Raw genomic sequence first — 71584 nt, forward strand, 5'->3', positions numbered from 1 at the left:
AGCTCAGAGATAATCGGTACAGATATCATGGAGAGAATCCGGGTTTGTTGAACCACCTTTTTGGAATGCTCCCCAAGAACACAACCTGTACATTTTCAAAATAAGCAAAATTTCAAATATGTTTTAAATATAAAGTATAAACATGATCAACACCTAATGTGACCTATTGATTGATAAGTTTAAAAAATAAGCATTTCCAGTAATGCTATATTTTAGTAGTCAATTCTGTAAAGATCTATGGGTTAACTAAATGCTTTTTAATGCTTTGCACAGTCACTGTGTGGGCTGTTCCATTAAGAAGTCGGTCTCTGAAAACCTAAATGGAAAGAATAAAAGTGTTAAGTCATTATTAGTTGAGATTTGATCAAATAAAACCAAATAATTTGCAGGTTATTCTAGTTTACATACCTGTTTAATGAGCTCAATTAGGGTTCCATTGCTGACCTCTCCATACGTTCTTAACCTCATATCTAGATGTATGAGATGCTCCAAGCCTGCAAAGATGTATATGTTTTAATCATTGAATAAATCTATATTTATTGTAGTTTTTTAAAATGTCTTATTTTTATGAAATATCACTGCAAGAATAAATTTGTTTTTTTTTAAAAAAAATTTGAGACATTGTACCGTGATCAGTAGGTGTTGGGGCTGCAGTTGGTGGAGAAGCAATTCTAGTTGTTGGAACAATGGTTGTAGTTGTGGGAGCAGCAGTTGTTGTTGAAGCATTTGAAGTTGTAGTTATAGGGGTTGTAGTTGTAGTTGTGGGGGCTGTAGTTGTAGTTGTGGGAGCTGCAGTTGTAGTTGTGGGAGCTGCAGTTGTTGAAGCATTTGAAGTTGTAGTTATAGGGGTTGTAGTTGTAGTTGTGGGGGCTGTAGTTGTAGTTGTGGGAGCTGCAGTTGTAGTTGTGGGAGCTGCAGTTGTAGTTGTGGGAGCTGCAGTTGTAGTTGTGGGAGCTGCAGTTGTAGTTGTGGGGGCTGCAGTTGTTGTTGAAGCATTTGAAGTTGTAGTTATAGGGGTTGTAGTTGTAGTTGTGGGGGCTGCAGTTGTAGTTGTGGGAGCTGCAGTTGTAGTTGTGGGAGCTGCAGTTGTAGTTGTGGGAGCTGCAGTTGTAGTTGTGGGAGCTGCAGTTGTAGTTGTGGGAGCTGCAGTTGTTGTTGAAGCATTTGAAGTTGTAGTTATAGGGGTTGTAGTTGTAGTTGTGGGGGCTGTAGTTGTAGTTGTGGGAGCTGCAGTTGTAGTTGTGGGAGCTGCAGTTGTAGTTGTGGGAGCTGCAGTTGTAGTTGTGGGAGCTGCAGTTGTAGTTGTGGGAGCTGCAGTTGTAGTTGTGGGAGCTGCAGTTGTAGTTGTGGGAGCTGCAGTTGTAGTTGTGGGAGCTGCAGTTGTTGTTGAAGCATTTGAAGTTGTAGTTATAGGGGTTGTAGTTGTAGTTGTGGGGGCTGTAGTTGTAGTTGTGGGAGCTGCAGTTGTAGTTGTGGGAGCTGCAGTTGTAGTTGTGGGAGCTGCAGTTGTAGTTGTGGGAGCTGCAGTTGTAGTTGTGGGAGCTGCAGTTGTAGTTGCGGGGGCTGCAGTTGTTGTTGAAGCATTTGAAGTTGTAGTTATAGGGGTTGTAGTTGTAGTTGTGGGGGCTGTAGTTGTAGTTGTGGGGGCTGTAGTTGTAGTTGTGGGAGCTGCAGTTGTAGTTGTGGGAGCTGCAGTTGTAGTTGTGGGAGCTGCAGTTGTAGTTGTGGGAGCTGCAGTTGTAGTTGTGGGAGCTGCAGTTGTAGTTGCGGGGGCTGCAGTTGTTGTTGAAGCATTTGAAGTTGTAGTTATAGGGGTTGTAGTTGTAGTTGTGGGGGCTGTAGTTGTAGTTGTGGGGGCTGTAGTTGTAGTTGTGGGAGCTGCAGTTGTAGTTGTGGGAGCTGCAGTTGTAGTTGTGGGAGCTGCAGTTGTAGTTGTGGGAGCTGCAGTTGTAGTTGTGGGAGCTGCAGTTGTAGTTGTGGGGGCTGCAGTTATTATTGGAACAGCGGTTGTAGTTGTTAGAGCAGCAGTTGTAGTTGTTGGTGAAACAGTTGTGGTTGTTGGAGCTGCAGTTGTAGTTGTGGGTGATGCAGTTATTGTTGGAACAGCGGTTGTAGTTGTTAGAGCAGCAGTTGTAGTTGTTGGTGAAACAGTTGTGGTTGTTGGAGCTGCAGTTGTAGTTGTGGGTGATGCAGTTATTGTTGGAACAGCGGTTGTAGTTGTTAGAGCAGCAGTTGTAGTTGATGGAGCAGCAGTTGTGGTTGTTGGTGAAACAGTTGTAGTTGTGGGAGCTGCAGTTATTGCTGTGGCTGTAGTTGTAGTTGTTGGAGAAGCTGTTGTAGTTGTTAGAGCAGCAGTTGTAGTTGATGGAGCAGCAGTTGTGGTTGCTGGAGCTGCAGTTGTAGTTGTGGTAGCTGCAGTTGTAGTTGTGGTGGCTGCAGTTATTGTTGGAACAGCGGTTGTAGTTGTTGGAGAAACAGTTGTGGTTGTTGGAGAAACACTTGTGGTTGTTGGAGCATTTGAAGCTGTTGGGGCTGTAGCTGTAGTTGTTGGAGAAGCTGTTGTAGTTGTGGTGGCTGCAGTTATTGTTGGAACAGCAGTTGTAGTTGTTGAAGCAGCAGTTGTGGTTTTTGGAGAAACACTTGTGGTTGTTGGAGCTGCAGTTGTTGAAGCATTTGAAGTTGTTGGGGCTGTAGTTGTAGTTGTTGGGGCTGCAGTTGTAGTTGTGGGAGCTGCAATTGTAGTTGTGGGAGCTGCAGTTATAGTTGTTGGAGCTGCAATTGTAGTTGTTGGAGCAGCAGTTATAGTTGTTGGAGCTGCAATTGTAGTTGTGGGAGCTGCAGTTATTGTTGGAACAGCAGTTGTAGTTGTTGGAGAAACAGTTGTGGTTGTTGGAGAAACAGTTGTGGTTGTTGGAGCATTTGAAGCTGTTGGGGCTGTAGCTGTAGTTGTTGGAGAAGCTGTTACAGTTGTTGGAGCTGCAGTTATATTTGTTGGAGCTGCAGTTGTTGGGGCTGTAGTTGTAGTTGTTGGAGAAGCTGTTGAAGTTATTGGAGCAGCAGTTGTGGTTGTTGGAGCTGCAGCTGTAGTTGTGGGGGCTGCAGTTATTGTTGGAACAGCGGTTGTAGTTGTTGGAGCAGCAGTTGTGGTTGTTGGAGAAACACTTGTGATTGTTGGAGCTGCAGTTGTTGTTGAAGCATTTGAAGTTGTTGGGGCTGTAGTGGTAGTTGTTGGAGAAGCTGTTGAAATTGTTGGAGCAGCAATTGTGGTTGTTGGTGAAACAGTTGTGGTTGTTGGTGAAACAGTTGTGGTTGTTGGTGAAACAGTTGTGGTTGTTGGAGCTGCAGTTGTAGTTGTGGGAGCTGCAGTTGTAGTTGTGGTGGCTGCAGTTATTGTTGGAACACCTGTTGTAGTTGTTGGGCCTGCAGTTGTGGTTGGAGAAACAGTTATAGTTGTTGGAGAAGCTGTTGAAGTTGTTTGAGCAGCAGTTGTGGTTGTTGGAGCTGCAGTTGTAGTTGTGGGGGGTGCAGTTATTGTTGGAACAATGGTTGTAGTTGTGGGAGATGCAGTTATTGTTGGAACAGCGGTTGTAGTTGTTGGAGCTGCAGTTGTTGTTGAAGCATTTGAAGTTGTTGGGGCTGTAGTTGTAGTTGGAGAAACAGTTATAGTTGTTGGAGCTGCAGTTGTTGTTGGGGCTGTAGTTGTAGTTGTTGGAGAAGCTGTTGAAGTTGTTGGAGCAGCAGTTGTAGTTGTTGGAGCAGCAGTTGTGGTTGTCGGTGAAACAGTTGTGGTTGTTGGAGCAACAGTTGTAGTTGTGGGGGCTGCAGTTATTGTTGGAACAGCGGTTGTAGTTGTGGGAGATGCAGTTATTGTTGGAACAGCAGTTGTAGTTGTGGGAGATGCAGTTATTGTTGGAACAGCGGTTATAGTTGTTGGAGCAGCAGCTGTGGTTGTTGGAGCTGCGGTTGTTGTTGAAGCATTTGAAGTTGTTGGGGCTGTAGTTGTAGTTGTTGGAAAAGCTGTTGTTGGGGCTGTAGTTGTAGTTGTTGGAGAAGCTGTTGAAGTTGTTGGAGCAGCAGTTGTTGGAGCAGCAGTTGTAGTTGTTGGAGCAGCAGTTGTAGTTGTTGGAGCAGCAGTTGTGGTTGTTGGTGAAACAGTTGTGGTTGTTGGAGCTGCAGTTGTAGTTGTGGGAGCTGCAGTTGTAGTTGTGGTGGCTGCAGTTATTGTTGGAACAGCTGTTGTAGTTGTTGGGCCTGCAGTTGTGGTTGGAGAAACAGTTATAGTTGTTGGAGCTACAGTTATAGTTGTTGGAGAAGCTGTTGAAGTTGTTGGAGCAGCAGTTGTAGTTGTTGGAGCAGCAGTTGTGGTTGTTGGAGCTGCAGTTATTGTTGGAACAATGGTTGTAGTTGTTGGAGTTGCAGTTATTGTTGGAACAGCGGTTGTAGTTGTTGGAGCAGCAGTTGTGGTTGTTGGAGAAACACTTGTGGTTGTTGGAGCTGCAGTTGTTGTTGAAGCATTTGAAGTTGTTGGGGCTGTAGTTGTAGTTGTTGGAGAAGCTGTTGTAGTTGTTGGAGCAGCAGTTGTTGGAGCTACAGTTATAGTTGTTGGAGAAGCTGTTGAAGTTGTTGGAGCAGCAGTTGTAGTTGTTGGAGCAGCAGTTGTGGTTGTTGGAGATGCAGTTATTGTTGGAACAGCAGTTGTAGTTGTGGGAGATGCAGTTATTGTTGGAACAGCGGTTATAGTTGTTGGAGCAGCAGCTGTGGTTGTTGGAGCTGCGGTTGTTGTTGAAGCATTTGAAGTTGTTGGGGCTGTAGTTGTAGTTGTTGGAAAAGCTGTTGTTGGGGCTGTAGTTGTAGTTGTTGGAGAAGCTGTTGAAGTTGTTGGAGCAGCAGTTGTTGGAGCAGCAGTTGTAGTTGTTGGAGCAGCAGTTGTAGTTGTTGGAGCAGCAGTTGTGGTTGTTGGAGAAACAGTTGTGGTTGTTGGAGCTGCAGTTGTAGTTGTGGGAGCTGCAGTTGTAGTTGTGGTGGCTGCAGTTATTGTTGGAACAGCTGTTGTAGTTGTTGGGCCTGCAGTTGTGGTTGGAGAAACAGTTATAGTTGTTGGAGCTACAGTTATAGTTGTTGGAGAAGCTGTTGAAGTTGTTGGAGCAGCAGTTGTTGGAGCTACAGTTATAGTTGTTGGAGAAGCTGTTGAAGTTGTTGGAGCAGCAGTTGTAGTTGTTGGAGCAGCAGTTGTGGTTGTTGGAGCTGCAGTTGTAGTTGTGGGGGGTGCAGTTATTGTTGGAACAATGGTTGTAGTTGTTGGAGTTGCAGTTATTGTTGGAACAGCGGTTGTAGTTGTTGGAGCAGCAGGTGTGGTTGTTGGAGAAACACTTGTGGTTGTTGGAGCTGCAGTTGTTGTTGAAGCATTTGAAGTTGTTGGGGCTGTAGTTGTAGTTGTTGGAGAAGCTGTTGTAGTTGTTGGAGCAGCAGTTGTTGGAGCTACAGTTATAGTTGTTGGAGAAGCTGTTGAAGTTGTTGGAGCAGCAGTTGTGGTTGTCGGTGAAACAGTTGTGGTTGTTGGAGCAACAGTTGTAGTTGTGTGGACTGCAGTTATTGTTGGAACAGCGGTTGTAGTTGTGGGAGATGCAGTTATTGTTGGAACAACGGTTGTAGTTGTTGGAGCAGCAGCTGTGGTTGTTGGAGAAACAGTTGTGGTTGTTGGAGCTGCAGTTGTTGTTGAAGCATTTGAAGTTGTTGGGGCTGTAGTTGTAGTTGTTGGAGAAGCTGTTGTTGGGGCTGTAGTTGTAGTTGTTGGAGAAGCTGTTGAAGTTGTTGGAGCAGCAGTTGTTGGAGCAGCAGTTGTAGTTGTTGGAGCAGCAGTTGTGGTTATCGGTGAAACAGTTGTGGTTGTTGGAGCTGCAGTTGTAGTTGTGGGAGATGCAGTTATTGTTGGAACAGCGGTTATAGTTGTTGGAGCAGCAGCTGTGGTTGTTGGAAAAACAGTTGTGGTTGTTGGAGCTGCAGTTGTTGTTGAAGCATTTGAAGTTGTTGGGGCTGTAGTTGTAGTAGTTGGAGAAGCTGTTGTAGTTGTTGGGGCTGCGGTTGTGGTTGGAGAAACAGTTATAGTTGGAGCTGCAGTTATAGTTGTTGGAGCTGCAGTTATAGTTGTTGGAGAAGCTGTTGTAGTTGTTGGAGAAGCTGTTGAAGTTGTTGGAGCAGCATTTGTAGTTGTGGGAGCTGCAGTTGTAGTTGTGGGGGCTGCAGTTATTGTTGGAACAGCGGTTGTAGTTGTTGGAGCAGCAGTTGTAGTTGTTGGAGAAACAGTTGTGGTTGTTGGAGCTGCAGTTGTAGTTGCGGGTGATGCAGTTATTGTTGGAACAGCGGTTGTAGTTGTTGGAGAAGCAGTTGTGGTTGTTGGAGAAACAGTTGTTGTTGGAGAAGCTGTTGAAGTTGTTGGATCTGCATTTATAGTTGATGGAGCAGCAGTAGTGGTTGCTGGGGCTTCGGTAGTTGTTGGGGCAGCAGTTGTCTCTGGAGCAGCAGATGTAGTTGTTGAGGTTGCAACTGTAGTTGTTGGCGGTGCTGTAATTGGAGCTGCAGTTGTTTGGGCTGCAGTTGTAGTTGCTGGAGCAGCAGTCGTAGTTGTAGCAGCTTCAGTTATAGCTGTAGGGACTGTAGTTGTTTCTGCAAATGTGGTGATGATTTTTTTAGCAAAAAATATCTAGTGTTAAATGCCCCTGCACTAATCATTTTACTCAACTAATTTAAATACATTTATTAATATTGATGAATCTCACAAAGTATTTTCGAACATAAAGAAAAGAAAAAAAATCTATTTGACAATTTTTTATGACTGGTATACACTTTTTTATTTTTAGAAATGCTTAAGGTAATTTAATTTAAAAAAAATGATTAATAGAAGTCTGGATTTTTCTATGTGGCATGTTAAGCACTATTAGAAGTTTCTTTTGTTTGTTTGAATATACAAGAGGACATTAAAACCAGGCGGAACATATTTCCTATTCTAATTAAACAATATTTAATGTTTTTGATACATTTAGTACTCTGTAAATACTGTTTAGTAACTTCTACCGTGATCCTCACTTAAAAAAAACCCAAAAACAACAAATATAAAATCTATTGTGAATATTTACCCTGTCCGGAAGTTGCATGAATATATCCAAGAAAACATAGGAAACTGATAATTCTCTTGTCCATGATGAATATAGTTGTCCTTTACACTGCTGTGTACAGATAGATCGTCTCTGTTGGTGTACCTGGTTAAGTTTGTGAAATGCTCCTCCCTCTGAGCAATAAAGAGGTAGTGACATGTCAGCAGTGAGAGGTGTTATATTCTAATACCCTGACAAACCCAGGTAAAGTATGTAAGAAAATGACAAAATAAAATGTATGTCAAAAAGCTGAAAATGTGTAGGATAAACTGAAATGATCCAAGTAAATCATGTCTTTCACAACTGGATGTTGATAAAAATTATGTCGAAAATTGAGAACTAATACTTTTTTGTAGTTATTCTTTTTTTAATTATTCATTAACCAATTTAGCAGAGCAGATTTGTAAATTAATAACCCTGTGTTTAATAATAAACATTTTACCTGAGTTATTAAGAACTGTTGTGTATGATTTCAGTTAAATGAACATTATGAGTATTGTTTTTCCTTTACACTTGCTTCACAGTTTTTCAACACAACAGCTTACTTTTTTTTCTATAACCTTATAAACGAATTAACCACAGTGTATATTTAGGGCATGTAAAATAAAATAACATGAGAAAAATGTTCAGCAAGTTGTAGCTCATCAACATTATCAAAATAGATTGTTTTTAAATCCATACTGCACAAACTTCTGGTGAAATAGCAGCCAAATGTAAACATTTCCTAAAGCCTGACAACCAGCCACCAATACTTGTCTGGTATTTTATTAACTGCTTAATCAATAAAACAAAACCTGACAATCAGCCATTTATAGCGAGGATAAATTGTGTTCTTGCACATATCACCTCTTTAATAATTGCTTTTTTTCTATAGATGCAGTTTGTTAAAATTTGTCAAATAATACACACAGGGTGTGGATTATATAATTCCCTCTTAGGATCCATGTTTTGAAATACAAAGTTACCAGCACTGCTTATCCTCTTAAGATGCCATTACACTTTGTAAGCAAAGCTTTTACTGGAAATCTTTAGAGAAGTTGTCAAACTGGTTTTTTGTTTACACTGTGGATTTCAGTTCACTATAATTAAGATTTTTTTCTTATCTACAAAGGTTGGACAATGAAACTGAAACACCTGGTTTTAGAACACAATAATTTATCAGTATGGTGTAGGCGCCTCCTTTTGCGGCCAATACAGCATCAGTTCGTCTTGGGAATGACATATACAAGTCCTGCACAGTGGTCAGAGGGATTTTAAGCCATTCTCCTTGCAGGATAGTGGCCAGGTCACTACGTGATACTGGTGGAGGAAAACGTTTCCTGACTCGCTCCTCCAAAACACCCCAAAGTGGCTCAATAATATTTAGATATGGTGACTGTGCAGGCCATGGGAGATGTTCAACTTTCCTTTCATGTTCATCAAACCAATCTTTCACCAGTCTTGCTGTGTGTATTGATGCATTGTCATCCTGATACACGGCACCACCTTCAGGATACAATGTCTGAACCATTGGATGCACATGGTCCTCAAGAATGGTTTGGTAGTCCTTGGCAGTGACGCGCCCATCTAGCACAAGTATTGGGCCAAGGGAATGCCATAATATGGCAGCCCAAACCATCACTGATCCACCCCCATGCTTCACTCTGGGCATGCAACAGTCTGGGTGGTACGCTTCTTTGGGGCTTCTCCACACCGTAACTCTCCCGGATGTGGGGAAAACAGTAAAGGTGGACTCATCATAGAACAATACATGTTTCACATTGTCCACAGCCCAAGATTTGCGCTCCTTGCACCATTGAAACCGACGTTTGGCATTGGCATGAGTGACCAAAGGTTTGGCTATAGCAGCCCGGCCGTGTATATTGACCCTGTGGAGCTCCCGACGGACAGTTCTGGTGGAAACAGGAGAGTTGAGGTGCACATTTAATTCTGCCATGATTTGGGCAGCCGTGGTTTTATGTTTTTTGGATACAATCCGGGTTAGCACCCGAACATCCCTTTCAGACAGCTTCCTCTTGCATCCACAGTTAATCCTGTTGGATGTGGTTTGTCCTTCTTGGTGGTATGCTGACATTACCCTGGATACCGTGGCTCTTGATACATCACAAAGACTTGCTGTCTTGGTCACAGATGCGCCAGCAAGACGTGCACCAACAATTTGTCCTCTTTTGAACTCTGGTATGTCACCCATAATGTTGTGTGCATTTCAATATTTTGAGTAAAACTGTGCTCTTACCCTGCTAATTGAACCTTCACACTCTGCTCTTACTGGTGCAATGTGCAATCAATGAAGACTGGCTACCAGGCTGGTCCAATTTAGACATGAAACCTCCCACACTAAAATGACTGGTGATTCAGTTTCATTGTACAACCGCTGTATGTTATCAAATACCAATATATGCATGTTAATTTAGGATATGTTTTATTTGATCAACATGTTACTTTGGCAAATTAGTAATAACATTTGAATCTGACAGAGAATCTGTAAGGTTAGAAGAATGGCAAGGATCCTCTGACCTCCAAGACCTAAAGCTTATTAATAAAGATTGTGAAACTGTTTACCTTCAGTCAAAAGATGCAAATAACAGGCCATCTGATTGCTGTAATGCCAATAAAGATTTTTAAAGATCATTGAGAATGGTATAATAATCTTTAGATATCACTGAACTCTGCTATTTATGGGGATTAAGGTTTTTTCATGCAGCTACAGTGGAGAAAGAAAGGTGGGCCAAAGCCAAACCTTACGTCAGCATACATTTTTCAACAAAAATAAGGTATGTGGCTAAATATCACAACAACTCCAGTGACAAAGTGACTAACGTGACAAAACGTTTTCTGCAAAGTCTTATTTAAAAAATCCTAAACAACATTGGTCATTTGAAGTGGTTTTATTGTTGTATATTCCATCCATCCATCCATCCATCCATCCAAGGTTCTTTGAGAAAACATAAGTAAGACTTTTTTTCTCAGACATTGAGAAATGTTTGAGGGTGCCAATTCATTGGGTTAGAGGCATTTATCACAAAGTTCCATGAGATAATTGGGTTGACATTACAACGTGTGATCAATATCAAACTTGAAGGTGATCCCTGATGTCAAGAGAAATAAGAAATAGCATGCTCTTCAGATGGATTTTCGTCTGTCCTAATAAAATGACCCCTTTTCAGTCCCCTACAAACCTCCACCATGACACCAAATGCTTTTTAGCAGATAAGCAAAAGCATTTTACTATAGTAGAATTTACATATAGATGATGATAAGATAATTTACATGCCAGATTTGACCATTTTGACAATTGATCTTCATAATTATTGAAAATACATACCTAAACTTAAAACAACAACAATAAAAAACAGATGTGCCATAGTTTAAGTACATCTGTACAAAGTGGGCAGTAACATAGTGGTGCAATATTGGTGAAGGGACAAATTGACCCAGAGCCTCCAGCATTGCAGTGTGAACTGTAACTAACCATTCCCTATAGTAAAAAATATTCCAAAACTGTATCTCTGAAATGTTTTAAATTCATTTTCATTAAGTTTTAAAACTTATGTATTAAACATGCTCTTTCATTGCTGGATCTTTGACATGTTGTATTATTTGTTTTCTCTTTACAGAACTTCCATAAACCTGTGAGATACTTACCTGTCAGGTGTAAATCAATGCTGTTCAATACAAGGAAAACCGAGGAGATGGTGGTGGACTTTTGCAAACAGTAGTCCACTGTCCCCACACTGGTGACCATTAGGGAATGGATATTGAGAGAGTGGACTCCTATAAGTACCTAGGTGTTTACCTGAGCAACAAATCGGAGTGGACTCACGACACAGATGCAATGCACAGAAAAGCTCAGGGCAGACTCCACTTCCTGAGGAGACTGCGGTCTTTTGGAGTGAGAAGGGCACTTGTGAAGAGCTTCTATGACTCTGTGGTGTCATCAGTCATTTTGTAAGGTGTTGTCTGCTGGAGCAGCAGCAACACAGACAGGGAGAGGAAGAAGCTGGACAGAGTCATCAGGAAGTGCAGCTCTGTCCCAGGCTGTCCTCTGGACTCAGTGCAGAAGGTGAGTGACAGAAAGGCAAAACTTTAATCCTTGGTGGACCAGGAGTCCCACCCCGTGCAGGACAAGCTGTCAGCTCTGGAGAGCAGCTTCAGTGACAGATTCCATCCTTGATGTGTGAAGGAAAGATTCCACAGATATTTCCTTCCTGCTGCTTTCTGGATTGTACTATGGACAGTTCTGAAACTGTGTAATATACCAAGAATTGTATGTGCAAATATCCCAACAATATTCACTATGTTTAACATAATGAATAGCCACATTTTATGTCGTCTTTATATAGTTTATATACTTTATATAGTTTTTTAATTGTTGTTTTATATTTACTTTTATTATTATTTAAATTATATTTTCTGGTTTCTTCTGTACTTCTGTAGGACGCTGCTCTTACTCTGCTTTTGTAAAAATACAATTTCCCCACTGTAGAACAAATTCAAATTTTCTGATTCAAATTTTTTGCCGGGCGTCAGGCAGCTACTGTTAAGCTTGATGTTTCTCTGAACTCAATCTTTTTTTGTCAACTAGAGCACAATTCTCGGACAAAATTGATAAAATATTAAGGTGACGTAATATACACATATTAGGTAAATCAACACTTTGAGTGATTTAGAAATGTATGTTCTTAAACCTGATTCACAATTTGTCTGTCATTATGGTTCCTAATCACAACTTGTTTCTTTCAGCTCATTACAGTGTAACACAATGTGAGCATGCGCACTGCTCCGGGGCTTTGCGATAGGTTTCAAAATATTTGAACTCATTCTTGCTGCTAATTTTAGCCAATATTTCTAGTTGTTTGCTTTGAACGGATATTATGTATATATATACTGTCTATGTGCGGAAACATCGCGAGTCGTTTTAAGGATAGCAATTAACACAACCTGCATATCGCGTGGCATTAGCATTCTTCGGTTGTTAGCCCTCACGGCGCAAAGTAACGTTGCAGCTTAAATTACCAACATTTCCCTGTCTTGTTTCTTATGTTTATATACAATCCAGTCTCTTAAAGGCGTTGAAACTCTGGAATATGTTTGTTTTGTGGAAGATGTGAGGGCGGTGTTGTGAGAAAAACAGAGGATGGACAGAGACTTGTTGAGGCAGTGTCTGGTCCATCACGGAGAGTCACTGTTTAACAAACTGAAATGTGAGCAAACTGAAAACCCAGACTTCCAGGCGGTGGTGACTGACCTGTGCAAAGCCACGTATGATGGAAGGTATGGCAGCTTGTCTGACTCAGATTTTTCTTAGACATTCCATATGTTTTACTAAAGTGTCCATTTTTGTGTACTCATTATTTAGCTCATTTCAATCACACTAGTGCCTCTCAGGAGTTAACATCCGAACTTCATAGCTTTTGAGGAATCTGGTCTACCTTTGATCCACTCATGTTAAAAATTTAAAGATACTTTTATTGCTCAAGCATGACTGGTTTAGTTAGACTTTGTGTCATAAAGTAAACCCACCCTTAAATTTTCTTTCATCTGCTAATATGAGATTGGCTTGTGGAGGATAACCCGGACATCCCTCTTCCTGGCAGTGCTCTCCAGCCCGTTCTAGGGCAGGGGGATCCAGTCCTCAAAGGCCAGTGTCTTGCACCTTTTAGATGTATCCCTGGTCCTGCATCCCCAGCATGCAAAGAAGAGATATAGTCATGCTAATGACCTAATTATTTGTGATGAAGGAGCAAGACATCTAATAGTTGAAGGACATTGGCCTTAAAGGATGGGAGTTGGACAACTGTGTCCTAAAGTGTTCATTGGCCAGAAAGTATATAAAGTTCTGGTTTTGTACCAGAGTATCTAGGCCCTGGTGGCATCCTGATCAGATGCTTGAACCACCTCAGTTGACTCTTTTTGATTGCAGAGGAACAACGCCTTTACCCCAAGCTTCCCCCAGAAGCTAAATCTCCTCACCCTACTGAGGAAACATGTTTCAGCCGCTTGTATCTGGGATCATGTTCTTTCAGTCATGATCTCAAGCCTATAAGTGAGTGTCATAATGGAGACTGATCGGTAAATGAAGAACTTCACTTTTTTTGCTCAGCTCTTTCTTTCCACGGCAAACTGGAAGAACGTCCACATCTTTACAAATGAGGATCTAGTTTGTATATCCATCTCCCACTGTGTTCTCCCGTAATTTGTGAACTCGATGCAGCAACTGACCCCATACCTGAAGGGAAGCATGGTCCTGACTCCCACCCTGGCCTGTACACACCTGGCTGCAAGCTAATCTACGACATGTTTAAGTAAAAGTTGTACAAATTGGTAAATAGATCAAATAAAATCCATTTTCTTTAAAGCAGTTTACTCAAGTGATCAATCAAGCTTTATTTGTAAAATACTTTTTGCACAAAAACAGCAACATGGGGTGCTTTTACAGAGGTTATGAACAGACTAACAGACCCAAAAGCCACTAGAATTTGCAGAACCAGTTAAATCAAACAATAAATTATTTGACAAATGAAAATAGTTGCAGAGCTCCAACGACCAAGGAATACATGTTGTGAGGAAACACAACAAATAAAAAAAAAAACCCTCTACTTATTAAAAGTCTGATACTTAACCCTCCCGTTGTCCTGGCTAAGCGCTAGTACAGAGCAAGACAGATGTCACGGGAGGCGCCACAAAGAACTGCATGTGGGGTTTGCTCAGACGCCTGTAGGACCAAAATCAGAATGAATCCAACTTCAGCATCAAACTGACCAAAACAAACCTTGGTTTTTTTGAGCTCACTGTAAAAGATACTTACAAAAAGTAAGTGCAGGTAGGTATGTTTGGAAACTTTTTAGCAATTAATTAATTAATTTATTGAATGAATAAATATGGAGATAAATTAGTCATTTCTGAAATATTACATAATCAATAACCAACGTTTCTAAGCTGTGAACATAAATATGTTTTGTAACAAATTTAGACCCCATGTAGGAGGTTCCATGTTAATGAAATAACATGGAAATGAAGTCCTAAAGAAAAACAGTTGTAGTTGATTCATTTTAACAGCTTGGCTAACCTGCTTTATTTAATGTATCCTAACTGCAGTTGGAATTGATCTATTTCCTGTTGGAGAAATTAAAATTGGTGTTCACTTATAGCCTAACAGCAGTGAAGCAGCCACATCCTTAACCATGTTAACTGGCATTCACCTCATAATAGCAGCTTGTATCTGTGAGAATACAGGCTCATCAAGTAGCAAAGTCAGTTTATGGCAAACACCCGTGCAGCTGCCTAACATGAGATATTCTAAAAGTGAGGCATTTGTTTCAGGAACGTAGATAATAAGCTACTGCTTGACAAACAGGCTTCTGTTAAAGACTTCATTTCAGATTTTATGTACAAATTGTTCCTTTAACATTCTTTCATAACTTTGAAGTTGTCAGCGTACAAAGGGCGTAGTAAAGTTTTCCAATTATTCCTTTGTTGCTCCGTCTTCAGCATTATAGACAACCAGTGTTCCAAACTCAGATTTATGTGTTCCAGTTTACCTGAAAGCTGCTCATGAAATGCTTTTTATTCTTCTGTGTGAAGCAGAGGTGACGAGCATGCCAGCCCACTGGTGGAGCAGTTTATCGCCAGGAAGGCTGACATCCTCTTCTGCCCGGCATGGAAGACTGCCAATCCACCACAACAGGATGAAGAAGAGGAGGAAGATGGAGGTGTGTGTCGATTGACCCAATTAAATCACAAACTTCTTTTGAAGTACAGAAATATTCTTAAAATTTTTTGAATAACACATTATTTTCACCACAGGATGAACATTCCCATTATTACAGCAGCACAAAGTTAGATCCTAAAACATAAGAATAAATGTTTGTGTATAAGCTTGCTTCATCTTCAGGTATTTCCTTATTCAACCCAACCCTCAGTTTAATGGCATGTCTTATTGTTTATTCCATATTTACCATAAATTAGACTTTAAATTTGATTATGAAACCAGCTGAATATTTCATATAATTTAACAAAGATTTTTGCTGCAATAAGACATCTTTGAACTTTGGCCTGACTTCTTGACTCATCAGCTCTGGGTGTCTCGGGTTTGAAGGATGGCGTCTCCACACTGATTTTCACATTTCCATAGAATATAAAAATTGTCAGGATCTTTTCTCATGGAAGTTGGTTTATGAAAACGATTTAGGAACATCACATCAAAAGCAAATATACTCAGAAACAGTTTCTTTCCCAAAGCAATGAAGACAATTGTCCCCCTGCAGGCAGACACCCTGCTGACAGTCAAACAAATCACCCACCCATCTCAGAATGTTTCAGCACAAGTTGCACTTTATGTAAATACTAAATACTATATGCCACATTCCATATACATATGTTCTCGTTTCGTTTTCTATTAGTGTTTTTAGATTTTGTGTCTATAACCTAGATGTGTATCATTTGAGCCGGGTCTCAGCTAAATCTCATTATGGTGACATAATGACAATAAAGAATCTTTAATAAACACTTTTTCTTTCTCTTCCATTCTTTGAGTGCCTTTAGCAGTGATGTGGGTCATTATCCTGGTCGAGCTTGCTGGTACTGGGAACAATGGTTCGCTCCAGAAATTATTGGTAGTCTTGAGACTTCATTGTGGTTTGCAGAGATTGAAGGTTCCCTGTGCCAGATGCAGCAAAGCAGGCGTTACAAACCCTACGCTCTATACTTCTTTGATAGGAATCCTGCTCTTCTTTTTTAATCTTAATTTTCCCATCTGTAAACATAGAGCTGATCTGACAGATCACAAACTTAAGTTTTGTCTCATCAATCCCAAGACTATCTTGCGAGATGCATTTTTGCCAATTCAAGCCTGTTTTTTTGTTTTTCTATTGCTAGGTGTTCTCTACCATAAAGCCCATTATTGCTAAAAACATTAAGGGTGGGGTGATCAGAAACAACTATACCTTGACCTTGGAGTTCAGCTTGAATGGTTTACGATGGTTTCTCGGCTCTTTTCCTACCATCTCCACCACCCATCTAAACAACCTGTACATTTAGTAAATCTCTACATTCGTGTGTGCTCTTTCAGAACCTTATGCCATCATGCCACCAGTGGAGTTATTTATGGAGCTGCCGTACGAGGAGAGAAGATCGATGATTTACAGGGACTTGGAGAGAGGAGACGTTGTGGTGGGACGGATCAACAACATTCGAGAATACGGCTTCTTTCTTACTCTGCTTTGCATGGCAGGAGGTCTGAAGAGAGACATCGAGGACCTAGAACTGTCCGTAAGTCAACGCAGTAGACTTGTGGAAAGACCTGATGTGTCAATTTGCCGGCTATCAAAGGTGGACCGGCTCTCAAGCTGTTGGATGGCCGGCAGCACAGAAGCTGAAATCCTTTGTTACCAACGATCCTGTTTAAGTTGTATGTAGGGGTGCACTAATTGCAGTTTTCTGGCCAATCACTGATCTTGAAAAAGCCTGATCTGCCGATTCTGATTTTGGCCGATACCACTTTTTCTCTTTTTTATACAGTAACTGACATCGTCAGGTGTTATAAGGTCACAATACCCCTTTAATGTTCCATATTTTATTGAAAAACATTGAACAATACCTGTTAAACAATGCAAACTTGTTTTAACTGCACATGAGGCAGTGCAGATCCTTTAGTCTTTTATTTTTCACATTATAAAAACAAACAAAACTGGCGAAACAGGTCCGACAAGTGGATAAGATTGGTTTCACATGCCAGTTTCGGCCGATTGCCAATCACCCAAAATTATGGAAATCCAGGCCGGCCCATATTGCATGCAGTTTGTGAAGCACAGCACTACAGTTTTTATCGTTTCATGATTATGTATTGTGCAATATCAAATATCAGGACTGCTTTGTGTCACGTATGTACATACCCATTCAGTAATTTAGAATATTGTTGAAAAGTAATCTCAGTAAATGAAACACATTATATAGAATAATTGCACCCAGCCTGATATTTTTAAGTCTTTAATTCTGTTAATTATAAATTACAGCTACTGAAAACACATTTAAAATTAGAATATATTTTATTGGTCTGGCATCAGACCAATAAAAAAACATTTTTCCTGCATTTATGTGGGCTTAATGAAACATATGTTTATTACCTCCTTAAAGGTTATTTTCAAATGGTACTTTTAATCTGACAAACGAGCACCATTGGAAGACATATTCTAATTTCTAATCTGTTTTCTGTTGTTCCTGCTGTTAGGCTCTCTGTCATGTCCGGGAAATTCCCTCCACCAGCAGCCATGATGATCCTCTGTCCTACTATCAGATCGGAGACTTGATTAAAGGTGAGCTTCTTAAATAAAACAGCAGCTTAAAAATCACAGGCAGAAAAAATATGGTTGTAATTAACCGTGTTTAATTAACTTCTGTAAACCACCAAGGGAGGAAGGAAGGTTGGATTTACTAGAAGCACCCTCTTGTAATGCTAACCCTTGGTGCTGAAACAATAAATCGGATTAATCGATTATTGAAATAATCGACAACTTATTTAGAAATCAAATAATCGTTAACTGGAGTATACAGACTCTAGAACATGCCATTTACTCAAAGGACAACCCACTCATAGCAGTAATTAAGCCAAAATTGTACAGATAATATAGACATTTTGCATTTGAGATGGAAAAACCTTTTGTCTGTAAATACTCTATCCAGAACAAATCAAGTGGCATAGTTGCAGGTTCACCAGTTTAATTTCTGTTAAAAATCTCCTATTAAACACCTTTTGCTTTTCGATTATTAATCAATTAATCAAAAAAATAGTCGACAGATAAACCGATTAGCAAAATAATCATTAGTTGCAGCCCTACTAATGCTACATTGTTATAGTAAAGGCAGTCTGAGATCAGCACTGACTGATTAGAAACAGAAAGGTTTTGAAATATTGGAAAGGATAAACTTGAACATGAATCGGTTTCTTCTTTGGCAACATTTGATAGTTACAAGGGTGTTATCCAGCCTGCTGACTTGCCTCATTGACATTTTTGTGATGTGTGAAACTCTTTTCTTTGTAATTGTATTCAGATAATGTTGAACACATCCTGGTCAGGTTGACTTCTCATTCTGTGTAAATCGTCTGGGATATAAGCTGCTGTATTCTCACACTGTGTAACCTTCTCATTTTATTTGGGACCAGTGTTTAAAGTCTCTATATGCACGTGACAATGATGAAGCGCAGGTGGTTGCAGAAGCACATACTGAAATGAAAACAAGGTGGAAATATACATCTGTTATTAACATTAGCCCAGTTTTACTTATCGGACCGATACCCAATATGTTAAAAATACCGTGAAATGCCGATATATCTTGCATCCCTATAGGGAAAAAAGGCTCTTTTCTTGAGCTGTTTCTGCTTTATCGCTCTGCAGCTGGAGTGAAAGACATTGATCGGTTCCAGGAAAAGATCACAGTGTCCCTCCACCAGGCCTCACTTTCTCCCAGCTTGGAGCGCATCAAACTGGGTGTTATAACTAAAGAAGATCTGCCCATACACTACAGGTAAAAACACACTAACACACTGAACTATACAGGATGTGGTTTAGTGAAAAATACCATAACAAACATAAAACCAGTGAGTCATATTGCTAAGCAATGCAACACTGACTAAGTGCTTTTACCTTTTTGAAAGATTGGTAGACATTTAAGTGTGTAATCAAAGTGTTAGAAATGGTAATATTTTGGTTAGAAACGGATTACTTGACTGATTTGTGATCCGGACTCAAAATGCTGACAGTAGTTGTATGAATCCTTAATCTCGGTAGACATTTAGGTGTGTGGGATTTCATACATCCAGTGTGTGTTCAGGTTGATTATTTCTGTTTATCGTTCAGTCGGAGTGTTCGCATTGCTGCCGACTCCAGCGAGACATACGATCGAATTCTCACGAGATGCCACGGCTATGAAAACCCGTCTGTGGTGGAATACCTGCTGCAGAAGGTGGGAATCAGCGACACCAATCCACCATCCATGATGCGAGGATTACAGTGGTGAGTGTGTGAGCTGTCTGAACACTTTGTTCTTTCTTTTATGTTTTGCAGCAACAGTTTTTAGTCTATTTAAATTCTTGGTACTTCCTTGAGCACTGGTTTCCTGATACTGAAAAAACACCAAATACCAATCAAATAAAAAAACCAAAAAAAAACAACTGCGAGTGAAAGATGAAAATACCTCAGGGTCAGGAAAGCATAAAGACGTTAAGCAGCAATTTTCTCATTTTTGTGACTGGCACAATGCTACATTTGTGCTCTACTTCACATGTTTTTAATTTTTTAATTTGACATCTTTTCTTCTCAGTAAAGTTTTCCAGGAGGAGGATTTTGCTTCTGCAATCAGAAAGAAGCAGTCTGCATCCTGGGCCTTGAAGTGGTAACAATAATCTGCTAACTTTGACTCTTTCTAACTATTAGAAATGCAATCACATCTCTGGGCACCTGTTACTTGATCTTGATGTTCTCTGCACTGTCATCAGTGTGCGTGCAGGAGTGGACCACTTCAAACATGGCCGCCATGTGGAGGCCATGAACGAATACAACAAAGCGCTGGAAATCGACACTAATAACGTGGAAGCGCTGGTGGCGCGAGGAGCTTTGTGAGTTTACTTTTTTTAATCGCTCTGAAGATTTAGAGCTTGTAAAGCAGTGGTTCAGTTAGCACTAGACTTGTTCCTCAGATTGATATAAAATATGAGGAAGAATATTTGTAATGCCACACCTGATCCTGTCTTTTGCTTGGTGCTTGATCGGTGTATTAAGTTGGATTCTTTTGGAACACTTCTGTGACTTAATGCTCTTCCTACTGCAGAGTCTTTCCTCTTACATAAACAGGGTTTTTTCATGTTTCTCTGTTTATTTTTCCTTCCAGATATGCTAACAAAGGCAGCATCATGAAGGCTATTTCCGACTTTGAATTGGCTCTGGAAAACTGTCCGGACCACCGTAATGCCAAGAAGTACCTCTGCCAGACTCTAGTGGAGCGAGGAAAACAGTAAGCAGTGCCTCATGTAGATCATTCAGACCTGAATTAACATGAGCAATATGATCCTTTAGGTTTGCGTGTTTCTCAGACGTTAGTGGCCATTTTGACGTTTTGTTAGGCTTGTCCTATTAAACAAGGCCTGAAGCTGCTTCAGTATGACGTGGGCAAACCGTTTTATGCTCAGAGCTTTAAGGAGCGGTCATAGATAAGCCAGTGCTATCTTGGCTTCAACTCTGACCTGTTCCAGAGGAGAGAACAGATTAAATCAGGAGATGGAGGTGGCTTAATAAAGACCAATAAGGTATTACAACGTCGTAAGCGCCATGTTTAAAATTAGTTATGGTTTATCTTTATCTGCCTAATTTTGATCATAAAAAAACTGTAAAACTGCTAGACTTTTGCCCTGGAAAAGCATCAGCTGTCTACCTGTCATCTTCATGGGGTTTTAAGTAGGCCTGTGCACCACATAGAGCTGCACATCTAGCAAACATCATTACCTGAATTAATTAATGACGTGATTATCGAAGTCCTTAACTGTTGTCGGATATTGTTAATAATCCTTCTTCAAGCCCCGTGTTTACCTCCTGTTTTCCAGCGCTGCTTATGCTAATCAGAGATCAGCCAATGAGAAGAAAACCCTGTCATTGTTTAAAACCTCTTTAATGAATTAAGCTGATGATGATATGACATCTGAGGGCAGGGATACAGGCGTAAATAATGTGACTTGTATGCTGTCTCCCAGCACTGCGATTCCTCACAAACACAAATAAAACAGAGGATGAAACACTTACTCGATCAGACATTTATAGTGACATAATGAAGTGTCTCTGTGCTGGCCAAACCAGACCAGAACTGCTGTAGAACCGATTAAGAAGTGGCTCCTGCAGCAGAATTTGTGGAAAGCCAGAGGGTTGTACGATGCGAGGGCTTTAATCACACAAACATGCGAGAGTTTGCCTGTGAGTCCTGGTTAAACACTCCTCCACATACCAACCAGCAGGTTAATCAACATTGTGGATCAGCAATTAGTTGCTGTAAAGGTGCAGCTTGTTGATGAGACCAAACTCAGATGAAACTGTGACCCCACCCTCTGAGCTGCTGTGGATTTCCTCCTGATTTTGCTTTGTGACCCACAGCTGTGGCAAGATCAGTGAGACCAATGTGAAAGCATTTCCGTAATGTGTAATGGCAAGACATTTCCAGGGAAGACATGCTGCATTTGCTGCCGAGTACCCAGTTGGGAGTGAGAGAAAAAGTGCAATTGCATTACTTCTGGGGAAATTAGAGGACCGCAAAGATAAATTTGAAAAGTGGATTGCATCTCCAAACTCCACTACTGCTGCTCGTTTTGTTGCAACCCGGGAGATAATAAAGCATGGAAAACCGTTTACAGATGGTGACTACATAAAGGATTCATTTATTAAAATATCAGAGCACCTATTTTCAGACTTCAAAAAGAAAACCGAGATAATACAGAAAATTAAAGACATGCCTCTCGCCGCAACGAAAGTTAAAGAAAGGGCCATCAAAATGGCAGGCAACGTCACCAATGAGCAAATCAACCTTCATAATATGAGCTATAACAACATTTAATTTCCCTTTGGGATTAATAAAGTATTTTTGAATTGAATTGAATTGAAATCAAGGACATTAATTCAGCTCTAGCATACCCGATTTCCTGTGATGATTTTTATGATGTGATCGATGTTAAACAGGTAGCGCTGTTAGGCAGGTATGTGAACTCTGATGGGCCGCAAGAAGAAATGATTGAATTAATACCACTGAAAGGCCAAACACGGGGGCAGGACATATGTGAGGCTGTGCTGAAGTGTTTAAATGTTAATATAATATTCACCAACCACCTGATTTCAGTGGCTACAAATGGGGCACCCAGTATGAGAGGATCACAAAAGGGGTTTGTGACTTTACTACAAAAAGTGTTTGATTGAAATCTGCTTGCATTTCACTGCATTTTGCGCCAAGAAGAACTGTGTGCTCAAACATTCCCACCGGAGTGTATGGAGGTGATGAACCTTGTCATCGAGATGGTGAACAAGATAATTGCAAAAGCATTAAACCACTGTCCGTTCCATGCTAGAAGAAGTTGACAGCAAATCTCCTGCTACACAACAAAATCTGATGGCTGTCCAGGAGTGAGGTTTTACGTCGCTTCGTTGCTTGTTTAGAACATGTGAAAATATTCCTGAAAAGCAAAGACATGAACTACCCGCAACTGGAAGATACCGAGTGGCTGGAAAAACTGCACTTTATGGTGGATATGACAAGTCACCGAAACATGCTGAATAAAAGTCTCCAGGGGCGGGAAACACTCCACTGCAAATGCTGGAAGCTGTTTTGTCATTTGAACGCAAGCGGAGTGTATTCGTCAGAGATGTACAGCGAGGCACACTCTCTCACTTCCCCTCTCTGAGAGAGCTCAAAGAAGCCCACCACGATCACACACTCAACGGGGATTATTTACAAGGTGCGATCGTTGATATGCAATCTGCGTTTGGGAGCAGATTTAGCGAAAGGAAATAATGACACTTTCTTTCCCTGTCATACCCCTGCAGATTGACCTGTCCTTGTTGAACAAATTCCCAGGAGTAAATCAAGCTGACCTTAAATCGGAAATTGCCGATATAGCCGACAAAGATTTATGGGTGTCCAAGTTCAAAAGTCTGACAGCTGAGCTTGAAGATGTCACTCGCCAGAAAGCCCAGCTCGCCCAGAGTCACAAATGGAGCGAAATTGAAAGCCTCCCGACACCTGAGAAACTTGTGTTTGACACATGGAGTGCTCTTCCTGACAGTTATAGAAACATGGAGAAATGTGCATTTGGAGTATTATCCATCTTTGGATCAACATACCTGGATGAGCTGATATTCTCAAACCTGAACTACATCAAATCCAAATACCGGCACCCGCCTTACAGATGAAAGCTTGTAGTCTTGCGTGAAGATTAAAGTTACATATTACATTCCCGATGTTGAGAAGCTGTCCAGTGTCCGAAAACAGAAGTCACATTAAACGGGTAAGAACACAATCCTGTTATAGGGAGATATTTAGTAACAAAGTGGCTGTTTTTATAAAGTGATTTCTGATTTTTATCAGTATGTATTTGGAATGACACATAGGGATATTATTGTGTTTTGTTGCTCAGGTCCAGGATGGCTGCGTTGTATTGTGCGTGTCAAAAAAGAAGAGGATGCTGCTGCGTTCCCTTGCACTGACTTAATTGGCATTTGCAGAAAACTAAAGAGGAGAGGATAATGCACAGAAATCAAACTTAAACTGTATTATTTTCATTTTATTTACTTTCCCTTTTCAAAAGGCTGCTGTTTTATTGCACTCTGTCTGTTGCCCAGATAAGGGGGGGAAGAGAAGAGATTGTATTGTATTATTGAGGATTGAAGACGACTGCTTTTTATTTCCATGGGGAGGTCTGAAATTACAGGAGGCCTGTTATGCACGTTCCATTGTTTTCGAATCCTCAAAATAAAAATGACATCAAAATCGGATTTCTTTATTGTATTTCTATAATTTCATCAGTGCAACGAAACATAATACATTAATATTGTAATGGAAGTTAAAGTTAAAGCACCATCGTACAACAGAATGGTGAATTGGTGCGTCATTCTCTCAAGGATGTGCTGCAGGGAAAATAAACATTTAATAATGAATGCTTATTATGTATTTGTAGCCTACTTAATCATTTTGATAGTAGGCTAACATAGATAATATAGACACTTACAGCATGTGTTGCCTTCGTTATATAAGGTTTTTAATTTTTTGTGGCTCCAGACAGATTTGTTTTTTGGTCCAATATGTTTCTTCCAACATTTTGGGTTGCCGACCCCTGCTTTAGGTGAAACAACAAACCTAACCTTCTAGGTTCCATAATTTTCTTCCCTTAGCTTTCCCCTTCCTCGCTTTAAATCCCCTGAGGCATATTTTAGAAAAACATTCGATCCTTTCATGACAGCCTTTGGTCTAACTGAGATGAAATAAAACGCCTCCTAAAAGAATTGGCGCTGATTTATAAGTTATTACACAAAGTGAAACTTGAAATGTGTGACTGAACTGGTTTTGGGACTTTCTAATGTGTCTTGTTCTAGTTTCCCATAAAGAGCAAAGGTCACTGCAGTGATGGGAGCTGTAACTGGACCGTGGAATCGGGTCAATTACTGCATTAAAAACACAATGAATAATTTTACAAGTTTTTGTTTTATCTGTGTGTTTGTTAGGCTTGAAGAGCAGGAAAAACTAGTAACAGCTGAGGGCTTGTACAGGAGAGCTTTGTCTCTTGATGACTCAAATCCTGAGGCGAAAGAAGCCCTGCACAATATCAATGACACCATACAGGTGAGCGGGCCAGAACACCTACACAGAACCTTGGGATTGCTGCCTAGTGTTCCCTGTATTTATGTTGGTCTTAACAATTCAAGCAATGGCACTAGATTAGAAAAGCTTAGTCAAGCTTACTGTTGAGCACGAGGGTGGTTTGACAACACGTAATAATTTGAATGCCGCTATAGTTAGTCAGTAGGTCAAATGTTAGAATGAATGCCAGTCCCGTCTTTTTATAGGAGTCAGATCAGATAACAATATAAGCTATAAATCTAAAGAAACATGTTACATTTCTGTAAAAAGGTGACCTTTCACCTGCAGCGACTGTAGGGAAGCAGCACTTTGCTTCCAAATGGAAATATTTTCCTTTATGGAAATCTGTGCATTTAACGGTTTTTTCTGCTGAAGACTCTAAAAATATTTTTAACATCTGTTACAAAAAGAACTTAAGCCATAATTTTTCTATTAACGGTGAGGTTTCTAATATTTTAAGACCTCACACAAAATGAAATGTCTCATACGTGACATACTGCCGCCTTCAACTTTTTGTAAAATTTTAATATTTATAAACAAATTTTAAGTAGCTTTTCATGAGCTGGAAATAAAGATTAGTACCAGGACTAAAACAAGCTGATTTCACCCAGACTACCAGGATTTGGCAGTTAACCCTTTCTGTTGTACTTTAGTGGTTTAAAGTCAACATTTTTACTTGGATATGCTTAGAGTAACAGTAAAGGTAGTTGTATTTTGCAAATTTCCAATCAAATGCAAAGATTCCCTTGTTTAAACACAAGTCATGGGTGGGAGGAATAATTTGTGTTTCAGCTGCAGATGCACCAATCATGCTTGTGCTAGTGAATTCTGACCTGCTAATCCAAATTTAAGCCATTGCCATTTTCTTTCTATAAACTCTAACATATAAATTAGTGAGAGTAAAAAACTTAAATGGAACACACTTTAGCTGCAGAAGGACTCATGCCGTGATGAAAAGTCTGAGCAAGTCTGGATTTTACTTTTATCAGGAATGTTTCCAGACATTTCGTCCCTTTTCTCAGGGACAAAAATCATACAATACTCAATGAATGTATTGAATTTTAAATCTATTTGTCACATGATTATTTTTAACATTCTAACCATAAGTCAAATAAATTTACTGAGTGCAAATTTGAATTCAAGTTGAACTAAACATGTGGCGCTAAAACATTGTTTGGTTAAAATGCCAAATATAACACTTTTTGTTTTAGTTTAATTGTCTCTGAGTATGGAGGAAAAAAAAACTGTCCTTAAAGAATTTAGTTTAGGAATCTCTTGTCTCCGTATAAAAACCTCACAAGTCCAAGAGTTATAGTAGTTCTTTTTTTTTTATAAAAATAATTTTATTTTAGTCCTGACGCATAAAAACAGTGAAACGTCTCCATACCACACTGCCTTCGTTTCGCATCAAGATTTTACATGATTACACAATAGGACCTAGCAGTTAAAGGTTTCTATTTTGTACTAAAATATCCTGAATGTTATAAAAACTGCAGGAAAAAAAAGTGGACTTTGAGTCTGGAAAAGCCTGTAATTTTGTGTCGGCCAAACGATGTGACCTGTTGGCCAGCGGTCCAGAGCTGATCAGGGAACAATGGCCCGTTGATTGGTGCATCATCAAGCTACAACATGCTACCAGCTGTTTATTATGAGAATAACTGTCTCAGGGAAAACCTGTTCCGTAGGAGCTCCAGAGAAGATCTCCTGATTTATTACCCAACTTTTACTGATTCTCTAAAACAGACCTTCATCTGGAAATGTTTTGGTTTGCTGTAAACAAACTTTTCATGTCCGAGCCTTGAACGTCTTCCTGACTGCATGGTTTGTAATACTGATGAGGTGTTTGGTATGTTTGTGTTTCTGCTCCACCTTATACTCCGGCCTGTGACCTTCCGACTGCCACGACTCTCTGCCACTTGCCTTGTGGGGGGCTGGAAACACATAAACTGCACTGTGCAATCGACTCTTCCCCCTCTGGAAACCGGTGCGTGTCGTGTAAACGCGCTGCCAAACATGGTAACGTTGAAACTTCTTTTTGACCATAATGGATTGCCTGCACGTCTGTCTATGCCTCTGCTCCTGAACCGCGCCAATATTTCCTGGTAAATATGTGACTCTCTGTTTATTTCTCCATCATTCTGGAACATATTTGATTTGTTTTTTATTTCAAAAAATCATCCTCATTGTTCCCATGCGAATGAATGAATGGATGGATGGATGATATTTTGGGGCTATCTGCTGTACTTTCTGTCTCACGGTGTGAATGTTTCCGAATATGCTTCTACGGGCTTTTGCCTGCATGCTGTTGTCGTGACTTGTCTGTCCACCGTCTGTAAAGAAATCGATTCGCTTGCGAGAAGAAGCTCTTGCTAAGGAGCAGGTCAAAGCTACAAGCAGCCAGACGAGCGCCGAGAAATTACGTAAGATCTTAAAAGAGGAGAAAAGGTACGTTGAACCATGATGCCCACATAACGACAAGCCAGATAACCTCTCTTTCAAAACAAATCAGCTGTTTTAACTGAAAGATTTTTTGTGGATGTCTCTCATTTTTAGGGCAAAGAAAAAACATAAGCGATCAGCTTCTTCCTCTTCATCGTCTTCCTCCTCCAGTGGTAGTTCTTCTTCCTCATCGTCGTCATCCTCTCGCAGGAGGTCTAAGAAGAAGAAGAAAAAGCGGAAGAAGTCTGGGCGAGGAATCAAACACCATCGCAGGAAGAGTGAGGAGGGTAAGAGCGGGAAAGGCAGGATGGAGAAAGAGGAGGAGGAATTAGAGTGGTATCCTGCACCTCCCAACACCTCCGCCACTTTTCTTAACCAAAAGGGTGGCCTTGTGTTTGGAGGGGGAGAACAGGACGGGATGTTGGGGAGGGAAAGAGGTGATGGAAAGATTAGTCAGATGTATTCTATGATGGCAGCTTCAGAGGGGGAAGAATCTGACTCTTCTCGCAGAGAAAGGAAGAGAAGGGACAGAGCAGAAAGTGGGTCGAGTAAAAGCAAAACCAGCAGAAGTCCACAGAGAAAGAGAGATGAAAGAACAGTAAGTAGGGATAGGAGCAGGGATAGATGGAAGGAGGATAACAGAGGAGGCAGGAGAAACAGTGACTCCACAAGGAGAAGCAGTGTAGAGGAGAATCATACTCGAAAGCTATCCAGCTCTCCAGCTGAGGTGGAATGTCCTCAGAAATCTAGTTTCCAGTTTGAGTATTCTGGAAAGAACAGGATGAGACGCGACTCGTCCACAAGGAGCTCCTTTGATGGTTGTAGGTACGAGAATAAGGAAGAGACAGAGAGGGAGAAAGGAAGTGTGAGGAGGAGAGAAGAGGAGGAGAGAACAGATCCTGAACGGAGTAAAAAACCAGAGAGTGCTGGAGATCAGAACGGCCAGGGAGACGGGAGGCCGAAGAAAATCCTCCCTTCTAACCTGTTGGACATTTTTAACCGGATTGCTCAATTCGAGAAGGAGAAAGGGGTCAAGCCAAATAAATAACTTCAAAATAAAAGTTCACCACGTCCCCATAAGAGATTAAATGAAAGAAAAAAGGAGATTTGTTCAATTTAATCTTTGTTTGTGAAATCATCCAGGGCCAAACCTGTTGCTTGTTGAATGTCATCACTTGTTATAAATGGATTACTTTCAGTGTTTAAGAAATGGCTGGTTTACCCTCAGATGAACGTCTGGCTTGCTTGCAGCTGCAGTATTTTTTTTTATCTGTCATAGTTTGTCAAAATGTCACCATCTCTGTGATCTCCCCAGTTATAGGAGAACCAATGAACTGTTTGACAAATTGCTCTAATTTCTAGCCAGACAGGCTGTAAACAGTTTGTTTTATTGTTTTTTTTAATGAAACAAGTTGCCTTTTGTTCTGCTGTGTGCCATGCTGCAACTTCCTTCAGAGGCCTCTTCTTAAAACATAGACGGTTAATGCTGCTGTACGTTTTTCCCCTTAACATGCTACAGATGTTGCAGCTGTAATCAGGAACAATTTCATCTGTTATAACAAGAATTATTGGCACTAATAAAGCATTTAACCTGTGGAACCTTCATGCACTTTGTTTCCTCTGTGTCCTCTTTTTTGTTCGGATTCAACTTCATGATGGTAAACTTTACCACCACTGGATGATTTAAGCTGGGAAATTGTATATTATGTCTTTTAAAGGTAAATATATCAAATATGTCACCAGATGTGAGAAGGAACCCATCCAGAACACACGTGCAAATATATCAAACCATAGATGTCCAAACGTTATGTGTAGTAGAATGAAATGACCAATGGGGAAAGTATTGAACACATGCTGAAAAGGAGGGGCAAAAAGTCATGGCTTCAGCTGAAATCTGTTCCTAATGATAAAGCAATCCTGCCCCTTGGTACCAAATGTTATAAGGAGGTTCAGACCCAACTGATGGTCTAGAAAAAGGTCTCATTACCATGATGTCACATAACAAGCATCTCATGATGGGCTCTCTGCAAGATCTCTGAACCTTATTGTTGTGAAACATACTGATTGTTGGTTACAGGAGAATTTCTTAACTTCTGGAGCTTCCAGTCAGCAATGTTGGCACCATAATCCAGAAGTGGAAAGAACATCATTACCCCAAAAACCGGCAACGACCAGGTGCTCCATGGCCGACACAAAGCATGTTGAAGCGTGTTTAAAGACGAGCCTGTGAAATGCTGGGAGGAGATAGTCTGGTCAGAAGAGACCAGAACGGAACTATTTGGATGCCACAATACACCATGTTTGGAGGTCAAAGGCCACTGTCAGAAACACCGTACCAACAGTGAAGTTTGGACGTGGGGACATCATGATGTGGGGCTGTTTCTCATCATAGAGTTCTGGCAGACTTAATACAACTAGTTAACATTCTAGTTAACAATCTGCTGCCATCTACCAGCATGATGAAGATGAAAGGAGGAGAGACGTTTCAACAAGACAGTGATCCCCAACATAGACATCAAACTCTTCCTTGGTCTCAGCGAAACAAAAATGAACTACTAGAATAGCCAAGCCAATCATCTGGTCTGAATCCTGTTGAAAATCTATGGGAAGAACTAAGCCCTGAGTTGGTAGAATGGGCCCACAGAACCGTCAGGATTTAAAGACAGTTTGTGTAGAAGAATTGGGTCAAAATCCTACGTAAGGAATGCATGCGACTGGTTTCTCCATACAGGAGGAGTCCTGAAGCGTTTGTACAAAGCATTAAATACATTTCTGTTAATGTGTTTAATACTATTTTCCTGTTTCATTTCATTTTATTTCACATCATTTTTGGACATCTGTGGTTTGATTTCTTTGCATGTGTGGGTTGGATGGATTGTTATTAAACATCTGGTGAGAATTATACAGAGGTGGGTAATCCAGGTCCAGAAAGTAAAAACCCTGCCCAGTTTTCCTTCATTCTGTTCAGTTAACCAGGTGATTTGTCTCTATGTTGTGGAGCTGGAAATGCAAATGGTTGGAATTATTCTGTACAGGCCTTTTATTTTCTGGACCTGGATTACCCACCTCTGGATGTCAATTTCCCCTCATTCGATACATATTTTACCCCCTGTGTTTCATTAATTCAGGTCAAAAGTGAAACTTATAGATTCATCACACAGAGTGGTTCATATCAAGGTTTATATCTGTAAATTATGAAAATTACAGCTTATAACTGATTTAAAAAAAAAACTGATTCTCTGAAAATTTACTTAAGACCAATTAAAGTGTTTTTAATGCTTAAAGTTTAAAATTCTGTCCATTTACTGAACAGTATCTGCACTCAGTACTTGAGTATTGGAGCTCCTTTTGCATGAATTACTGCATCAGTGCGGCGTGTCATGGAGGGAGGCACTGAGTCTGTGGCTCTGCTAGGCTGTTTAGGAAACCCAGGTTGCTTTAGTGTTTTTGGGTGTGTGCACACATACCAAGTCCTGCTGGAAAATGACATCAACATTTCCATAAAGCTTGTCAACAGAGGGAAGCATAAAGTTCTCTAAAATAAATACCCCAAGCAGCCTCTTCTTTCAAACTCTGGGACCTTGATTGCCAAATGAAATGTAACATTTAGTTGAGAGACTTCTGATTTCTCTGTTTCCGGAGTGGCATGACACAAAGAATTAAACAGTTGAAGGTATTTACTGCATATATCTACGTATGTGTGGTGGCTCCAGCTGAAGTCCTTACCTTATGAATCTCACCCATAGCTGCTGTTATCCCTGTTGCTTGTTTATTTTCTACCACACTTTTTCCTTCCAATCAACTTTCCATCAATATGCTTTAATGGAGCAATCTGAGAACGACCAGCTTTTTTTTAGCAATGACCTTTTGTCAGCAGATTGTGTGTAATAACTCTCTTTATGAGTTTCACTTTTTGATTCGAATAACTAATAAATACAGTCCAATTTATTGAGAAACACCTTTACTTAAGGAACTTTCAACCAAAGCCAAATCTTACACTAGTTAATAAATTACAAAACCTTATGATTGAAAACATTAAAGATTACCTACATCTCTACAGTTTTATAACGAACAGTTTTAGTTACGGTACTCTGTACAAAGCAGTAGGACACAACTTGTGATCATGTTGAAGCAACATTGCAGGGAACCTTTGGTCAAAGCATGTGGTGGAAATATTCTGCCGTTTGAAGTTCAGTTATGCACAATCCTGCCTGAGAGAAATGCTGCTGCTTAGCAGAGGCACACTAGCTCAGGAAAATACGTGGGAAAGGATTCATTTTCCAGCTGGGTACTGATCCTGACCGTGGGATTATGCTGCAGTGTACGGTCCTGTTTGAAGTCCAATTAAGAGCCCGGACTGTTGAGATGTGTGCCGCTGCCTCCGCACAGTCCAGGTCCAAACTTCAGTGGAAATTGGGAGTCATCAAAGGGTTGCTTCAAGCGATTGTTAAAAGTCAACATATTGAAAGGAAAATAAGAAAAAGGTTGAAGACAAAGTTGTCGAACATTATTTTCTCTCATGTTAAAAAAGAACAGAAGAAAACCTGGAATAGTAAATTTTGTCATTTATTTTTTCTTCCTTTCTATTTGGTTTGTTGTTTTTCTTTAACTAACAAAAAAGTTCTTGGAACATTATTTTACCCTGAAATACAAACAGTTGGGTTCTGGCAGTAGAACCTCTTTTTAGACCTGGAAAAGGACAAGTGTCCTTATGGCTTAATGGAGCTTAAAGCTACTTGGTGTCACGTATTTGATTTAATAACTGGACACACACATCAGTGGTTGTGCGACCAGTCATGCGTTGCCACAAGCCAAAGTAGCTTACTTTGGGCTTAGCGGTCACCCTCAAGCTCTCCTCCTCCATCATTACTGGTCCCATCATTTGTGGTGCTCTGCTGAAGTCCCAGTCTATCTTGTTAGGGAGGAGATTAAGCACTAAACATACAGTCAGAGAAGCATCTTCATTTAACACAGCGCACACAGATTCCTGATCCGTTACTTCCTGTCTCTGAAGCCTGACATCTTAATCTGGTTTTATAAAATACTTCTTGCAGGAGAGCTCGTTTAAATGCTCTCTATGTTGGGTTGTTAGACCAGTAAGGATTCACTGGACATTAGTTCTGGAGCTCGCTAAAATGAATCTCCGAGTTTGTGACACATAGACTGTACTCTGATTTTCCACTGGCAGTTTTTATACTTGCTTGTGCAAAAATAAGAGGTTAAATTGTTATTTCACCCCTTAAATACTGTAGTATAAAACAAATTAGAGCTTGGCTATAAGACCAGATCTCTTTTTTTTATGAAAATTATTTCCTCTCACTTGTGCAGCTCAGTAAAGGATAGTAAAGGATCTCATAAATTTGTTACATTTGTTTTTGCTTTTTATTTACTTATTTTAGCAAGGATAACTTTTGCAAGTGTTAAAAATAAGAGAATTCTGATGTAATAAATTTGGCTTCATTATTTCCACTAGACTTGTGTGATAAAAGTATTGCTATAATTGAAAGAGTCTAAAGAGTAAGCCACATCTTGACATTAATTGAAAATAGAAGTGCAACACTGAGGTGCAGCTCAGTAAATTGTAATATCATTGAAACTGTTTGTTTTTAGTAATTCAGCTGAAAAGTTAAAACTACGATTCATTACAAACTGTTTCTGTTATTTTGATCATCATGAATTCCAGCTAATAAAAACCACAGATTCTGTTTCTCAGAAACGTTTAATATTACCTAAAACAATTATTTTTAACCTAGAAATGTTATTGTCACATTATGGCCTATACAATCATGGTGAAAACAGCTAAGTACTGACATCCTCCTAAAAGAAGTTAAGCCACAGAAGGTCATTGCCAAAGAAGCTGGATGTTTGCAGATTGCTACATTCAAGCATTTAATCATGTTATAAAAAGGAAAGTTGAGTGGAAGAAAAAAGTGTGGTAGGAAAAGATGCACAAACAAAAAGGATAACCACAGGCTTGACTGGACTGTTAAGTAAAGCAATTTAAAGAAGTATTCACAAAGCATGAACTGCAGTTGGAGTCAGAGCTTCAAGATTAAGCACACAACACATCCAAGATGTGAGCTACAACTTTTACATTTCTTGTGCTAAGCCACACCTGAATGAAAAACAACCTCAGATGCATCCTACCTGAGCTACTGAGAAAAATGACTGGACTGTCTCTCAGCAGTCCAAGATGAAAAGTACATTTTGCATTTCATTTGAAAATCAAGGTCCCAGAATCTGGAGGAAGAGTGAAGGGGCACAGATCCCAGCTGCTTGAAGTCGAGTTTAAGGTTTCCACAGTCAGATGTTTGGGGAGCCGTGTCTTCAGCTGGTGTTAGTCCACGATCAAGTCAGCGCAGCCGTCTAGCTGGAAACTCTGAAGCACCTCATGCTCTGCTAAACTCCACTCTGCTGACATGTTTCATGGAGATGCTAATTTCTTTTTCCAGCAGAATGTGGCACCTGCCAACACTGCCAAGGGTAGCAATGCTTGCTTTAATGAACATGGTTTGACTGTGCCTTACAAGCCAGCAAACTGTCCGGACCCAAACCCAAAAGAGGCTTTATGGTGTACTGGCCAAAGGAAGATGAGAGACACCAGATCCAACAACATTGGTCACCATTAAAGTACCCCGGGCTTCTTTAACATCTCATCAGATCCACAGACTGATCGACTTCATGCCACGCTGCATGGGGGTAATAATTCATGTGAAAAGAGCCCTGACCAAATACTGAGTATAAACTGTAGTACATGAACATACTCTTTAGTAGGCTGATGTCTCTGCTTTTTTATTGGTCTGATTCAGGGGTCTGGGTCTTCGGACTTTCTACTATGGCTTTTAATAACTGGCTAAAAATGATAAAGAACCAATTGAGGTTTTTAAATATACCTAGATATAACAAATGCAGGTTTTAACAGCGTTTTTTTTTTTTTTCCAATATTTCATTGAATTTCCTCAGCAGAATGACACTAAAAGTACCAGTAATATTTGTTGGATCTATTTTTATTGTCATTAGCTTGAAAACGATGTTGTTTACATAATTTCCCACAAATAACATCTCATAGAAGAAAATGTATCCATCCATCTTTTTGCAAAAGTGATATGTTTTTTCTTTATTTTAAAACCTAAAAATTGAAATGAATGGTTCTTTAAAAATGACAACTAATTTCTTTTAGCAAATATTATTAAAAATGATACGTTGTGTTTTTTCCAAAGTTCATGTAACATTTGAGATTCCAAACGAGTTTTATTTAGGTGGACTAGGGGACAAAAATGGCTTTTTGGATTTTAAAGTTTGCAGAGCCCTGGTCTAATGGAATATTCTAACTTTAAGATAATTTAAAAAAAAATTTATTAGCTGACATAATTATCAAAATTAACTGAAATAAATACTTCAAATATATGTAATGTAAGTTGTGTGTAGTAAATCTATATAATGTATATATAACGTTTTAGACTGACTGGTTGCATTTTTCATTGATATTCTGATGGACCAGAGATATCACTCTATTGCATCCTAGGTGTGGTGAAGAGACTTTGGTTTTAACTTCTGAATGTTTACTCTAGTAATTTGAATTTGAATCGATCGATTTAGTTTTATTGTGGTGTTTTTATTGTTTTATAAGTGGAAATAGTTTGTAAAACAAATAATTTACACTCCTGTCTCGTTGTTTGGTGCTGCAGGTCTCCGTGCGTCCACTGGGGGGCGGTAGAGCACTGTGATCCTAGGCAGCTGATTTTGTAAGAGTGGAGCGTCACTGGCCAGTGCACATTAAAGTGGGATACACTTATCTTGTGTTTGTAAAACTTTTGATCCATATTTTAATTACTAATGGAAAACAATGAATGTGCTTTATACTTTGAGTAGTGTCGAGTGGAGTCTCTCACTGCAAGACATTCAGCCATATTTCATTTAAGCAAATAATGACATTTGACTGACTTGATAAACATCTGATATATTAAAAATGTGGTATGTTTTAAATTCCCATCCAGATTTGGGTTTCCAGAGCTCCAAATAACACTGATGCTTAAATGGTAACTGTTTTGTAAAAACTAATATTGTAACTTTTTATCCAGTCATCTAAATCAGCTATGAATGTTAAAATTCATCATTTAATTTTAGGTTATACATGGCTTTCACAGAAACAACATAGAAACAACACACACAGGAAAAAGCTAAATGAAAAAGTACATTCAAAAATAAGAGGAAAAAGTAAATAAATGTGATTATTGCAAATATTATTACATAAAAACTGATGTTTAAAACTGATGTTTGCTCCAGTATAACAGTTTATCATCCCATGTCTCTTTAGCTACATTCTAACTTACAAATTTGCACAAATAACTTTGTAATAAAGTTTACTAGAGAATGTGTAGTAACTAAAAAAAAGGAATTTCTTTTGTTTATCTGAAATGGTACAACTAAAGAAGATGCTTCTAGAGTGACAAATATCTAGGTCCTCCCCATCCAGCCACCTAATACATCATGAAGACCCAGGTTCACTATAACTCAACAACCAAGAGCACATCAAAACTGTCCATCTCTACACATTAGAAGGGCTGCTATTCTTCTGGAAGGTTTAGTTCAGAACCTGCATGATTCTAATAAGCTGAGAGTAAAAAAACGTGACAGAGAAAGAAAATAAAGGATGACAGAGGATGGAAGGGAGGTGAGAGCCGTGTGACTGCTGGAGAGAAAAGAAGAAGACCTTTAGTCCTTGAATGTGCAGGCCTCTCTGCTAGTTTGGAAGGTCAGCAGCAGCATGTTTTCCTGCTTGACCGACTCTGATGAAGCTGCAGCTTCTCACCTTCATGAATCATCCAACTCCTTTCTCTAACCCCCCTCGCTGCTTCACTCCCATATGGACTCCTTTTCATAAAGAGAAGGGGATTCCTCTTCTTAGGCCTCTTTCTTCAGCACTGAGGCAATCAGACTGTTGAACACGCAGAGGGAGATGAGACATTTTAAATTAGTGTTAGGAGAGGGGGAGGCAGAGAGTAGGGGAAAATGACATTTTTCATTTTCTACAATAAAAGGTACTACATTGAATTCTCGAACCATGACAATACAGAGGAGTAAGTAATGGAATACGAGCAGACGTGGTGTCTGTGTGTTAGTGGATAATGAGGAATTTAAAGATGTATGCTTCTCTGCTGCCATTCAATCACTCACCCTGTCGACACAACGGGCCCCTCAACTCTGAGCTGCTGCAGTACTCTACAGGAAATCAAACTTCCTCTACAGGAAGAAGCATGCATTTAAAAAAATACATGGTCATCAGATAATGCCCTAAACTGTTTGGGGTTTAGGATATTATACATGCTTAACTTTACTCAACAGTTTAATGCAGCTTTTATTTTTACAGCACTTCTCAACCGTGAATCTCACAGTTAATGAATTTATCATAAGAGTGTTTTTTTTGTGAAATAAATCTTTAGCTTGGCCAAACTGGTGTGAAGTGGCAGTGGAGTAGATTTAGTGCATATTAAATGGTTTTAATCAAAAATTGAAAAATCATGATTGAAAGCACCTGGTCAGCTAACCATCAACAGAACATGTGTAATGTATACACATGACCCCAGAAATAATTAATAAATGTTTCCTGTAATCTTAATCAAAAATATTTTACTCATACTCGTCGTCTTCCGCTTATCCAGGACCGGGTCGCGGGGGCAGCAGACTCAGCAGAGTCGCCCAGACGTCCCTCTCTCCAGACACCTCCTCCAGCTCCTCCAGGGGGAGCCCAAGGCGTTCCCAGGCCAGCCGAGAGACATAGTCCCTCCAGCGTGTCCTGGGTCGTCCCCTGGGCCTCCTCCCGGTGGGACGTGCCTGGAACACCTCCCGAGGAAGGCGTCCAGGAGGCATTCGGTATAGATGCCCGAGCCACCTCAACTGGCTCCTCTTGATGTGGAGGAGCAGCGGCTCTACTCCGAGCCACTCCCGGACGGCCGAGCTCCTCACCCTATCTCTAAGGTTGTGCCCTACGGAGGAAGCTCATTTCAGCCGCTTGTATCCGGGATCTCGTTCTTTCGGTCATGACCCAAAGTTCATGGCCATAGGAGGGTAGGAACGTAGACCGACCGGTAAATCGAAAGCTTCGCTTTTCGGCTCAGCTCTCTCTTCACCACAACGGACCGGCACAGCGCCCCCATTACTGTGGCAGCCGCGCCGATCCGTCTGTCGATCTCCCGCTCCATTCTTCCCTCACTCGTGAACAAGACCCCGAGATACTTAAACTCCTCCACTTGAGGCAGGAACTCCCCTCCAACCTGAAGAGGACAAGCCACCCTTTTCCGGTCGAATACCATGACCTCGGACTTGGAGGAGCTGATCTTCATCCCAGCCGCTTCACACTCAGCTGCAATCCGCCCCAGCGCATGCTGTAGGTCTTGGCTAGAGGGGGCCAGCAGGACCACATCATCTGCAAAAAGAAGAGACGAAATCCACTGGTCCCCAAACCAGACCCCCTCTGGCCCTTGGCTGCGTCTAGAAATCCTGTCCATAAAAGTTATGAACAGGACCGGTGACAAAGGGCAGCCCTGCCGGAGTCCAACATGCACCGGGAAAAGGTCCGACTTAGTGCCGGCAATGCGGACCAAACTCCTGCTCCGCTCGTACACGGACCGGATGGCCCCTAATGAAGGGCCCCCGATTCCATACTCCTGGAGCACCCCCCACAGGGCATTACGAGGGACACAGTCGAATGCCTTCTCCAGGTCCACAAAACACATGTGAACCGGTTGGGCAAACTCCCATGAACCCTCGAGCACCCTGTAGAGGGTATAGAGCTGGTCCAGTGTTCCACGGCCGGGACGAAAACCACACTGCTCCTCCTGAAGCCGAGGTTCGACTATCGGCCGGAATCTCCTCTCCAATACCCTGGCGTAGGCCTTACCAGGGAGGTTGAGGAGTGTGATCCCCCTGTAGTTGGAACACACCCTCCGGTCCCCCCTTCCAAAGGCACTGTCCCCGTCCGCCATGCAATGTTGAAGAGGCGTGTCAACCATGGCAACCCAACAACATCCAGAGACTTGAGGTACTCAGGGCGGATCTCATCCACCCCCGAAGCCTTGTCACCGCGGAGCTTTTTAACCACCTTTTATATAATCAGAATTCTTACAACATGTGCAAATATATTTACCTATGTAGCATAATTTTAGGTTTTAAAAAATAAACAGGCTTTTCGTGATAAATTATGTCCTATGACCCCACCCTCATGATACATTTAGACCCGTGAAGGCTGTAAATAGTTTATGAATTATTTTATTTTTCATTTATAAGCAGAAAACTGTCTAAGCAATCAATATCAACAAGGATGTGTATTCTCACTGGGGGAAAGCACAGAACCCTTTAGTTAGCCTAACCCTCTTGGCTGAAACGTCTTGGGTGATAAGCTTCTTGTAGCCATCTTCCAATCTCTGACATCGGTCTGAGGAAAGTTTGCCCCACTTCTAACTTTCAGCTGAGAGATGTTTCATAAAGTCAAACCAAAGAAACTCAAAAGGATAAAGATCTGGGCTTTGACTGTGTCCAGGACTTTCCATTTTTTTAATTCTCAGCCAGTCCTTGGTGGATTAACTGGAATGTTTTCACCCATTCTCGTGTTATAGAGTCCAGTTCTGCTTAGTTCTTACAGGTAGTCTCACATTTTCCTCAAGCACCTCTCCATGAACCGCCACCTAAACGTGGTGGAGGGGTTTGAGTGCTCGAATGATCCTAGAGGCTATGTTGTCTGGGGCTTAAATGCCCCTGGTAGGGTCTCCCATGGCAAACAGGCTCTAGGTGACGGGTCAGACAAAGAGCAGTTCGAGAATCCCTCATGATGACTACAGAATCGAGGCACGTGACGTCGCCCGGTACGGCGGAGCCGGGGTCCCACCCTGGAGCCAGGCCTGGGGTCAGGACTTGTCGGAGAGCGCCTGGTGCCAAGCCCAAACGAGAGACGCGAGACCATCCCCCAGTGGGCCCACCACCTGCAGGGGGAACCGTGAGGGACCGGTGCAAAGAGGATTGGGCGGCGGACGAAGGTGAGACCTCGGCGGCCCGATCCCCAGATGCTTAGGCTGGCTCTAGGGACGTGGAATGTCACCTCGCTGGGGGGGAAGGAGCCTGAGCAGGTGCGGGAGGTCGAGAGATATCGACTAGAAATAGTCGGGCTCGCCTCCACGCACTGCGTGGGCTCTGGAACCCATCTCTTTGAGAGGGGTTGGACTCTCTTCTACTCTGGAGTGGCCCACGGGGAGAGACGGCGGGCTGGTGTGGGTTTGCTTGTTGCCCCCCAGCTCAGCCGTCTCGTGTTGGGGTTTACCCCAGTGGATGAGAGGGTCGCATCCCTGCGCCTTCGGGTTGGGGAGAGGTCTCTGACTATCATTTCGACCTACGGGCCGAGTGGTAGTGCGGAGTACCCGGCCTTCTTGGCGTCCCTGTCGGGGTTGCTGGATAGTGCCCCTCCTGGGGACTCCATTATTCTGCTGGGGGACTTCAACGCCCACGCGGGAAACGACAGTGACACCTGGAGAGGCGTGATTGGGAGGAATGGCCTCCCCGATCTGAATCCAAGCGGTGTTTTGTTATTGGACTTCTGTGCTAGTCACGGATTGTCCATAATGAACACCATGTTGAAACATAAGGGTGTCCATCAGTGCACTTGGCACCAGGATACCCTAGGCAGGAGGTCAATGATCGACTTTGTTGTCGTATCATCAGACCTTCGGCCGCATGTTTTGGACACTCGGGTGAAGAGAGGGGTTAAGCTGTCCACTGATCACCACCTGGTGGTGAGTTGGATCCGCTGGAGGAGGAGAAAGCCGGACAGACTTGGCAGGCCCAAGCGCATAGTGAGGGTCTGCTGGGAACGTCTGGCAGAGCCCTCGGCCAGGGATGTATTCAACTCTCACCTCCGGGAGAGCTTTGACCAGTTTCCGAGGGATGTTGGAGACATAGAGTCCGAATGGACCATGTTCTCCACATCTATTGTCGATGCTGGTGCCCGTAGCTGCAGCCGTAAGGTCTGCAGTGCCTGTCGCGGCGGCAATCCCCGAACCCGGTGGTGGACACTGGCAGTAAGAGACGCTGTCAAGCTGAAGAAGGAGTCCTATCGGGTGTGGTTGGCTTGTGGGACTCCTGAGGCGGCTGACGGGTACCGTGGGGCCAAGCTTGCCGCGGCCCGGGCGGTGGCAGAGGCAAAAACTCGGACCTGGGAGGAGTTTGGTGAGGCCATGGAGAAGGGCTACCGGTTGGCCCCCGAAGCGATTCTGGCAAACCGTCCGCCTCAGGATGGGGAAGCAGTGCTTCGCCAACACTGTTTACAGTGGGGGTGGGGAGCTGCTGACCTCGACTGGGGACATTATCGGCCGGTGGAAGGAGTACTTTGAGGATCTCCTCAATCCTGCCATCACGCATTCCCTGGTGGAAACAGAGGCTGGGGACTCTTTGGACACTTTCATCACCCAGGCTGAAGTCACCGAGGTGGTTAAAAAGCTCCGCGGTGGCAAGGCTTCGGGGTTGGATGAGATCCGCCCTGAGTACCTCAAGTCTTTGGATGTTGTGGGGCTGTCATAGTTGACACGCCTCTTCAACATTGCGTGGCGGACGGGGACAGTGCCTTTGGATTGGCAGACTGGGGTGGTGGTCCCCCTTCATAAGAAGGGTGACCGGAGGGTGTGTTCCAACTACAGGGGGATCACACTCCTCAGCCTCCCTGGTAAGGCCTACGCCAGGGTATTGGAGAGGAGAGTCCAGCCGATAGTCGAATCCCGGCTTCACAGGAGGAGCAGTGTGGTTTTCGTCCCGACCGTGGGACACTGGACCAGCTCTATACTCTCTACAGGGTACTCGAGGGTTCATGGGAGTTTGCCCAACCGGTCCACATGTGTTTTGTGGACCTGGAGAAAGCATTCTACTGTGTCCCTTGTGATGTCCTGTGGGGGTGCTCCAGGAGTATGAAATCGGTGGCTCTTTACGTGGGGCCATCCGGTCTCTACAAGCAGAGCAGGAGTTTGGTTCGCATTGCCGGCACTAAGTCGGACCTGTTCCCGGTGCATGTTGGACTCTGGCAGGGCTGCCCTTTGTCACCGGTCTTGTTCATAACTTTTATGGACAGGATTTCTAGGCGCAGCCAAGGGCCGGAGGGGGTCTGGTTTGGGGACCAGAGTATTTTGTCTCTTCTTTTTGCAGATGACGTGGTCCTGCTGGCCCCCTCTAGCCCAGACCTACAGCATGCACTGGGGCGGTTCGCAGCCGAGTGTGAAGCGGCTGGGATGAAGATCAGCTCCTCCAAGTCCGAGGCCATGGTTCTCGACCGGAAAAGGGTGGCTTGTCCTCTTCAGGTTGGAGGGGAGTTTCTGCCTCAAGTGGAGGAGTTTAAGTATCTCGGGGTCTTGTTCAGGAGTGAGGGAAGAATGGAGCGGGAGATCGACAGACGGATCAGTGCGGCTGCCACAGTAATGGGGGCGCTGTGCCGGTCCGTTGTGGTGAAGAGAGTGCTGAGCCGAAAAGCAAAGCTCTCAATTTACCGGTCGGTCTACGATCCTACCCTCACCTATGGCCATGAACTTTGGGTCATGACCGAAAGAACGAGATCCCGGACACAAGCGGCTGAAATGAGCTTCCTCCGTAGGGTGGCCGGGCACTCCCTTAGTAGGGTGAGGAGCTCGGCCATCCGGGAGGGGCTCGGAGTAGAGCCGCTGCTTCTCCACATCGAGAGGAGCCAGTTGAGGTGGCTCGGGCATCTATACCGGATGCCTCCTGGACGCCTTCCTCGGGAGGTGTTCCAGGCACGTCCCACCCGGAGGAGGCCCAGGGGACGGCCCAGGACACGCTGGAGGGACTATGTCTCTCGGCTGGCTTGGGAACGCCTTGGGCTCCCACCGGAGGAGCTGGAAGAGGTGTCTGGGGAGAGGGACGTCTGGGCGTCTCTGCTGAGTCTGCTGCCCCCGCGACCCGGTCCCGGATAAAGCGGAAGACGATGAGTACGAGTACCTCTGATACAGAATTTAACTTGGATTCCAATGATGGTGATCAGACCAGTACCCAAAACCACAACGCTCCAGGTTTATGCTTCGCAGTTGGTATTAGGTTCTTTTTCTGTAGAATGCTGTATTTGGGTTTATGCCAAATGTCATCAGTTCTGGTGTCTAAGTAAATCAATTTATACTCATCTTTCCTGTAACTATTCTTTTATTCTAGAATTTCTGGTCTTGTCTTTGTTCTCTCTGGAAAACCTAAGTCTGGGCTTTATGTTTTTCTTAGAGAGCGAATGTTTTCTCTTTCCGTGCCTCGCATTAAAGTTAAACTTGTCTGATTGTGAATGCATGCACATTCACATTAAAAAAAGCAAGATTCTTTTGTAGGTGTCCTGATGACATTTTAGAATTATGGAGACTTCTTTCAGCATCTTGCTGTCTGCATACAGGATGAGGATGCTTTGGCAATGTTTCAGCTTCTAGACTGTTTCTCTGTACAGTGGATTGGCTGATTATGATTTGTTTACATCCTAAAATGCCGTACCAGACTCATAGACAGCTACAATCTTCTTTTTGAAGACATCACACTGCTCTTCAGATCTCACTATGGTGTTCACTCTCATCTCAACAATCAGAAGCACCAAACTAAATGTCTGAAGTTTAATCAGAGTAAACCGTCTTAAAAATGCTGAGCAGCAACATCCTCATCCTGTGCACCTGATGCGATATGCCTGTTTGTAACTTTACATGGGAATAAATGTGGGGAGGTCCTCATTTATTCCTCCCCAGATATTGGGTTTTTATTACATTTTTTAAGACATTGAAAAATCTTTTCTTCTGTTTTCATTTTTTACTGCTTGAATTTCTCAGTTTTGTTAAAATTGATGTTAAATATTATTGTTAGAAAAACACACAGGGCGTCTCAAGGTGTGCCTATTCCTTTACACGACAAATGCTAAACTTAACAAATTTACTGAACCAACTTTCTCTTGGCTGCTGTATAAAATGGGAAAGACAAGAGAACATGCTCGTTGAATAAGGCAGACGTGTTGATCCTTGAAAAGCAGGCTACAAGAAAAGCTTAAGAATGACAATATATTGGGAATACACCACACCTTAGTAGCTTCATAAATAAGAATAAGAAATAAGGCAGGCTGCAATATTTATTCTTTGGCAACATACCCATCTTAGCTCTACATATTAGTTGCAGTTGCATGCATTAAACACTGAAGTACACCCACACAATACCATATCTTTAGTTTCTTTTACTTCCTCTAGTGCTCCTGCTGTTTAATGATAAGGACCATGGTATTTGTACACTCCGGTACATTATTTAGAAATGTTACATAGTGACATAGCAACAAAGCGACACAGTAATTTCAACTTCAGAAAACCCCATCAAGATCAGGGGGATCCATTCTCAGAGGAGCGAAATATTTGTCACTGTTACAACTGTAAACACTGTTTTGACATAATTGCTGCTCTGAGAGTGTGTGAAGTTCAGAGAACCTCATTTATTAGTCTTAACATCCCGTGGAGGCTGTTTTCACTACGTGTGAGCAGTCATTAGAAAGCACACACACAGCAGGAAGCCCCAACACAAAGTGCACCATGTCTGTGTAATATTGTTGCACACATAAGCCCATTAAAATAGTGTTTCTTTATTCATTTTATTTTAGAAGCCAACCTTTAATGTTTTTAATTTGTCTGATGATTTGTTTTGGTCCCTGATATCAATTTGACTCATTTAGGCATAGAATTTGCTAATACAGAATCTCTCTCCTGTACTTATTTAAAATCAGGTTCATGTATATGTTTGGAATCACAGTAGCTTTAAATTGCAATAAAATACCAAATATTTCAATGTAACCTGGTCTATATTTGTATGACTACGCCCCATTTAATCCACAAATGACATTTCAGACGTTGTATATTTCAGCGTGGTTCTAGCTAATTGTTTGCAGACAAATTGTAAAAAAAAAAAACTTTTTTCATCTGCTTCATCAACTAAGCAGTAAATAAGCTTTTTAATGTAATGTGCCACAGGCAGACAGGAAACTGCAGCTGCCAATACAATTTCTGCTTTGGTGTGGACATAATTGTAGTGTGAAAATCACAAAAATTTTAACCCAGATTTATAGGATTTGTATCCAACTCTTTATAGTGACAAGTTTGGCTACTGTTAGCAATGCAAGCTAGTAACAATGTATAATGAATTATCAAAAGTATTCTTTCACCTGCCATCACACTCATATGAATTTTTATGACATCTCATTTTTATTCCGCACAACTGATAATGTGTCAGTCCACCCTTTGCAGCTATAACAACCTCAACAACCCTGGGAGGAATTTTGAAGGTTCAGGAGTGTATTTATGGGAGTTGATAATCATTCTTCAATAAGTGCTTTTCTGAGGTCAGACACTGTTGTTGGATAAGAAGGCCTGGCTCACTATCTTTACTCTAATTCACCCCAAAGTTTCTCTAACCAGTTGAGGTCAGTCAAGTTCTTCCATACAAACACGGTTATCCATGTCTTCAGTACCTTGCTTTTTGCACTTATGTCACAGTGGAACAGGAAGGGGCCATCCCCACACTGTTCCCACGAAGGTAGGAGATTGAAATCGTCCAAAATGTTGGTATGCTGAAGCATCAAGAATTCTTTTGGGGAAGCATGGGGCCGGGCCTTCCTCCTGAAACAGCAGTCAGCTAAGTATTGTTCTCCTGTCAGCTGCTGAACTCAGGTTCCACCATTGCAGTAGCAAACAGAGTGGCACGATTTGTCACTCCAGAGAACTCGGTTCCACAGCTCTAGAGTCCAGTGGCAGCATGGTTTACACTGTATCCAAAACCTTGTATTTTGCATAGTTATGTATGGCTTGGTTGCACCTCATTCCATAAAATTCTTTATGCATGGTTCTTGATCTCATCTGAAGGCCACATTAGGTTTGGAGGTATGGAGTAGAATTAGTGGTCTATCACTTCCTGAATGAGTTGCTGTTGCTCCCAATTGCTTCCACTTTGTTTCAACACCCGTAGCGGTTCAGTGTGGAATATATAGTTTCAAGGAAATGCCATGACTGGACACAGGTGTCATCCTGGTGCACCACTGGAATTCACTGAGCTTTCTGGAGTGACCCATTCTCTTACAGGTGTTTCTAGATTTTATACACCTGTGTCCATGGAAGTGATGTAGAAGTGATTAGAACAGCTGAAAACAAGGATTTTTTGAGGGGTGGCATTTTATTTTCGAAAGAAAGTTGTATAGTGCTCTCTGTGTATGAAAAAAAGAAAAATGATCAGAAGTGCTTATAAAAAAAGGTTTGCTTTACTTTTTCTTGTTTTATATTTGTTAGTTTTATATGCAGGAAAGCTATACTGGATTTTGAGGCCAAGCTAAATGTGAAACCTCCAACTTTCCCATTTAGGATTTTGACATTTACGAACCCATCATTAATTTTCCCATCCACAAGCTTGGAAAAATCAACTTCTTAGTAGAAATTAACTTGCATCTTTCATCCAATCAAGCAGAGCCAATAGATAAAAATCGTTTTGGCTTGTTTTAAAAAAGAAAACTCAAAATGTGTTTTTGCTGGTATATGCTGGCTTATAAAATCAGTTGATCCTTTATATCACCTACATCATGTGCATCACGAGATTCAGCAGACATAAAGTTACAGACTGTAAAGAAACAACAGGGATCATATTTAAGTGCAGTCAGGGAATCCAAGACTGATAATTTTAAAATCCCATGTTTTGGACATCCTGGATATAAACATCTGAAAGCTTAAAACATTGTTCCTGGTATACATTGCAGGTACGCCCTGAGGGATCACAGACTCTTAACAGAGAGGCAGCTTTTTTTAATTTTACACGTCAAAATGCTAGTTTGCTGTTCAACACTTCTTCACTTTTGATTTTTTCCCCCAACAAATAGATTCCGGCTTGTTTGCTTAGTTTTGTGCTTATTTTTCTTCGTTTAGACGTTATTGAATCAGATGAGGAACGAGTTGAGGTTAGAGGACAGTCTTACAGTCAGCCATCATAACATCCTTCACCTTTGGCAAATAAAAAGCATGAATGCTCTGGAAGTGTTCAAGGCCAAAGTGAGGCATAGGAGGAATGTGCTGATTTTCTAATGGAGAGCAAGTGTAAGAGAAGAGCAGAACAAGACTCATGCTTCCTGCTCCTGACTCTTTTACAGCAAGTCTTATTTCCATCTTGCCTTTTCCTTTTTTTCTCTCCATGCATACATCAATATTTTTGTCAAAGCTGCCCAATAAATTCAGTCCTCAGCATTCAGATGTTACATCTTCAGCTACTCTGAAGATGCACGCACAAGCACATTGTACAAGAAAATGTCCCTCCCACAACAAAATTGCATTTGGGTTAAAAACAGGCAAGCATGCCTAAGCGCACACACCTATGCAGGAACAGACACATTTGTTCTCTAACTGTATACATTTACGCATACATGTGCAAACAGATAGACACTCGTACAAATAGATGTTTTCAAAAAGCTTGCAAATTCCATTACTGTCCCAAAAGGATTTGGGTTAATTTGGTAAATACTGGGTCAGAGCTGCCACAGGAGCTGAGAGAGGGCGAGGTGTCTCTGCACAAGCAGTGTGTGCTTATTATGTGTACGTACACGTATGTGTGCGGGGAAGAAACGCTGACTGTGTGAAGCGGAGAGTCCTGGAAGGAGCAGCAGCAGCGGCGGTGGCAGTCTAAACCCAGCCATACTCTCCAAAGATAGCGCTTCTTTCTCATTTGCTCTGGCCCTATTTTAATAATAGCTGTGCATAAGTAATTTCTAAAAGGCCAGGCAGGCACACAGGCATGGGTGGGGGGAAATTAAACTCATTTTATCTGTGAGCAGGTGGATTCCTATTTATCATTAACATGCATAGAATTTGCACAATGTTATTTCTCACTGCTGCTACTGATGGCGCGTCATCCAAATAATGTCAGAGGAGGGTCCCTGCCTTTTTTTTTTTTGCTTATGCTGGAGTGAAATTCATAGATAAAGGTACTAGGGTTTTTTTCGTGCAATTTTCTGCAAACGGAAACTAATTCTGGGAAGCTTCTTATTACAGTGCAGGCTCATTTGGTTTGCATTAAAAGAGGGACAGGGGCGACATTAGGATTTCTGCCAGATTTCCAAGAGATGCTCCAACATTCACTCTTATATCATTAGTAATGGCCCTCCCCCCTGCTCTCCTTCTTACAGAAGCCCTTTCCCTCTTTTAACTGGCATTAAACAATCTCAAGTCATTATTGGCCCAATAATAAAACTGGAATATATTTGACTTCCTGATTTAGATCCTATCAAAATATTGGAATGTAAATGTTTCATTTTGCACGCATGATATGGAGGTTTAATAATTGCTTGGTATCCTCTAAGTTATTTTAGCATAATTCAACATTAGGATTAATTGTCATTTCTTTAAAATTAGGATTGTGCTTTTTAATTTGTTTTGGATTGTTAATCTTTCCTGGTACAGCATGTTGGGGGAGCAGTGTGTCTAATTTTAAACCACTAACTTTGATATTAATGCTGCATTTTAGAAAAATATATGATTTAGTTTTTCTCTATAGTCTTATGTTTATTTTAGCTAATTTATTGTTTGGTTGATAAAATGTAGGTATATGCATTGTAAATAGTCCATTGTAACATCTCTATACAATGATATAAATAATCTTAATAGCATATAGTCAAAAGTGAAACAAGTGTTTTTAACTTTTTATCTGTTTTTTGCTCATTACAGTAGCAGATATTGTCCACATCAAGGTTAAATCTAAAATGAACCTAAATATCAAAGCACATCTGACTTTATATCACCTCAGCATCCATGTTATTGTCATGCAGTGGAACAACATCACACACTTTCCTTAGAGGGGTACATGGGAGGAGTGTGCGCAGGCGGGATTAGAAGCTCTGTGACCAGTCATTCACACCAGTGTTTACGGCGATGAAGAGCGAGATGATGATGATGTGTGTCTCTGTCTCCTTTTCTCTCCCCTTGACAAATAACAGCATGGCCGCTCATGGCAGCTCTGCAGCTCCTGACAGCCAGCCAGCCAAGCAGGCAGCCAGTCAGCCATTGTTTTGTAATGTGTTTCACTCCGCCAGTGCTGATCCTTTGCTAAGGTACTTACCATGCCATTGTTGTCTAAGTATGCTATTTTCTGGATGGGCACCTCCACTATAGAATAGGGTGCTTTCCCCCCTTTCTTTTTTTTTTTTCCTCAAAAAGAGAGGTTTGTTACAGTCACCGTCATACTAATCCTGGTGTGTGATATGTATATGTGTCAACAGTGAGAAAGAGAGGGGGAGCAAGGAGAGTCTTAACCCAGGAGAGAAATGAAGTGAATGGCAGACGGGCAGATAGACAGACAAGTCCCATTCAGTTCTTACTGTCCTCAGTGACACCAAATTACTGTTTATCAAAATAAGACGAGCAGCATAATAAGGATACTTTAGCAATGCATCGTCTCGAATTTGTTCAAGCCTTATAGTATTTCCACTGAAACATTCAGCAAGCAGATGGATTAATGGCGCAGGTCAAAGGGAAACTTTAGCTGCAGCAATGAGGATTATTAATTTACATCAGCATAATGTCGACATAGACTGCTCTCCATACTTATTATTTGGGTAATATATTATATATGTTTATTAAGTGAGAGCAAGATAGGAACATTGATATCAGTCTGATGCCATTGCTGTAAACATGAAATTACCCACTAAAGCTTGGCTGAAAAAATTAAAGAAAGTGTAGATTATTTTTCATTTATTGGTCTAATGCGATCAGTGGAGACAGGACCGTCATATTGGGTGGCTCAGTTGAGTCTTGACCTTTGTACGGCTTTGTGCCATGTCTTCGAAGGGCACCCCCCTACCCCCACCCCCACCTTTCCTGCGTATCCCCCACGCACAAACCAGTGTACACACAATTACACACATGTTCAAGGAAGCGTGTAGCAACCAGGAAGAACCTTTAGATACTTCTATCCTGCAATTAAATGAATAAATAAAGCTAACAGGGAAAATATAATTGTAAAGCAAATCTGCCCCTACATGGTAAGGAAACCAGATCCACCTATGGAAACTGCTAAAACATTCCTTTAGAAATCAAAATTCTGCAACATTTTTAATCACAAATAATCCATGTCGCAGCAAGACCCAAAAAAACATTATTTTACATTCATGTTGCTTCCAGAAAAAGATTACACATGCATACATTTACAAATAATGGATTACTCTAAACATTGCATGTTTGTTTTAAGGAGATATAATGTCCTTAGTAGATTAATGTTTAGTTTTTTTCTACTTTTCTGTAAGGGATAGCTCTATCTGTAATTGTAGTAAATTTAATTTGGACCTTAACCCTAAAGATACAACTTTGAACATTGTAAAAGAACCAAACCTTTAAAAATTTCAGTTGGTTCATGATACCACAGCCAAAGAAAATAACCTTCCGTAAGCATGTCTCAGTTGTGTGATAAATCATTACACAAGCTGTATTTTAATTACCACTCTTAAACATTTGCTCTTCCCATTTCCGGTTCGCTCTGCAAATTTCCACCCGCCATCGTGATGATAGGACAGAAAATCTTGGGGTGCAATAATAACCCTTATTTCAAAACATTTTTGAACCCTGCTTTTCCTCTAAGTAGATTATAAACATTTATAATTGCATGTTATCATAATATCCTGCACAGCATATTGCAAATAAATAAATAAATAAAATACATTTCTGTGGGCTAATTTTTTTCTCTGGGCGCAGAGGAAGATCAGAGTTAATTCAGCAGTGTTATGGTAATGTAGAAGTCCCTATCGGTCCCTGCATCACACATACTAACAAGCTTAGGATAAGCCCAGCCTCGGACGGTATGAGGTTTGAATTTCTGGAACCAGCGCGGTTTCTGCATCCAAATCTTGCTTCAGCAGAAAGCAGAGGGGTGACTCGACTCCTCTGCTTAAAAAAAATTAGTGCTAGTGCATATATTTTTCTGCAAGGAAAGGAAGTTTGATACCTCGCAATGAGAAAATGCACTGTGTGTAAAAAAAATATATATTTTAAGGAAGGCAAAAATCTTCTTGAGACGGCTAATCAGCTGGCACCTCTGAAAAGCCTGTAAGCATGCATTAAGGGATTTATACACAGCATAGGGGTAAACCCTCACAACATTGTTGACTCATTTAAAGATGCCAACATCTCAACTTTGTGCACTGCTAACAAATGCGCCCATGTTAAGTTGGTGTACTCTGCACTTCTCCTGTCTCTGTAAATCGCAGTGTATCTGCCATAAGCATGTTATGCCCCGGGGCTCATCAGCACCATGTGATCCCAGGCAGAGCTGCCACTATGAGAAAACATGCTAAATCCTGTTTGTGGGACTTGACTGCGCTCAGCTCTTAGACTAATCTAACCACCCTCAACCTCCCTACCCAGCCAGAGCGGCTTCTGTCGATGTGGAGGGGAGCGGACTAAGGAAGGAAAAAAGGGAGATAGGGAGTTTGAAAACAATCCACACATATTTTTTCTGTAATTCAGGGGGAAAGAAAAGCTTGTAAATTAAAAGTATTTAAGAATGTTTCCAAGATAATGAAAACGTGGACGTGTTGAGTTTAAAATTTGCTAAATAGATTAAATATAAAATAACAACAGACATGACTGATTTGGAAGAGAAATTCCCAGTTTAGTGCCAACAGCTCGTGGAGAATCAGTTCATTTAATTTGGATCTTCAACCAGTCGGCATCGCTTCTTTTAGTTTTACTGTACCAACACTTAGTCGCAATAATGCAAAACACTGGTGACATTCAGGGGCTGAATCTCCTGCAACATTTAGTAAAATGAAAAAACAAAGTGTTCAGTCCATCAGTTTATCAGAGAGCTACGACCATTTATGTGTTCCTGTCTGACAGAACACATAAAATCAGCACTGCTATGGTAGATGATCTATCACCAAGACAGAAAAGAGAGCAGTTATCTCCACTGAAGTACAAAAAGTTGCTTATTTAAAAGGTTATGTATAAAAAGGAACATAACCGTCACAGTCTGACAATAAATTAGACTAAACACTTCCTGTTTTAGGTCAGTTACGAATCTCAATTTGCTAAAGGCCATAATGCATAAATGTCTATAATGCACCAAGACGCTACACTACATGACGCTACCACCTCCATACTTCACAGTTAAAATAGTGTTCTCATGCTTGCAAGCTTCCCCATTTTTCTCCAGATGTAACAATGATCATTATGGCATCAGACTGCAGGAAGTGTCTTTTTTGTCTTTGTTCTTTTGTACATTTGCAAATTGTAATCTGGGATTTTATGCCGCTTTTGGAGTAATGGCTTCTTCCTCACTGAGTGGCTTTTTTGTCCATGGCCAGGTACAACACTGATGACTCTCTCTTACCAACTACACCAAGTATCTTCACAAGTTTTTCTGTTTGTTCTGGGGTTGATACCAACATTTTGCACCAAAACACATTCATCTCTGGGACCAGAACCTCCTTGAGCAGTATGATGTCTTGAAATTCTCATGGTGTTTATAATTGCATGTAATTGAACAGATGCATATGGCACCTTCAGCCAGCTGGAAACTGTACCCAAGGATGACCCAGGCTTGTGGAGGTCCTCTTGCTGTTTTGGCTGTTTTGTTTTGATTTTTCAAGGGCTTTGTTTCCATGTTTGGGCTACATTTCCCCCTGCTCTACAGAAACAGTGGGGACACCTTACCTTTTAGAAACATAGGGTTAAGGGCTAAGAATGAGGGGCAAGGAATGCAATCAGGTTTAGTCAAACTGCGGCATTTACCTTAAGTTTAGACTTCAGCTCAGTACATAGAACATCTGTCCTCATACATTATTATACATTATTCTGGGAAAGGTTTTCTGCGTTATAATGGTTATTATGATCCAGTATGCAGAGCTTACAGTTTGAGATCCCAACGCCCTGGCAGACAAGGCCCAAATCTAAAAGCTTCCTGGCAAAGTTCATTAACCACTGTTTAGTATCTTTAATTTTAATTTTTAGATTCTTTTATCCACAAAGTTAGATATTTTTTATTCAGACTCCAAACATTAGCTTTTGAGCTCATTTAGAGCTATTTAGCAGTCAACTTTAACCATTTTAAACAAATAAAAGGGGGATGAGGAGGAGCCACAGCTGATGTTAAGTTAATATTTATCTAACTTTTACTTTCCCAACAAGTTCTCCAAATGTCTTTCTGTCTTCCCTACTAGCTGTCTTTCCGTCTGCCTCTTTTCTATCCTAATGATAATTCAGAACATAACAGATTTTGCACTTGTAGCAGGTCTCGCAGAAAAATTAATTAATGCAAACTCCAAGTGCTATCGAAATTATACATTTGGAGTGCGTGCAGATAGAGAGAAAATGAGGGGGAGAGATGTGAGGACGTTCTGGTCTCATTAAGAGAGCAGGCAGAGTGAAATTAGTCTGAATATAATGACAGGCCACACTATCTCATGTAAAAACAGCCCTGTTTTCCTCTCTCATTCATTGGCACTAGTAATTAGTTTTGGCCCTAAAACTGTCACCCTTTACTCTAGAAAAGGCAGATGTGATTTGAGGTGCAATTTAATCTTGCTTTAATGAAGAACTAATGGACGCATTGCAAATTACTTTTTTTTCTACTCACAACCCCCTCCCTGTGTGATTGAACAGGGGGCTTGGGAAAAAAATCTATTTCCTGCTTTTGAAAAGATCAAGAGTATCTTTGATAATGGTGAGAGCGTCACCGGCAGCTTCGCTGCATCGAGCCAGCAAGCTCTTTTAGGTGAATCACAATTCAGTGGAGAGGAGGCCACAATTAGTGACAAAGCAGAGAGAGCGCTGTGGGGCCTGGGCAGGCAAAAAGCCTCCCGGTGCTCCGGGCTCCTTGTTAGAAACAGGTCCTGGAGGTGTCACGTGGGAACAATAAGGCTTGATAAATTACCCCTTAAAAAGAAGAAAAAGATGTACTGCTAATTTTCAATTACGCCTATAATGCATTTCCGATTGAAGAGAGAAATTGCACATGCGTGCTGGAGAACAGTCATGTTCTCCAAACTGCCCTTCTTGTTTGTGATAGCAGAGCTTTCTAAGAGCCTCTGATATCCAGAGTGTATTAGCAATAAATTACATGGTGTTTAAAATGGCAGCTCGCTGGTGATTCTGCCTCACGGACACAGAAAGAGAAATATATAGAAGATAATCAAATAATATCCTGCAATTACTTTGGATTTTTGTCAAATGATAATCACAGGCAAAAGGGACAAAACTGCATTCTGATCTGATTTTACCTAATTTTCAAAATGATGTTGTTGTTTGAGGTAAAAGGAGTAATATTATAGGAGAAGAGTTAAAAGAGGCCTGCAAGGAAGAAATGCCTGCCTGCCTTCAGCTCTGTAAACCATTTAAGGGACACTGTGTTTCCAACTGGCATTGCTAACAGATGATGTTGTAGAGAATATATCAAGGCCAAATAATAGTCCTTGAAATGGGTGAAAGGGGATGTGAGAACTGAGGAGGGTCAGACATGTGGAACATGTGTATCTGTCGTTTTTATGTCTGTGTGGGTGAATTTGAGTAGAGCCGAAGCAAAGCAGAACGCCTAATGGGAGTGGGCTTAACTCCTGCACACAGCCTCGCTACATATCTGATTACTGGGACCAGTAATTTTCTTTCCTTAAATAAGGAAGAAATTGGAAAGGATGAATGAAATTTGGCTGTCATACTGCAGTGATGGTGCAGCGGGGAGATTATGTGTTTCACATAATCGTTCATCATTTCCCAACCAGTGTTCGGGCTTAGCATAATGGAATTGGTAAACTGGTTTAAATCAGAACGTGAGGACAGACTATCAGGCAGACTGTGAGGGTCTGTGGTGTCTTCAGACCAAGCACACACACACCCACACACACACACATGCACCCACACACTGAATTACACACAGTGCAAACAGTAACATCAGCTCCACCTTTCCTTCCTAAGTGCCTGCACACATTAAACAGTACATGTTCTCTATCTCTGCTTAACACATCCTAGTTATTTATTATTTATGCATTGGTTTAATGATTTGTTTCGCTGTATATTTAGTGTATTATTGACATTATATTCAGCTTTATCTCTACATTCAAACAGGTAAATGACAATAAAATAGAGTAGCCCAAGGTAACATTGAGAGAATCCTTTCGTATTCATGCTGCATACTCCATGTATTTATGTTGTTAATGACTGAAATAAGAAAACTGTTAAATTTCATTTTAGGATCTCTCACTGACAGCTTTTATGTATTCTCTTGCGTGTGTGTCTAGTTTAAGTTTGGCTTTTTTATTTGTATCGCACTTTAAAAAGACATCCACTGCCTTCAACTAAAGTGTTAGTGCCTAAAACAGCAAAGATATATAAAAAAAAAACAGCCTAATGTTTTATCAGGGAAATGTTGAATAACGAATTTCAAAAGGTTAACAAAATCCAAATCAAATTTTTTTATAAACACATTTAAAAAACAACAAGTTTGCCAAAGCAAATCAGATTATTCTGACCAACAGCTGATATGGCAAATATGACTTGCCAATGTTTGCTGGAGTTTAACCTTATTTGCTAAGACAAATAAATGCTTTATGCAGGATTTCAGTCATAATTGACATTTTTCCTCTATGCATTATAAAATAATTGTTATGAAACAAATCTGGGGCAAATGCTACTTTAAATTGTATCTAAACTGGCATTTTAATGCCAAATTGTTTTCAGTGCCAGGAATACAGTTATTCTTAATTAATTAGAATATGCACTACTATGAGGCTCATTTGTAAGATTGAAAGAATCTTTTGAAAATAACCTTTAAGCGAGTATTAAACATATTGTTCTTAAAGCACACATTTCTGTATTAGAAATGTTGGTTATTGGTCTGATGTAATATTCTAATCTTAAAAGGCATGTTTTCATTAGCTGTACGCTAAAAATCATCATAACAAAAATAAAGGTTTGAAAACATGAGTCTGAGTGTAATTACTCTATAATAATATTATGTGGTTCTCTTAGTGAACTGAGTTACTGAAACAAACAGATTTTTTCTAATATTCTTAGTTATTGAACATGATTATATGAGTCTTATTTCATGAGCAACTGAATACTGGAGGGACTTCAGAAATATGATATAATTGATACCTCTGTTCACTCATCATAAGCAGTAATAATCTAATTTTAAATAATTAACATTTTAGAATGTGCACTATAATAAACCACACAGCAGTGAACTGCTGTGTGGTTTATTATCTGTCTTTAGTGTGATTTTCCCTGTTAATTTGAACTCAGGGGTGTATTTTGTCTCTGGTGGAGTCTCATGGTGGTACATTTTAGAGGAAGGTTATTCCAAACATTTAGAGCTGAACTAGAACTGTTGGCCACTAGGTGTCACAGTGACTTTTTCTAAAAGATGTATGAAGCATCTTCTCTGCACCGCTACACAACCTGATGAGTACAATTTGTGTTTGTCTTCCAGATTTAAACAGTTTTAAAGTAACCCTATACTGGAGCTTTTAGTTGTATTCATTCCGGTCAAAATAAAAAATGTAAAACATAAAGTATAAAGGAGCTGTACAGATTAAAGGATGTGGGAGCAAACTGTTTTGGATTCAACAGCTATTTGTTGGAGTAAAATATAAAAATGTTATATATTACCAGGGTTAAAGGTTCTGTTTTTTATACCTTGGTTTAACACTTCATGCACCTGTGAGTGGCCTATTTAATACCCCTTTCACTCTTTTCAGCATCTACCTTGTGTTTCTGTTGAAGTAAATTAGGTGGATTATGTCTAATGAAATAAATAATTTCAAAAACAACTGGCTGTACGTTTAATTCAGTTTTATTTATATAGCGCCAGTTCACAACACATGTCGTCTCAAGGCACTTCAAAAAGTTAATTCAGTCGAATCAAAGAGTTTTCAAGTCGGGTACATATATTCCAATTAATCCTAACAGTGCAGTCAGATTCAGTTTATTATTCAAATTGGTTAAAAACTTTTTCTATGTAAGGAAACCCAGCAGATTCCATCGAGTCAGAGACTTGCAGCATTCACTCTCCCTGGATGAGCATGTAGTGATAGTAGACAGTTGCTGGCGTTGACTTTGCGGCAATCACTCATACTGAGCATGCATGTAACGACAGTGGAGAGGAAAACTCCCTTTTAACAGGAAGAAACCTCCAGCAGAACCAGAACCAGGCTCAGTGTGAGCGGCCATCTGCCACGACCGACTGGGGGTTTGAGAGAACAGAGCAGAGACACAAAGAGAACAAAGAAGCACTGATCCAGGAGTACAAAGAAAAGAAAATAGAATTTTGCCTTGAAGGTTCTGGAAGGTCTTGGGTTCAAATCCCGCTCTGGGCTCTTTCTGCATGGAATTTAGATGTCTCCATGTGCATGAGTGTGTTCTTTCTGGGTGTTCTGGGTTCCTCCCACAGAGAAAAAACATTACCGTTAGGTTATTTTTTATGCCAAATTGCCCTTAGGTGTGAGTGTGTGTTTGCGTGGTTGTTTGTCCTGTGTGTGTCTGTGTTGTCCGGTGTTGGACTGGCGACCTGCTCAGGGTGGACCCCGCCTCTCGTCCAATGAGCGATGGAGATAGGCAGCAGCTCCCCTGGAACCCCACAAGGATAAGCAGGTTGTTATGATTCTGGCCCGTCTGCCTGCTCTGCTCTCACTCATGCAATCAACTCATCTGCTTCACCTGTCTGCTGCTGTGCAATCACCGTCATGCCACACACCTGTGGAGCTGCAGTTATATAAAGCCCTCTGACAGGCAGACGGTGCCAGATTTTCGAAAACATCTGTGAGTAGTTATCCAGCGTTCCTTCCTGACTGATCTCGTTCTCTGACCTTGCCTTGCCTCACAGATTTTGCCTTCCTGCCTGCCCCTTGTCTGACGGATTGGATTTCTGCATTTCGACTCTGTTTTCTGCCTCTGGTTTCATGCCTCTGCCTGCACCTTGTCTGATGCCTCTAGCCCTGGAACTCGACTCTGTTTCTGTCCCTGGATTTACGCCTCAGCCTTGCCACTGGTTTATTCAGCCTGAGCCCGCCTGGCTCTCAAGTCTGCCTGGAATTATTGTCAAGAGGACAATTGCAGCTCTCTGTGTTCCGGTCACAGCTTCAGCTGATTCCCCGGAGGATGTGGATCAGTCGGCAATCAGACTTCATTCAGTCTGTTGGATTCTTCTTCATTAACTGTCTGGATCACATCCTCTTCTGGATTCTGTGCCTTATCCCCAGACTGAGAAGGTTAGTGGCTTTATCTAACTCTTTGCAAGTCCTGAGTTTTATTCAGCCACTAACTCGTCTCTCTGTCCACAGTGATTCGTGGAAGCTGACTGCTGCTCTCCTGCTTTCTGATTCTGAGTTACTGAATAAACCTTTTAACTTTTCACTTTGTGTTTGGCTGAATTTGGGTTCTCTGTCTCAGGCCATGATAGTAAAATCTGGCCAAAAGATGGACCCATCGCCAGCACAGCAGTGGCGCGCTAATGTTGATCACTCTATTGCTCGTCTAGATTCAGGGATGGGGGAAATAATTTCTATGCTGCGCTCCATGACTCCTGCCTCCACGCCAGCAGCCTCACAACCTGTTTCCCCCAGAGTTCCTGATCTTTCCGCTGTGGTAAGAGAGCCTAGACTCGCCTCCTGAGCTGTTTAAGGGAGATCCTAACCAGTGCCGAGCTTTTCTTACTCAGTGTGAGATTCATTTTGAGCTTCAGCCTTCTTCGTTCCCTTCTGAGCGCTCTAAGGTGGCGTTTGTTATTTCCCTGCTATCTGGTAAGGCTAAGCAATGGGGCACTGCCGAGTGGCAGAATGGTTCGGTCACATGTGCTTCTTATTCTGCATTCTCCAAGGAGCTCATCAGGGTTTTTGACCCAGTTCTTCCTAGTCGTGAGGCTGCCAGAGGTTTACTCTCCATAAAACAGGGAGAGATAAGTGTCACATCATATACCATTGACTTTCATTTGTTGGCAGCTGACAGTTATTGGAATGAGCATGCTCAAATAGATGCTTTCATGCAAGGTCTTAATGAGAACATCAAGGATGAACTGGCAACCGGGGACTACCCTGCCTCCCTTCACCAACTTGAGGACCTGGCAACCCAAATTTATTTAAGACTCACAGAAAGGAGGAGGGAGAGGTGTCATAAGGAGGTTAACCCTTCCTCAGCTCACAGTCCTGTTCCCCACCTAGAACCCAAGGGTCTTCCACCCCCTTCTGAACACCAATATGACCATGAGCCCATGTAGTTGGGTCAATCAAAGATTTCTGTGGGGGAGCGCGATCGACGAAGGAAAAACAACTTGTGCTTTTATTGTGGTGGACAGGGTCGTGTTGCCTTCAAGTGTCCGTTAAAAGCCCAGGATCAGTAGAGGTGAGGAGAACTCTACTGAGCCGTAGCCAACTGTCTGTCTCCTCATGCTCATTTCCTGCAACCATTCAAGTGTCTTCTATTTCTCATCGGGTGTCAGTGTTCATTGACTCAGGGGCGGACACAGAATTTATGGATGAGTTGTTCGCCAGGGACCATGACATCAAGCTCCTTCCCACGTCTGACACCCATAATGTCCTGGCTTTGGATGGTCATAGCATCAATAGTTCACACTACAAAACAGAGGTAATCAAACTCACACTGGGGGGCAATCATTTGGATGAAGTGACTTTGAGGATCATCAACTCAACTAAACTACCCATTGTTTTAGGGGCCTCCTGGTTACAAAAGCACAACCCCCACATTGACTGGCAAGCCAAAGAGATTTTGGGCTGGGCTAAGTCCTGCTCGGCTACGTGTCTGTCTTCTGCCACCACAGATAACATTCTTGAAAATGACATTGAGGAGACATACCCCGATTTGTCTAAAGTGCCTCCCGAATACCGTGCTCTTAAGGAGGTTTTCAACAAATCCAGAGCCACGGCACTTCCACCTCAGCCCCTATGATTGTGCCATTGAGCTCCTACCAGGCACATCTCCCCCTAGGGGTTGATTGTATTCATTGTCTGGACCAGAGAACCAAGCCATGAGGAAGTATGTCGATGAATCATTAAAGGCTGGTATAATCAGACCCTCTTCTTCTCCAGCAGGGGCAGGCTTCTTCTTTGTGGGGAAGAAGGATGGTTCCTTGAGACCATGCATCGACTACAGGGGACTAAACGACATCACCATCAAGAACCGATACCCTCTACCTCTCATGAAGACTGCTTTTGACCAGATTCAAGGCGCCAAGATTTTCTCCAAACTTGACTTGAGAAACGCTTACCACCTTGTCCGCATCAAGGAGGGGGACGAATGGAAGACGCCATTTAACACACCGACTGGTCACTATGAGTACTGTGTAATGCCTTTTGGTTTAACTTTTGACCCTGCAGTGTTTCAGGCATTGGTTAATGATGTCCTGAGGGACATGGTTGGACAGTTTGTTTTTGTTTACCTTGACGACATTCTGATTTATTCCCAGGATCTGGAAACTCACAGAAGTCACGTTCGGGCCATTCTCCTCCGTCTTCTTCAAAATCATCTGTTTGTCAAAGCTGAAAAGTGTGAGTTTCACACCACCACCACTTCATTCCTATGATTCATCATTTCTCCAGACCAAGTCATTGAAGATCCCTCCAAAGTCAAGGCAGTCTTGGAATGGCCTTCTCCTACCGATCACAAACAACTTCAAAGGTTTGTGGGGTTTGCTAACTTTTACAGACGTTTCATCAGAAATTATATCCTCGTAGCAGCCCCTCTCAATGCTCTCATATTGTCTAAGACCAAGTTTGTATGGAACGAGTTGGCAGATAGAGCTTTTGTCAAGCTCAAAGGTTTATTTACGTCTGCTCCTGTTCTACGGTCCCCTAACCCCGAAAAACAGTTCATAGTGGAGGTCGATGCCTCTAACATTGGGGTTGGAGCAATCCTAAGCCAAAGAAGTTCTGATGATCGTATTCACCGATGTGCCTTCTTTTCTAGGACTTTGTCCCAAGCAGAACGCAATTATGATGTGGGGGACCGAGAACTGCTGGCAGTCAAGTTGGCTCTCGAGGAGTGGAGGCATTGGCTAGAGGGGGCTAAGGAACCGTTTCTTGTTTGGACAGATCATAAGAACCTGGAGTACCTGAGATTAGCAAAGCGCCTTAATCCCAGGCAGGCAAGGTGGGCTTTATTTTTTGGAAGGTTCAACTTCTCTCTGTCTTTCAGACCTGGAATCAAAAATGGCAAACCAGATGCCCTGTCCAGAATACAGGAACCCTCCGAGTCACAAGTCTGGGGAGGATGAGTTTATTCTCCCAGAATCAGTGAGACTCTCTGTCACCATGTTGGAGTTGGAAGGAGAGGTTAGAGATGCCACCAAAGACCTCCCTATCCCAACTTCATGCCCACCTGACCGGTGTTTTGTCCCGGAGCGCCTTGTACCCAAGGTACTTCATGCCATAATTCACGTTTGTTCTGTCATCCTGGTATCAGCAGGACGTTGCAGATGGTCCGGACTCAGTTTTGGTGGCCATCTCTTGTAAAAGATGTTATAGATTACGTCACGGCCTGTACGCAGTGTTCCCAAGCCAAGTTGTCCCGTCGCCCTCCTGCTGGACTCTTACATACACTATCTATTCCTCCTCGTCCCTGGTCACACATAGCCATGGACTTCGTGACAGGTTTGCCAGTTTCTAATGGCTTCAGAGTTCTGCTAACTGTCATTGACAGGTTTTCAAAGATGGTTCACCTTGTCCCTCTCAAGAAGTTGCCTTCAGCCAAGGAAATGGGGGACATTTTGGCACGTGAGGTTTTTCACCTACACGGCATACCCACAGACATTGTCTTGGACAGAGGGTCCCAGTTCGTGTCACGTTTCTGGAGAGAGTTTTGTTCCTTGCTGGGTATTACAGTCAGTTTGTCCTCAGGATTTCACCCACAGTCTGATGGATAAACTGAAAAAGCCAACCAGGAGGTGGAGACCAAACTTCGTGCACTGTGAGTCAGACGCAACAAAATGGTTTCAAAATTTACCCTGGGTTGAATATGCTGTCAACACCCTCCCGGCTAGTGCCACGGGGTTATCCCCTTTCCAAGTTGTGTTTGGTTTTCAGCCACCCTTGTTCACAGTCCAGGAGAAAGAAGCTGAGGTTCCTTCTGCTCAGGCTGCGGCTCTAAGATGTCAGCGCATCTGGAGAAACGCAAGAAGGTCCATGATCAGGATGTCGGAGCTGCAGGCTGTCCACCATGGACCACCCGCTTCTGGTTGACTCCCGTAAGCTGGCACCTCGTTTTGTGGGACCTTTTCTCATATCCAAGATCATCAATCCTGTGGCTGTTCGTTCACGTCTGCCTCGCGCCATGAGAGTTCATCCTACCTTTCACGTGTCCCGGATCAAGTCCTATGTGGTGTCCCGTCTCGGGCCCACCTCCGGGCCCCTCCGGGCCACCTGCCCGGCTTCTTGCTGATGGCCCGGTCTACAGTGTCCGGCGCATCATCCTGTCCAGATGGCAGGGACGTGGCATATGTTACCTGGTGGACTGGGAGGGCTATGGTCCTGACGAGAGGTCCTGGATTCCTGCACGATTCATCGTGGACAAAACCCTCATCCGGGATTTCCATCGCCTCCATCCTGATCAGCCTCGTGGTCCGTCCGGAGCCAGACCTTGAGGGGGGGGGTACTGTTATGATTCTGCCCGTCTGCCTGCTCTGCTCTCACTCATGCAATCAACTCATCTGCTTCACCTGTCTGCTGCTGCGTTGCTGTGCAATCACTGTCATGCCACACACCTGTGGAGCTGCAGTTAAATAAAGCCCTCTGACAGGCAGACGGTGCCAGATTTTCGAAAACATTTGTGAGTAGTTATCCAGCGTTCCTTCCTGACTGATCTCGTTCTCTGACCTTGCCTTGCCTCACAGATTTTGCCTTCCTGCCTGCCCCTTGTCTGACGGATTGGATTTCTGGATTTCAACTCTGTTTTCTGCCTCGGGTTTCATGCCTCTGCCTGCCCCTTGTCTGACGCCTCTAGCTCTGGAACTCGACTCTGTTTCTGTCCCTGGATTTACGCCTCAGCCAAGCCACTGGTTTATTCAGCCTGAGCCTGCCTGGCTCTCAAGTCCGCCTGGAATTATTGTCAACAGGACAATTGCAGCTCTCTGTGTTCCGGTCACAGCTTCAGCTGATTCCCAGGAGGATGTGGATCAGTCGGCAATCAGACTTCAGTCTGTTGGATTCTTCCTCATTAACTGTCTGGATCACATCCTCTTCTGGATTCTGTGCCTCCTTCCCAGACTGAGAAGGTTAGTGGCTTTATCTAACTCTTTGCAAGTCCTGAGTTTTATTCAGCCACTAACTCGTCTCTCTGTCCACAGTGATTCGTGGAAGCTGACTGCTGCTCTCCTGCTTTCTGATTCTGAGTTACTGAATAAACCTTTTAACTTTTCACTTTGTGTTTGGCTGAATTTGGGTTCTCTGTCTCAGACCATGATACAGGGATGGATGGATGGATGTTAAAAAAATTCTGTGGCATGAGCATTGCAATTCTAAAGGCGTTAGAAGAACTGCACGTATGCACCACTGCTGCTTTTCTGGTAGTGCACATTAAATATCATACTAGTGACCCGATTATAAAGTTAGTAACCCACACCATGATCTGCACATACTCCTGCACCAATAAAGATTCATTCCCTTGTCGTGCTGAAAATAGTTGGAGTGGCTGAGACAGCTTCCATCTCCTGAGTCATTCAACCAGTAATTATTTGACCTCTTGAGGGTGCTCCCGCACATATAACACATTGAACATTCAGCCAAAGATGGTGAAGGTAAAAAGACAAACTTACACAGTAGTGTACTTCGAGTATTACAGTCTTTGGCCCAATACACATGCAGTATATGTAACATATGATTTACATACTTCTAACCCTACACAACATTTGACTTTTTATGGTTATGATCTGCATTTGTATAGTGATTTATCAAGTTTGAGGACTTCAAGCATTTTACACTACAATCAGTCATCCAGTTCATACATACATTCACGCACTGACACTGACAGAAACAGGGCTGCCATACAATCAGCGCCACCGGGTCCTCTGACCACCATCAGCAGGCAAGGAGGGTGAAGTGTCTTGCCCAAAGACACAACGACTGGGACGGATAGAACGACAACCCACTGGTTACAAGACAAACCCCTACCACCTAAGTCACCATTTTTAGAAAATGTGCTTCATTTCTCATATTTGTACCCCTGTAAAAGGCATTTTTAACCCTCTCAGTGTACATAGCGTAATGGGAAACATTGTAAGCACAGCTTAAGAAAGTTGGAATCAAAAGTTACTTCTTAGAGCAGCACAAGAAGGAAATGTATTCATCTTTGTACTTTCTCATATAGAACAATTACAGGAGTACAGTGAATGTCTAATTTGGAGAACCTATTGCTTTGCTGAAGTTTAAATTGTAAAGTTGAAATGTAATAATAGACACTGACTGAAGTGATTATCACTGTTTCATTACCGTAACATACATTTCAGTTTGTGCATTAAAGGGATAATAAAAAAGTCTAACTTGAAGTTGTCTGTAACCTTAACTGCTAAGGAAATGTTTAAGGTTTTAGCAAAAGTTTTGCCAAAATACACCTACAAACGGAACGGTTTATTCAGTAAATTGTAGTTAAACAATCAAGTTGTTTAATGTTTTAATCCTGTTCTTTACCATCATCCTGCCAGAGACTGCAAATGAAAATAAGCTTTTATGGCTAAGTCTGCCACATTTACACAGTAAACTGACTTATGTTATTCTATTTATGTGCGTTTTCCCTTTTTAAATAAATAAACTAACTAAACAGGACTCTAAAAGCCACTAGAATAAAGTTCAGTGGTGATTCTAATGCAATATTCCATCATTTAATATATAAATTGAGCCACAGAGCCACTTGTGGTTCTGGGGCTGCAGGTTGCAGACCCCTGATATAGCACATAAATACTGTGTTCCTATCTCAATACGGCTAATTAATTGTTAAAGTAAAACTGTAAAGGGAAAAAATAAAATTGGTACCAGGGACCAATCAGTTATGGTTTCCGTGCCAGTGCATATCATCATAAGAAGCTGATTTAGTGTTACAGTACAGGGGCCATAACAGGGTCCAGGACCAGTTCAGGGGAATCGGGAATGGCCCCTGTTGGCCCCTGTTTAAAACTGCCCATGTTGGATAAAGCATGTAAACTCATGGTAAAAGTTAACTTATTCTCTAATTTAAGGCTCATTTTAAACAACGTCTGATGGGAAATTGAATCTATCATTAATCTCAGTGAAAAAGGCCAACTTTAATGTTTCAGTTAGGTTTTTAGTATTAATATTTTTTTATTTGAGGGTATAGGCTTGTAACAAGTGAAAGGAAAGTATTGGGAGCATTGTGCTCAAATATGCTTGAAAACACCCAGATCAAACGGATTCATCACTACAATAACCTTGCAATAGGGTTTGCTGTCCAGTTTTGCTTTCTGAAATTCAGTCCGTCATTGATGTTTTTCCTTCCCAGAAGTCTGTGCCTTGCAGTGCACATACATTTATTCAACCCCTCCTGCTGCCAGTATTGATCAAGCTCTCCACTGGTGGCAACACAATTCTGTTGCGCAGTTCAGTCAGGTTTCAGAGCTCATCATAGCACTGAAACAGCTCTGCTGAAAGTCACTAATGATATTCGTATGGCCTCAGATAATGGACTTGTGTCTGTTCTGGTTCTGTTAGATCTCAGTGCTGCATTTGATACAGTCGATCATAATATTCTCTTAAAAAGGCTGGAATATGCTGTAGGGATCAGGAGAACAGCGCTAGGCTGGTTTAAATCTTATTTGTCTGACAGATTCCAGTTTGTTCATGTAAATGATAAATCATCTTTAAACTCCAGGGTTAATTGTGGAGTACCACAGGGTTCGGTACTTGGGCCAATTCTCTTTACTATATATATGCTTCCAATTGGTAAAATTATCAGGCAGCATAGGATAAATTTTCACAGTTACGCTGATGATACTCAGCTTTACTTATCCATAAATCATGATGAGCCCAACCAGTTAGATAGACTACAAGCATGTCTTGAAGACATAAAAACTTGGATGACTTTACATTTTCTGCTTCTAAATTCAGACAAGACAGAAGTTGTCGTCTTTGGACCGGAGTCTTTGAAAAAGAAACTGTCATTTAAATCCCGTATTAAACAGGTTTCTAGGATTTCCTTCTTTCACCTCCGGAACATTGCCAAAATTAGAAATATCCAGTCCAGGAGTGACGCTGAAAAACTAGTCCATGCATTTGTTACTTCAAGGCTGGATTATTGTAATTTCATTACTATCAGGATGTCCACAAATTGCAGTTAAAAGCCTTCAGCTGATTCAAAATGCTGCAGCAAGAGTTCTGATGAAAATTAAAAAGAGAGATCATATTTCTCCTATTTTAGCTTCCCTTCATTGGCTCCCTGTTAAATCCAGAATAGAATTAAAAATTCTCCTCCTCACATATAAAGCCCTTAATGATCTAGCTCCATCATACATCAGAGATCTGATTGTTCCATATGTTCCTAACAGAGCACTTCGTTCTCAGACTGCAGGTTTACTGGTGGTTCATAGAGTCTCTAGAAGTAGAATGGGAGGCAGATCCTTTAGTTATCAGGCTCCTCTCCTGTGGAACCAGCTTCCAGTTTTAGTCTGTGAGGCAGACACCCTGTCTACTTTTAAGGCTAGGCTTAAAACTTTCCTTTTTGATAAAGCTTATAGTTAGAGTGGCTTAGGTTATCAGGGAGGGAGCCTTCCTCCCTCCCTGTTGGATGGAGTAAGGGGGAGTTAGGTTTAGCCTAAACCGGCTCAGTTTTGGTTGAGGTGCAAACACACCCTCCATTTCTGCTACCTGTATGACCCCTTCTCTTTTCCAATGGTTATAATCAGTCTGACAGAGAGAGGTATCCCAATCGTTGTGGTTTTTAGGATTAACAATGGCCATCAGTGGGCTCTAGATGGACAAACTGTCTACTTTTAAGGCTAGGCTTAAAACTTTACTTTTTGATACAGCCTATAGTTAGAGTGGCTTAGGTTATCCTGAGCTATCTGTATAGTTATGCTGCTATAGGCTTAGGCTGCTGGAGGACATAATGACCACTTTTACCCTCTTCGCTACATTCTCACACTACTCTCCAATTTTGCATTATTTGCTGTTATTTCAGCTTTTAACTTCATGTTCTCTCTTTTCTTTTCCTAGAAGCTACAGCTGGCCTGACTCTGTGTCTACCAGTGACACCTTTGTGGAGAGGGGAATCGTCCGAGCTTCTGCTGGCAACAACTTAATGCTCACCCTCTACCGATGATCCACATGGCCCTGTCTTTCAGTGTTTAACCCTTTCTCTCTCCTAGACATGGAAATTGACTGAGCTTTTACTGTAACTAACTCTATGTGCTCTCTTTCAGACTCTAACCTTGAAAACTGGGTCAAAGTTTTCGGTTTTTTCTTTCTAGGTGAAACGACTAAAGGAGCTACATCCATTAACATTTACTTTTCCTTCCCATAGAAAGTACTCCTGGATCAGTGCTTATTTGTCCGCTTTGTGTCTCTGCTCGGTTCTCTCAAACCCCCAGTGGGTCGTGGCAGATGGCCGCTCACACTGAGCCTGGTTCTGGTTCTGCTGGAGGTTTCTTCCTGTTAAAAGGGAGTTTTTCCTCTCCACTGTCGCTACATGCATGCTCAGTATGAGGGATTGCTGCAAAGTCAACACCAGTGACTGTCCACTGTCTCTACATGCTCATCCAGGAGGAGTGAATGCTGCAAGTCACTGACTGGATGCAATCTGCTGGGTTTCCTTAGACAGAAAAACTTTTTATCCAATTTGAATAAATAACTGAATCTGACTGCACTGTTCAATTGTTAGGATTAATTGGAATGTATGAACCTGACTTTTGTGAAGTGCCTTGAGATGACGTGTTGTGAATTGGCGCTATATAAATAAACTGAATTGAATTGAACAATGCAAATTTTCCAATCTGCAAAGTTTGTGAAACCCATTTCTATTGATGTCAAAACTTTTATTCGTGTCTGTACACGAGAAAACCAGCCTAGCTTCATAAATATGGCACATTTTATTCACGTTTATTATGTACAGTTAGGGTAAAAATTATTCATACCTCTGGCAAGTTTTGATTTATAATTCATTCCATTCAACTAAGAAGTTTGCTTCTAATTCAAACTGACACATGCATCTCCCCAAAAAGTCAAACAATACTCATTAAAAACTTTACCTTTAAACTTTAAACATGTTTAATAGAAAACTGGCATGTCAGCAATTATTTATTGTTACAAGACCTGCTTCCCAATAACCAAATATTTAGCTCCCGCCACAGATTAACTGTCAGATTCAAGTCAGGACTCCAAAATCTTATACTCTTCATACTTTTAGAAGCAATATATTGGTAAAATTAAAAGATCACTTTAAATCTCAGTCTGTCAGGAGATAAATGGGGACCATTTATCTCCTGACAGACTGAGATTTTTGATTAAATTAACAGTGTGTAACCTGTTGAGGTGTACAGTATGGATTGTTTCTCAATTATCCTAAAGCAGCAATGAAGCTCTCGCATCCTTTAATGGATAGTTACTACCTGCACAGGTCAACTATTCTGAAAATCTGAGCTTTTATTTAGGATTGGCAAGAAAAATGCCATAGTTGAAAGAAAACATCTCCTTTAAATGTTGTGGCTTACATGGAAAATGTTTTGTTAGGCTGAAAATTAACACTACACATCAAACTTACCACATCATTCTCACTTTGAAACACAGTGGTAGCAGCATCATGCTGTGGGGATGCTTTTCTTCAACAGGGAGAGAGAAGTGAGTCAGAGTAGATGGGAAGATGGATGGAGCTAAACACAGGGCAACACCAGTGAAATCCTGCTAGTGGCCGCAGAAGACAGACTGGGTCGGCCGTTCACCTTTCAGCAGAACATCAATAACCCTAAATATACAGTAAGGGCTACAATAGCTTAGGTCAAAACATTCATGTACAGCAACGGGCCAGTCAAAGCCCAGACTAAAATCTGATTTAGAATCTGTAGTAACAGGTTAGGATTGCTGTTCCTAATGCTCCTCATTTAGTCTGACTGACCTTTCAAAAGAAGAGCGGGCAAACATTTCTGCTCAGATGTGCAAAACTAGAGGGGTACCCTAAAAGACGTGCATCTGTAATTGCCTCAATCTTTTCTACAAAGTATTAACTAAGTGGGGTTAAATATAAATGCACACCACACTTTTCAGATTTTCATCATGTTATTGATAACTATCATTTTAATTTAAGAATATTCTACAAACTGTGAGCTTAATTTAATTTAACAAAGCGAAGCTGGTGTTCCTTTTCATTACTTTTTGGGAGTGGCGCAATAAAAGTAACCATGTCGAAGATTATTCATTATTTGTATGCTTACTTTTCATCCTGTCTGCAATTTATTATTTTTGTTTGAATGTAATAGTAAATGCGCATCTATTTACTTCCTCTTAGCGCTATAATTTCCTAGCAATGCAAACCGATTATTGAACTGAGGGTAAAAAGTACATATAAAATGCAGAACAGCCAATCACTCATGCGGTTTTAACTTCAACCCCGACGCTTTAAGGAACACCTGTCGTCCCGGCTTCCTTTGCGTGTCCAATATGGAAGAACTGGCGGTGGAGGTCCGTGGCTCCAACGGCGCTTATTACAAGGTAAATGCCGGTTTATGAATACGTCTGGAAACGTTACATTCCGTTACCCGGTGCTGAATATTGTGCTGAACCATCAGGAACCATCGCTAGTTGTTTGGACTGGCTCTGGATCCATCGAACTGCTGTTCATTAGGCTACAGGCGCAGAGCTAGCCAAAATTAGCAAGCTAAGCTAACGCCGCTAGCAGGTCTGATTACTTTTTGACGACATTTGATGAACACTAACAGGAAGAAACGGAGTCTGTTCTGCGATTACTTGAGTATTAAACAAGTAAAGGCTTTTTCAGTTTAGTTTTACTCCGGGCTGTTGTCTTCCTTAGTTAAAAGTTAGCTCACTTGCTAGTTACCAAACTGTTGACGTCCTTTTATGTAAACACTGACCATTTAACAATCATCCCTTTCTGGGTGAAATCAGAGATTTAGAACATGAATACGTTTTTTTATTCCGTTTCTTTTTATTGGTAGCATTTAGAAAGCACGCAGCCAGGTAGTTTCTGAACAGACTCTGCCACTTTCTGTTACCGTCTATTATTTGATGCTTGATCATGTCCAAGCTATCTTTACTATGTGCATGTGTTGAGCCAGCTGTTCCCTGTCACTCCTGACCAGCTGGCATGCCAGCAGAGGGTCGCTGATGCCGCACACTTACAAGCTATTTCTAGACCTCCAGCCCAACTTCTTTACTTCCCCTCGCAGTTGTTTCTTGTTTCACTTCCATAACATAGATCAGGCTAATTCATAAGTTTTGAGGCATTCCTCGGCGCTTTGTCACTGGCCCAATTACCCGCTTCACAAAAGAGCGCTTAGCCTCTTTAACTTGTAGGTTATGTGAAATTGTGAATATTAACATTAAATTGCTTTGCTGTAATGTTTTTGGCTTGGACTTCTACTGAAGATGGTTACATGTCTTACATAAAAGTTATTCTAGTTTGTCCTACAATAGCAAATTTTGAGCGTACGTTTGAACCTTTCTGCAATTAATTTCCAGAACTTAAAATTCCAGTCAGCGATAAGTTTTACTCTATGAAACATACGATTCCAGTTTTACAGATTCTGTTTTCTATTCATAACACATTGAATGATTAAAAAAATGCTCCAGGTTCTGAATAAGTTGGTGGTTTGAATCCAACAGAAAAGATTTGTCACTAATACTCACCTGATTGGAACTGAACTACAAATGAAGAGATGCATACAGGAAATCGATTGCCCAGAAATCTGGATCTGCCAATTTTCCCTCGTTTGGTGATTACACAAATAGGAATGATCTTTCTGTTTGATCCACACATACTTCCTAATTTGAACTCTTTTATGTAATATAATCAGTGTTTGCCAGAAAACGCTCAATTAATGGATCTCTAAAGTGTATTAAAAACGACCTGTTGAACTTAAAGAAAATCTGATTATTTAACTTGTCAATCAGCGATCAGAGTAGATCCAAGGGAAATGGTCTGATTCTGACCTTTGACCAGTTAAAAGGTTAATTTCTCATACATCTAACAGTGAAATGCATGTCAGAAAAGAATATTTCTCAGAGTCTTTGAATCATTGTTAGATCATTCAAAGATCAGCTCGAATCAGAGCTGCATTTTACTTGCCTCCTGAGTGTTTAGTGTGAAATCAATGATCTAAACAAGACCGTGATGTTTTGGGAGGTTTAAGCCTAATTTTAACAATACATGTTTTAAAATGCATTATTGAAAAATTATTTTATTTCAGTAACTAAATTAACAAAGTGAAACACGTTATATATGTTAATTACACACAGACGGATGTTTTCAAGCCTTTACTACTCTTAATTATGATGATTTTCCACTTACAGCTAATGAAAACACCACATTTAAGATCAGAATATTACATCAGGCCAATAAAAAACATTTTAATACATTTAATGAAAATAATGTTTAATACCTTCAAAGGTTGTATTTTTTAAGAGGTATTTTTAATATGACAAACAGGCCTCATCAGAACACACGTTTAAATTTATTGAATATTCTGGTATATCTTATTCACAGCAAATTTGTTAAAAAACAACCATAACCTGTTAAATAAGCTCCACATATTTTAAAAGCTGGATGCTGAGATTGTTTTGCATATTTGTTGAGAAAGTAATAAAATATTGATGCCAAATCAAATTCTTGTCTTTTTTACTGTTTAGCCTCACTTTTAAAAATGCAAATCTCACTTTCTGCTTATGGTGTAAAATATTATCGGACCAGAATTCAAAATGTTTGTTGTAAAGAGACCAGTTAGAACTTTAATACTATTTTAAAAAGAAAGCGGAAAAAACAGCTGAACAATGCATTGAATCGTGGCGTCATTGCAATCTGACCATGTGCTATTATATTTTAAGTGACAGGCATTTATGATTTGCAGGTCAAAAATATATTTGGCCTGTTGGATGGAGTCTAAATTAGCTTTAATGCACACATCTGATGTTTATACTTAGTGCCAGAAATGCATGAGAGTGGTGGGCACATTGTGGTGTGCTATAAGCCACTGACTCCATGCAATCTGCTGGGTTTCCTTAGATGGAAATCCTTTTAACCAATTTAAATAATAAACTGAACTTATCTGCATTGTTTTATAATTAGGGTCAAATTGGATTCTATGTGATGGACTTGGAATCTGTCTGTATGAGTTGATTGAATGAACTTTTCTTTGTGAAGTTCCCTGAGTCGATGTGTTTGAACTGGAGTCATAGAAATGAGCTGAATTGAATTAAAGAAAAACTGTCTGGAAAATTTAGATAAATTGTACCCAATATTACAATTTTTAGCAAAAATATCACACTTAAATATTTTCTTGATATTGTGCAGCCATAATAACAATTTAAAACAGTAATATTTTATAAATGCCTAAAAGCATCGACAGATACATCAGGAAAAAGAATCCATATTTAGGTTGCA

General features: G+C 41.3%; 3 protein-coding genes across 14 annotated transcripts in view; 2 read left to right on the forward strand and 1 right to left on the reverse strand.

Annotated features, from left to right (window-relative positions):
- Positions 1-260: 260 nt before the first annotated feature.
- On the reverse strand, positions 261-10438 carry LOC124873871 (GATA zinc finger domain-containing protein 14-like). The gene is made up of 6 exons (XM_047374890.1): positions 10422-10438; positions 5371-5667; positions 4480-4611; positions 628-4053; positions 409-494; positions 261-316 (listed from the first exon to the last, which is right to left on the reverse strand). The coding sequence occupies exons 1-4, from the start codon at positions 10436-10438 to the stop codon at positions 672-674; spliced, it is 3828 nt and encodes a 1275-aa protein (XP_047230846.1). The 3' UTR covers positions 261-316; positions 409-494; positions 628-671.
- A 1479-nt stretch (positions 10439-11917) lies between these two features.
- On the forward strand, positions 11918-28581 carry ttc14 (tetratricopeptide repeat domain 14). Of its 3 annotated transcripts, none has more exons than XM_047375211.1 (12): positions 11918-12425; positions 14736-14863; positions 16222-16421; positions 17380-17464; positions 18545-18674; positions 19007-19162; positions 19470-19541; positions 19645-19764; positions 20037-20159; positions 24398-24515; positions 26872-26978; positions 27087-28581. In XM_047375211.1, the coding sequence occupies exons 1-12, from the start codon at positions 12289-12291 to the stop codon at positions 28018-28020; spliced, it is 2310 nt and encodes a 769-aa protein (XP_047231167.1). In that variant the 5' UTR covers positions 11918-12288; the 3' UTR covers positions 28021-28581. The 3 variants fall into 3 exon arrangements, with proteins under 3 accessions (XP_047231167.1, XP_047231168.1, XP_047231169.1); XM_047375212.1 differs by having other exon boundaries at positions 14739-14863; XM_047375213.1 differs by having other exon boundaries at positions 26894-26978; positions 27087-27228.
- A 39990-nt stretch (positions 28582-68571) lies between these two features.
- Positions 68572-71584, forward strand: part of fxr1 (FMR1 autosomal homolog 1) — a 12383-nt gene continuing 9370 nt past the window's right edge. For all 10 annotated transcript variants that reach the window (XM_047374874.1, XM_047374877.1, XM_047374879.1 and 7 more), the window contains exon 1: positions 68572-68679. In XM_047374874.1, coding sequence (XP_047230830.1) covers positions 68629-68679 — 51 coding nt within the window. In that variant the 5' untranslated portion in view covers positions 68572-68628. The remainder of the gene's footprint in view (positions 68680-71584) is intronic.

Source organism: Girardinichthys multiradiatus, chromosome 9, assembly GCF_021462225.1.
Source record: "Girardinichthys multiradiatus isolate DD_20200921_A chromosome 9, DD_fGirMul_XY1, whole genome shotgun sequence".
NCBI lineage: Eukaryota > Metazoa > Chordata > Actinopteri > Cyprinodontiformes > Goodeidae > Girardinichthys > Girardinichthys multiradiatus.

Excerpts from the sequence above, each read along its gene's own strand:
- LOC124873871 (XM_047374890.1), bottom strand. Across the intron at positions 4,612-5,370 it reads TGCAGCTCCAACAACCACAA|CTTCTCCAACAACTATAACT; the intron begins GTGTTTCTCCAA and ends CAACTTCAACAG. Across the intron at positions 4,054-4,479 it reads TGCAGCTCCAACAACCACAA|CTTCTCCAACAACTACAACT; the intron begins GTGTTTCTCCAA and ends CAACTTCAACAG.
- ttc14 (XM_047375211.1), top strand. The coding sequence starts at position 12,289 with ATGGACAGAGACTTGTTGAGGCAGTGTCTGGTCCATCACGGAGAGTCA. Across the intron at positions 18,675-19,006 it reads GATCTGCCCATACACTACAG|TCGGAGTGTTCGCATTGCTG; the intron begins GTAAAAACACAC and ends TTTATCGTTCAG. Across the intron at positions 19,163-19,469 it reads ATGATGCGAGGATTACAGTG|TAAAGTTTTCCAGGAGGAGG; the intron begins GTGAGTGTGTGA and ends TTTTCTTCTCAG.